The 72,089-nt window shown below is 35.9% G+C and overlaps 1 protein-coding gene across 1 annotated transcript; it reads right to left on the reverse strand.

Moving 5' to 3' along the window:
• Positions 1-360: 360 nt before the first annotated feature.
• LOC145684044 (uncharacterized) lies at positions 361-28,789 on the reverse strand. The gene is made up of 3 exons (XM_081755875.1): positions 28,636-28,789; positions 9,659-10,125; positions 361-583 (listed from the first exon to the last, which is right to left on the reverse strand). The coding sequence occupies exons 2-3, from the start codon at positions 10,095-10,097 to the stop codon at positions 375-377; spliced, it is 648 nt and encodes a 215-aa protein (XP_081612001.1). The 5' UTR covers positions 10,098-10,125; positions 28,636-28,789; the 3' UTR covers positions 361-374.
• Positions 28,790-72,089: the final 43,300 nt, after the last annotated feature.

Here is a 72,089-nt window from a genome sequence, read left to right on the forward strand (position 1 = left end):
ATGGCATCGCTGGAAGCCAAGAGCGTTTTTAAGGAAGATTCCGCTTTTCTAAGAATTCACCGTTAAGTTGTTCAAATATGTAATGCAAACACAAAGAGCAACAGTAAAAATGTAAGTTCATCGCGTCAAACAATGCTAACACCAGGAACATCATTTGTAGAAGATTTCAACTAGAAAGTTTTAATCTAAATGAAGATCACTCCCTTTTGATAACAATATAATTAACAATAATAATATGTTATTGATAATTTCTTGCCATATTAGATTTTACCAAAATGGGAAACGGAAGGATTTATAAGTTTCCGATGCACATGTTCTAGATTTCTTTAGTTTGAATGGAAACGAAATGAAAGACTTCCATACAAAATAATCATTTAATCACTATCAGATACTTTACAATCACCAAATTCGTCTACAATGTCATCCAGATCACCATCATCATCATACTCGTCGTCGTCGTCATCGTCATCGATGCCTCTAGAGCCTTGCTTAAGTTCTTTTAAGTACTTCATAAGATCAAGATTTGATATGTCTGAGCATGCCTCTTGTGAGTCTTCCTTGCTACCATCTTCAGCTTTGGTTTCTGAAACAGAAAAATAACTCCTGCTCAGAATATTTAAATAAATGCTATTACTTACTAATGAAAGCAGGAGCACGTCCATATAAGATATTACTACAGTGAAACAAAACGAATTTAGTTTGAAAAATAAACTTTTGTAAAATAAATGGTGTTAATTAAATTACTTCTTTTGGAAATTTCCTAAATGGGTTTAACCAAGATTGCTGATCCAACTTCTGTTCCAGTGCACTCACCAAGCAACCGCAAAAATTGCTAATGAACAGGTCTGACTGGCAAAATGATAAATGGATTAGATCCGCGAGAGGAGGCCTATAGATGTCAGGCCACACAAGTACGCTTCTATAGAATTAAATATAAACTATAAGCTACGCTCAGATTTTTTTTTTTTTTTTTTTTTTTTTAACTCTATACCAGGCACTCCCAGAATCTTGCTCGTTCGCTAAGGCTGGCTGAGCGAATTTGCTCAAGCAACGTGGCAGAAATTGTTACGAGTAAAGAAAGATTGTCAGGTCAGTGCTTCCACTTCAATACTTGTGACACCATATAGTCCTAGTGGAGTAGGCTGCTTAAACAAGGAAACAGCAGTTAAGTCGGGCTGGACGCATAACGCAAAATAAAACAGTTACAGTAAACTTATAGATCGCAAGTTCATTCAATCCTTCTTCAGAAGATTTGTATTTTCTTCTTTCGTACAAGCCAGTAATAGTATAATAGTATTAAACCTTTAATGTGTTAAAAAAAATTAACGAGCTGTCCAAAGAAGTTTAGCATCAAGCAACATGATTTAACTTATCATGCCAATGAGTATGATGAAGGTTGAAAGACAAGGAAGAACCCAAGTTGCTGCATGAAATGAAATTAAAAAAAAAAAAAAAAAAAATGTAAGTAACTGCTAATATTATTATTATAAATCGTAACTATCGCTTTTAAATCTCTCCTCAGAGCTGAAGGATAAGCAGTAATATCGTAGTACAGTACACAATTTATAAATTTATTTTCAATGTATAGAATTGAGTTTCTCAAAGGGTAGTCCATGGACCACCGTTGATACACAGCGTGGTTCCAGGTTGACGACGGTAATAGAGAGTTCGTCAAAAAGATCTCCCGTATTTAGAGAGGGCGCTGTATGAGTTGTGGTGGAGATACGGTGGCGGAGTTTTTTTTTTTTTTTCATTCATTCTACCTTCGTTCTAATATAGCTCTAAGATTCACCCTGCCTTTGTGGAATTGGTAACTAGAACAATCTGGATATATCATCACTACAGTCTGATTACATCATCCCTACTACGTGTCATAGTTAAGGAAGTGTGTGAAAGTGTCTTTACTTTCACCTAGCTCGTGCAGATGTTTGCATCTTTGAGAACCAGCCTTTACTTTTTATATGCCAAACGAAAAGTATTAAATACAGGGTGTCCCACAAGTAGTGACTCACTTGTTAGGTGCGGTAGGTTAGGCTGCATGATTGTTTGTTTCTTGTTTTGTTTGTATTTTCCTTTTTTTTTTTAGTTTACAACACTACAAGATGGCGGCTCGCCTGACGCTTGAAAAACGTGTCCAATCTGTTTGCCTATTTTCTGAGACACACAACGTTACGGAAGTCCAGCAACGAATGAAGGAGCAATACGGTGATCCTGCGCCACAGCGGAAAACAGTAACAAGGTATATCCAAGACCCATAAACAATTTTGCGGAATTGACGGCTCGAATCGCCGAGAAATTAAACATCATTCCCACTCAGATGTGCCGAGATGAGTGCAGAAATGTGCGTCTCCGGTTGCAGGCATGTATCGATGTTAATGGCCGCCAGGTGGACTTCCAAATTAGATACTGTAAAGCACTTGATCATTTCTCTGTACCTACAATTTTGTTTCATGCCGTTCTTGTTTATAATAAAAATGTACTGATCACTCAAAAGGCGAGTCACTACTTCTTGTACACACTTACAAACGGAGTTCCCTAGTAAAAGTTCCAGATTATTTCTAATGAAAAAAAAAAAAAAAAAGTGTAGTAGTAGTTAATAAGTGTTATATCCTGGAACATTTCCTGGAAAGGAGAATACAAACTCGGAGAGTAACATGACTGGGTATCCATTATATCCGTTGGTTGATTGATTATTTTGGAATTTAGCGTCCTTTTTAGCACCGAGCCTATATGAGACGTGAATTTATAGCTTAATATGGGACCTGAACCACATGGGTTTCCTCCGGAATCGAACCCGACTCTTCTCCGCTAAACGCTCATACGATAACCATATAGCCGCGAGTGAGCCCCGCTAAATTTTATGCATGTTAGCAAGGTTGTATTCAGGTATAGACCGGAAAGCCTTTGTCTTCTCTGAGCTCACGTTGTGCTATATAAAAATTATGAAGTTAACTCTTAAGCTTACGTAAGAACTCACAGTGCTATAATGATAACATTCCCTGATAGTTTTAAATATCTCCGCATTTGTTTTGTTAATTGTTCCCCTTCAGAAGCAATGAGAACTGAACATTTTATGTTACATGTTGTTTACAAGAGTATTACTGTTAACCAAAACGTTGTTAATAGTCGTCCTTCTTCCCCTCCCTACGATATTAAAAAAAAAAAAAAATACTTGTAGATTTTTAGTTTATCTCGAATTTTATAACCTTGTTAGGCTTTATAACACGTGACACTACCGCTTAATGTGAAATATGAACCACGTGACCTCGATTATTATTATTACTAATGTGTATATTCCACCATTTCATTCATTACTCATCATCACCGTCTCCTTTAGCCTAACCGGCATAACCATGGGACGTAAAACTCAAAGATTTCATTTCATTTTTTAAGTTTAGCGTCCCTTCTTAGCACCAAGGGTACATAAGATATAAGGAGAAATCCGAACCACCGTAATGCTTTTAAATTCTTAAGGATTCTCCCACCGGAATCAAACCCAGGACCTTGTACACCGAACACCCCTGTGGACCAGCGAGGAGGAATAATAATAATAGTCAGAACTATGTAATTTTCTGTATCACCTTACAAAGCTTTTGCGATACAAGTATTTCTATTTACATAATATTTAGACTTATATAGCATCTATCCTTTCGTTTATAGAAGACAAAATACAAGAAATTATGAAAGTGTGTATGTATGTATGTAATAATTCAAAACGTTAAACTAAAATTTACTCAATTCTTTAAAAGCTTCCCTTTCAATAGGGTTCAGTAAACAACCCTCCTTTATATTCATGCAGCATGAAAATCGATTACACAGTTTCACCCATCTGTTATATATTACAATACTTTTACCAAGTGACGTGACTAATGTACAATTTACTGCAAAGCAAATTTATTTATGCGTAAGTGCGTAACCTAATTTTGTCCATATTGAATTTCAATGATTTTCTGTCTTTCTGTTGATCCAGTGATAGCTTGTATAATAAAAGTTGCTCGGGGATTTCTCATAGACTATTTTTTATAGTAATTTTTTATGTACTATCTGTATTCTTATAGGACTCTTTTTCTTATAAGTTTAATAATACAGTATAATTAACATATTATAATTATGTATATTATAACAGTATATTATAATTAAGTTTTTTGAACTGTACTTTGTGCATACAGCACTAGTGAAAAAGTTCCGTCTAACCAAACTATTAAAGCCTCAATATTTGTTAATTTTGACATCTCAAGGACCACTCCAATTGTTTGGTTCTTATTTTGTTCTGACTACAGTGTGCGTTTCAACTGTTCATCACTGATCTTCATAATGACTTTAAATTCCGGTGAGTATCTCTTAGTGGCCAAGAGAATAAGGCGTGTGGTCAGCGGTTTGACCACCACGGTTAGGAATTAGATCTCTGGACTTTTAGCATCTATGGTCATGTTAGTCCGTCATGTATAAGAAATGACGTATCTTGGCGATCACCCTATCCGAGGAAAGGGAAGGAACGAAGCAACCTGGAACCTGTATGTTGGGTACCACCTCGGCATTTGCCTGGTGTGAATGAGGAAAATCCCTCACTCAGGATGACTGCCCTGCAAAAGCTTTTACGCTTTTTCGACCTAGTGTCTCCACTGAGAATCGAACTCGGAACCATTCGCACCAAAGACGAGTGTGTTAGCACTTAATCACCACAGTAGATCAACATCCTGAAGCTGCACGACCTTCCGTTTAAAATGATATTTTTGGTACGTCCACAATCACCATGTAAAGTATAAAATTACGCAATTATTAACAAGCAGAAATTTAGAGTATTTACCCTTCTCATCTGATGACTTTCACTAATTTCATGAGCTATTACTTCTGAAGGTTTTAGTTTCTAAGGTCTGTTTACATTTAGTTCTAGAATTGATGCGAAAAACATACAATAATCTTTATAATATTAAAGAAAGGGAAACATTTCACTGACAGTTCACAAAGACAGGATACGAGAATTCCTGTCTGAAAACAGTGATATTTGTAATCCATTAGTTTACAGCACGTAACATAAAATAAAGAACAATGAAATAGTAATATACAACAAACAACATAGATAAAGACATCAATGTATTACTGCTCAGGATATATGTATTGTAGATAAAATATTGAAGTAGAAACTTACATAAATTAAAGAAAAGTTACACAAAATCGAAGCTTTGTAGTAAAAAAGATACAACGTAACAGAATGTATGGAAATACCCAAATTATAACACAAAATGGTCATATAATCATAATCTAGATAACAGATAATAACAGGATCATTCACGGTCCGTTACAAAGATATTATAGGCTAACTTATGCTAACTTTCCAGTGTGATCCTGTCGAGTGCCTCCTACTATGGACAGCAATCTCTATTTCAAAGTCTGAATATGTAACCCTTCTACCTGTAAGTATTTTGAAAACTGTTCATATACACATTCACACAATACTTTTGAAAATAACTGCGTATTTCATTTGAATGATACCAGAATTTTTACACATTTATACTTATCAAGATTTCAGCTAACAAAATCCAATCACACAATTATATTCAAAGGAATAAAACTGTATCAACAAACTACCATACCAGCATAAGACCTAGAATATTAACACTTTTAAACACAGGGTACACTGCGCATTAAGTACAAATTTACATTTAAAAAATGCAAAACTTGAAATCCTGTCATAATAACTACTTACTCATTAAGACACTATCTGTTCTACTGTTTACTTTGTATCGTTTACATGAAACATAATCAAGTAAAAAGGATAGAAAAAAGACAATACATGTGATGCTATGACAATAAAGCTTGTCTTGGAAGAACAAGCTGCCAGATCAATTTTGATTTCGGAAAAGTACTCAAAAACAACATTTCAGACGAGTAATATCGGAGTAGAGAAATAAAGTGAATTTACATAGATGAAGCTGCAGTAAAAGATAGAGTTAAACGATAAAAACTAAAATTATGTAAGAAATTAAATGATTTTCTTTTAGTTTTACGTCCCACGATCATTGCACCGAGACCGTAATGATGATGAGACGGATTATTATGGTGGAATGATAAAACTGGAAGGAAAGAGAAGAGCCCCAAGAAAACCTATGCACGTGGTGCCTGATCATCACTTGGTGAGATCTGGAATCGAATCAGAAACTCCACACGCCAAGAAAGTAAGTCAAGTGGTAATTACAAATAATACGAAACTTACCAGAGCAATGAAGGACCAGGAGCAGAAATGTGCAGTTTAATCCGGATTTATGTCTACTTTCATTTCGAATGTAATTCCATTAGATACCAATATTCGAATTCTCTACATGATTCTCATGATCTAACACAGGACAGAATCATATGAAAAACTTCTGCAGTGATATAACTGGCTACGTAGTTAACTGAATTAAAACGTTAATTGATACGTTTGAGGTCTATTACAGTTTACTTTGTACTCCCGTATAATCAAATGGTTAGTTATCGTCTACTATTCTTGATGGGGGCACAATTATCGATCGGTATTGATAATCGTGCCCCCATCAAGAATAGTAGCAAATGAAACATTGTGCAGCAACACTGGTCGACGATCGTGCCATCAAGAATAGTAGCAACATTGTGTAGCAAGAATAGTAGCAATCTAACATTGTGTAGCAACTGAAAAGCCACGCATTTGAATTTAATTTTTATTTATTCATTTAAGTACCGATGCGCTTTGCTTAGCATCTTCTGGCAGCCCCTATTTCTGCAAATAATCTCTCTCTTCGATACTGATTTCCTCATCAGCTGGGGTGGAGCTAATAAATTTAGTCTGGCTCCTTATAAGTAACACCAAACTGTAGTTTGCGTTTCTTAACAGAAATGATGGCGTTGAAAACCTAAATACTGATCATGCATCTCCCAATGTCCCATAATACTTCATTCTGAAAAAAGAAAAAAACTATAGTATTCTAATTTTTTTATCCAGTTGCTGATTTTTTTCGGTGGCCCTGAATTACACCTTTGTCTGGGCCTTTTAGCTACGAATGGATGAACGATTATGTACGTTCTTCAGCTCAGTAATGAGAAGTATTAAGAAGATTATAAATAAGTAAGTTTATCGGAATCGACAAAAATTCGTTTTTCACTGTTTACACTGAAACTACGTATGTTTTGAGCATACAATGCAAAGAAAGACTAATCAACATAGGCAATGTGTAAAAGTCTACTACTCCCATCTGGAGAGGCATTTGGTGAATAATCTTTACGAGGGATTGAAAGTTGACTTCAATACAATATACATTTTCATTGTTTGGATCGTACCCGTACGTTGCAAGTGTTATTTATCCTAATTCATTGGACAGCTGTCAATAATAAGATTACATATGCGTACCTCACTCTTCAGGGTCTACCACCATACCGACTTCAGTCAAGTTCAGATGAATTTAATTGTGTTTTAGTGAAATTCTTGTTTTTACAAATTCTAAGCCCAACTCAGGAACCAAAGGTCTTCATATCATAGTACATCATATCCATATTAAGCTTATTCAATTCTATTACCATGGCAAATTTGGTCAAAATCGGACCAGTTTCAATGACGGCATGAAATATAAAGTATCCTTTGATGGTGAACAGCTCGAGAAATAAATGTCTGACCATCATCACATTGAATACGGGTACTAAGCTCGTCGAAATCTATTATCATTCCAATTTTGGTGAAGATCGGGTAAGTTTCGTGAATTGCGTACGATATATATATGGTGGTCTACAAAAAACAATTAGTTTTCAATCTAGGATTCGAAACATTGGGACTTGTTCAATATCAATATTATACCATTGAGAAAACTTGGCCATTTAGAAATCACGGTACATTGGAGTGATGCGAAACGTGCGTTCGCTGGAAGACAGGCCATTTTACGTAACAGTGATATTTCAATAGTCTCCGAGATTCCCTGAACTCAGAGTTTGCTATTTCTTTCTGTGGGAAGACCTTAAAACCGAAGTATACAACACACGTCCTGTAACAATCGGTGAACAGGAACAGAAAAAGAAACAGAAAGACTGAAGAAGAAATCTCTGGCATTCCTCGAAATTCGATTCATAAAGCATTCCAGAAGTTTCTGTAAGCTGTGACAGAACACATTTCCAATGTTCTCTTCAAAAAGCAAAGCGGTAAGTTCATGCCACTATATATATAATGTACATATTTATACTAACCTTCAGATTAAGTAATTTATTGGTTCATGCTAAAATGTTCTTCAGCACCAAAGTTATATGAAACGTCGCTTACTGCTTAAAACACGATTTTCATCATTACAACGCTTTTATGTGAAATTTTCACAAGGAATCGAATATAGGATTATGCGCACAGAAAGCACGTTCATTATCAACTTAGCCACAAAGGACTACTCTTTAGATTTTTATATCTAAGTACAGTATATAGATGAAGTAACTGTTCCTATAATTTCTTGTTTGTCTCGAGCATAACACTCATTCTTCGAGTTACCAGGGATTTTCTATCTTCATTCCCTGGCTTTTAGGTTTTCCAGGCCTATAGAGCACAATTTCCAGATTGAATTTCCTAAGTTTCTAGTATATATATATTTTAGCTTCTAAGATTAGGAAATTTTTGTTAGCTAACACAGAAAGGTCCACAACAACATCCATCCTCTGCTTTTCTGTGTGTTTTATATAAGCAAATAATAATAATAATAATAATAATAATAATAATAATAATAGAAAGTTACATGATGTATTCAGATGATAATAAACACAACCTCGCAAACAACATACTGTAACTAACAAACAATTGTGACAAGTTTTCATTGCGTTACGGAAGAGATTTTCTCAAAGTGACAATATCCACGTTGATAGCTCCTGTTCCCAGAGCAGCTTCTTTTGATAACTTTGTTTTCTTCCTCTCTATTATAGTAATTTGATCAGCTTTGCGTTTACGCTCACGCTTTTACGACTCAATTATATTTTCTTTGGCACACTCTTTCTTCCTCATATGGGTTGAGTTGATTTTGTGTTTAACGTCCCGTTCAGCAGCGAGGCTACATGAGACGTGGACATACTGATTAACGTGGAATCCGAACCACATGAGCTCCCGCCGGGTCTCCCACGCCGAAGGCGCGTACGCTAACCGCTTAGCCACGAGGGAGCTCTCTCCTCATATGGCTCCCTCGTACCACTTCCATGAAGCACAAACAGATTGAAATATTTTTCCATTTATTTCCACCGCACAAGGTCTTTCATATTAGCTTTAAACTTCTTTCACTCATACGATCAACTAGATATTGAGAGTACTCACAAGATAGGGGGTTAGCATTAATATTGTCACTAAGTTCACAAAAAATAAGACCAGTACAACCAAGTTCAGCTGGTCGCCGTAAGTTTTTCGTGTCCTTCATGCTTGGGAGTTTAGTCATAAAAGAAAAGTATACTCATAACGCTTTGCATTGATCAAAAGCAGAGAAGTAAAAATAATAATGTCATTGATTTTTTGTACTATTAACAACTAAACTCCCTAACTTCTTCAAGTACCTGTTTCCAAGTTCCTGACTTTTCCTGCTCTTGACTGATAGTGCATCAAATGACCTTTCCTACTGTTTCCTATGCAATTTTTTAATAAATAACTTATAAAATTAATAACTAGAGAAGATTATTAGGACAACACCCAATTTACCTTTCGCTGCTTTTGCGACGTATCTGAAGAAAGTCCTTTGCTTTCGAACAGGAAGTTGTTTAATTATTTGTTCAATTTCACTATTTATTTTTGCCTGCTCCTGCGCTGTAGGTTTTGCTTTGACTATAATGGCCTCCTTTCCACATTTGCCACAAACATTTAACTCTTGTGCACACGGTTGACAAAGAATATGATAAGCATTTTTCACGGTTTTTTGGCCGCACTTGGTACATTTCGTTGGCATTTTTAAAGGCTTATATTTCTTGTATTTAATTTTCCATTCTAAAATGTCTTTACATCTTTGACACACGTTGGTTATTTCGATCTGGTTAATAAATTTAATCTTAGTACTTTTATCATGTAAATCATTCTTGTATGCTTTAACATTTTGATGTTTCTGCGCTCTCGTTCGACTTACATTCCCACGTTGAGAACTCATGGTTATACACACTGGTTACCATGGGAATCTGTAAAACAGACAGAACAGTCACTAACAGAAGCTGATAAACAATAAATATATACTTAGAAATAACAGTATTGAAACTAAACACAGTAAGTTGCTTATACAACGTGCACGATAAATACGAGAGCATGTCATTCATACGGAAATTATAAAAGCGCATTCCTTGTCAATTCAACCAATATATACAGGGTGTTTCAAAACAACACCGACAACGTTTGGGAGGTGATTCCTGACACCAAGATAAGATAAAAAGTATAGACCAATCTGGGTGCACAAATGCTTCCTTTCGGAGTGATGGACTGACGAAAACATGAAAAAATGAACTTTAAAGGTCTATAGCTCCAATACTATGGAACCCTCTATAGTCGGGCCAAGACTTTTATTCAGGAACTAGTACGTGCCCTATCAAAATATTCATGTTTCAGAATCTTGCGATACTCACGCAACAATTTTTATAGAGATAGTTGGTGAGTACTTTAAATTATATGCCCGTAGCGAACTACCTCTATAAAAATTGTTGCGTGAATACCTTAGGATTCTGAAACATGTATTTTTGGATAGCGCAGATATTAGTTCCTAAGTGAAGTCTTGACCCGACTACGGTAGGGTAGATCTCTTAGTTTTGGAGCTATGGACTTTTAAAGTTTATTATTTCGTATTTTTTGGCAGCCTATAACTCCGAAAGGAAGCATTTGTGCACCCAGGTTGGTCTACACTTTTCGTCTTATTTTGGTGTCAGGAATCGCCTCCCAAACGTTGTCGGTGTTGTTTTGAAACGTCACTCAACATCTTAGATATTCTTCAAATTTGGTGAAGATGTTTGTTTATTCAAATTGTGAACACTACATAAACATTTCACGTATACGATGCGGCTGCTTCTGTCTAGAGGCCACTACAAAATATAAAAATGGCATATATATCAGCAACTCCCTGAACAAAAATTGAGAAATTGAATTACTAAACTTAGGAACATGATTCTTTGGCCAAAATAAGGGTTAATTATTACAAATTTTAGAATTTCTATTATTGAGAGATATAATTTCATAGTTTGTTTTTATAACCACACTAACTGAAAACATAAGCCTAATCGCACGGGGAGAATACGTTTATGAAAGAAATTTGAATCCCTCTCCCCCCTTAGGATACACATGTCAATGAAAATGTAATAATAAAAATCCATAAGATACTCTACTTCCGGCATAAATTTTGATTAGTTGCTTAGTACCGGCCAATGTCCATTTCATGTGCAATACAATGTACTGGTAAATTTTAACAATTGATTACTTATATGCATTTTAAAACTCTCGTGTAAATGGAAGATGGCATAGCCAAGATACATACATACATATATATGTATGTATTTATGTATCTTTGCTACACTATCTTTAAGGGTGCACCGGAGCACGTGCACCACCACCCCTTTTGTTGTGAATATACACTATCTAAAGTGAGACGCCAGTAGTGAAAATAGCAATACTTTCCGAAAATTTCATGTCATGTTTACGTTTCGAGCTTACAAGAAAGCGAAGTTTTGCAAAAGCAATAGTTTAAGTCAATTTTCTGAAGGTTTTGAAGAAAAAGGATTTACCGAGAACAGACACTTAGCATTTCCAGGGAAATTCTTCATTCACACTACAGATGCCTAAAGGCATCTTAAAAAATTAAATTGAATTCAAATGTACTGGTAGTTCTTGATGCACCCGCGTCAGAAAATCCTGGATTTCGCTCTGTATACATATATTGGTCATTGGCAACTAGAAATTTAAGAGCTGGCGACCAGTGTTCAGTAGGAACGGTTACTGCCTAAACTCGCAGGACTGCGCAGTTTCTGTTTCTCACGAAAATCATTGTCACTGAGCGAGAGAAAACACGGAATGTGAAATCTTTACAACGGACATGGAAAGTGAAGTCTTCACAACGTTGTAATTCGCCCCTCCTTTCATCACGAGATTTCCAAATTTGCTTCCAATTGTCACATTTTGTGTAGTTGTAACTGTGAGTACTGCTTCATGTGAGAGAGTCTTCAGCACTCTCAATAGAGCTTAGACTGCCGACTGCTGACATTTTGTTTACGGACTTTGATCAATGGACAACTGGTAGTCCAGTGCAGAGAGAGAGAGAGCGTTACACAAACATGAAACCTTAAGGTAAGATATTTTTTTAACATGCATATGAATTGCCCAATTCAAAATTGATTATCCTGAACCTAATTGTCTTGTTTTGAAATTTTATGCCCAAATGTACTCTCTTTCTTTGACAAACCAAAGACCGTGTGTGTGTGTAGGGGGGGGGGGGGCGGTGACCTCTCATAATTTGTACGTGAGAGATACTGGCGACCATCGTTTTTGGATTGGCGAGTGTGTCTGACTTCGAAATTTTGCGCCCTCTATATATATATATATACAGGGTGACTGGTAATTCGATACATTCCTTGTAAAGAAATATTCTACAAGTACTTTGAAACATTTTCACCTAAATAAACCGGAGGTGCACCAAGAACATTTTCACTATTCTACAGGCCAAAATAAAGCGAAAATGTAATTGATGGTATGCCCTCCGGGGTCTCCTTCAGCCGCTATGGGGAATCAAAATTTCACAATGTGTCAACGTCGCAGATTAACTTGGAGCCATTAGCATTGCTCTACGAATACCACGAGCTGTTAAATTGATTGCTACACTAATAAGTGATACTAGTGTCAATAAATATCGGGTTTAGCTGCCATCTGGAAAGAATCGATATAACTATTTGATAGATTGGTAGATCTATTTAAACACAAACAAAACTATTGCTGAGCAAAACAATATATTCACATGAAAAACTACATACGTGTTACAGTTTCGCCAACTAACACTTTGGCTTCATCAGACACTATATCTTCTATATAGTGTCTGATGAAGCCAAAGTGTTAGTTGGGGAAACTGTAACACGTATGTAGTTTTTTATGTGAATATATTGTTTTGCTCAGCAATAGTTTTGTTTAAGTATATACAAAGCAAAGCTTCTACTTATGGAAAATATTACAGTTGGTAGATCTAATCTATGGTTCTTTATTTACGACTTTGCCACATAGTGCAATTTGTGTCCTTAGACGAGAACTCGAAAGGTATACAAATATATATATATATATATATATATATATATATATATATATATATATATATATAGCATTATTTTGACTTGTAGCATAATGCTCTGTGGTCCATGGGCGCCATTTTTAGAACACCCTATATATATATATATATACATATAAACATTTTTTTCATCATTACGAACAGTGAGGAATTCATTTCTCAACATATTTCGTAACCGGAAATCCAACTGTCTCTCCATGATTTACACTCTGGATCCTGGGTTCCTTTCCCAGTGGAATCATATATTGTATAGAGGGGATCATGAGTCAATTGGGGAATTACCTGAATAAAAAAATGTAGCAGACTCTTGTTTAGAAAGTTAGAAACAATGATAGCTAGGAAACAATGCGCTGACCATGTATCACCCGGTTACGTAAAATGATCACACCATGTATCACACAAACATTTTTAAAATCAATAAGTGGATTACTACTCGTTTTCATCACAATTGTGGAGAATAAAATTTCACATAATAAAAACACCTGTGAATCGATAACAACATAACAAATTTCCTACACACACGTTAAACCAAGGTCACAAACTCAGAGTAACATTAATGTTAAATCTTCATTTTTTAATTTTAAAATTATCTTTGCTTGTTTAACCCTATTTGTTTATTCATCGCAGTTTGAAGAAGTACCTCTGAAATCTCTGTTAGGAATACGTTAACATTGTGTACCTCTGAAATCTCTGTTAGGAATACGTTGTGTCCAGCGACACAAGTCGCCTACCAAGAATCTTATTTTTCATATATGGGTCATTATGTGTTAAATCAACTGCGTGTATAGAATGAGCCATTGGTTCGACAAATTTACTGGGGAAAAAAATCAACAGTTTAGTGTGCTGAGTGGGAACTGGTGCTGTCGTGGAGGAGAATGAGGCGGCGATTTGTAACTGTTTTACGCAATTCATTGAGGGTCTCTGGCAAACAAATTGTCTATCACTCAACTTTTACAGTCCTTCGATCTTCTAGAGCTATGGTTGCTATGTGTCCGATGTAACCGAAGAAACAAGAGATCATTTGCTTAGGAGTATTCTTTGAGCGAACAACCTCTGCTGGTTTCGGCTCACTTTGAAATATACAGTGGATCGCTGTTTAGTTTCGGGATCGCATGAATAGATCCTACTTTCCTTCCCTGTAATTATATAGTATACAAGCCTGTTTTTAAGCTTCGGTCGAGTTGTGTGGGATCTAACGGCTTGAAAATCTCCGTACGTTCAGGCGGCCATGCAAAATTATATGTAATGGTTTCACGTCAATGTGCATGGATGCCTAAAACTCACAACAGTGTGTCACAGACCGATCTCTCTAAATTATTTCACGCGCAGCATCAACAAATATGGATGGAAGACCTTCACAAAAATCATTACTGAGAAATGTGAACCAACGCTGGAATTCGGAAAAGCAATTGTACATAATCCTATTGGATGGTGCTTTATCCCTAAAAGCCAAATGAAGTCGCTTGATGCAGTGTTTCGGTCTTAAATTGGAAACCAGAAAATATCATCTTCCGAAAGTGTTCACGGCAAATTTCAATTTCTCACACAAAACAACTACTTAACACTGCTGTGAAAAATAAACGAATTAGTTTAAACAATCAAAGATAGTTTTAAACACAGTATTGTTCCGAATTTCATAACAGCAGAACAATGGCGCCACTGTAAGTAGTATTAGGCCGAAAGTTTTCCAGCAACCCTCGTATCTGTTTATGAAATTAGTAATAATGTTATCTCATTCTCTGTCTAAATTCCCTTAACTACGATGTAATATATATGGCGCGTTTACCATTCGAGCCATATATAAATGTTTGTTGGTACCAACAAACTTCTGCCTTTCCTGCTGATCTAGTGACTAACGCGCGCGCTTTTGTGCACAGGATTCCGGGTTCGATTTTCGTTGGGATAGCATTTGAACACATTACGGTGGTTCGGATTCTTGTTTAAGGTTGGTTTAAAGGGACAAGTTTTGCCGCTAGATGTAACTACAGTCTTCGTATCTCTCCCATTTATTTTTTTATCTTTCCGGAAATTCACGATTTCTTTTATAAATTTTAACACAGAGACTTCAAATTTTTAGAGAAGGAACTTCATAACCTGTTAAAGGGAACAACCCGTGCCGATTTTTTATTTAGAATTTTCTTCATTGTTGAAATGGCTTGATTATTGAAATGGATATCCAAACCTTTAACAATGGAACTGTTTCAACAATGAAGAAAATTCTAAATAAAAAATCGGCACGGATTGTTCCCTTTAATAGGTTATGAAGTTTCTTTTCTAAAAATTTGAAGTCTCTAGGTTGAAATTTATAAAAGAAATTGTAAATTTTCGTGAAAGGGAAAAAATACATGGGAGACATACGAAGACTGTAGTGACATCTATCGACAAAACTTGTCTCTTTACACTAACCTTAAACTGTACATTCGCGTCTCATATAGCCTTGCTGCCATAAAGAGACGCTAAACTTGAACCAATATCTGTATATAGACTTGCAGAATGCTGCCATAGAGCAAGCAGAAATATAGTCTGAAATATGATTTAGGTACATGTAAGTAATTAGTAATTTTCAGTTTCTTATACTTTACTAGAGCTAAAGTCTGGCTTTTTTTTTTTTTTTTTGGTTAAGATTCACTATTGCTAGCCTTCTTTATGTGTCCTATAATTTCTACTGTGATTTTACATTCCTAGTATCTCTTCAACAACCAATCCTGTTATCATCATTTGCTAGACACTTAACTGAAGAACACTGGTTTCTAAACATTGTTACCTGTAGCTCTTTTCTAAGAAAACAAAAACACCAAAGTCACTGTTTTTCTTTTAAGTATTGACGACCATCTATACACATTATATCCACACTTGAGGATGAGAGTCATGTAACAAAACAATATAACAAGCAACCATCTACTATTTAGAAATATTTCACTTCAAGTGTGAAATTTTCCCATAGTTAAGCTGCTTCAATTTGTAACCTCTGGGCGTGGCAGAAAAGAACTGAGTAACCTATTCAATTTAAAATCAGAGACTGACCTTTTCGAGTGAAGTTGTTTTATTACTTTCTGTCCCAATTCTTGCCGAGTTTGCCCTCACCCAAATTTAACGCTGAATGTTTGATCCTAATGTAATACAACTCAAAACACATTCTTTGCTACTTGTGGTTACATTTTCTTAATAATTTTGACATACTTAAAGTTGTATTTAGATATATCTAGGTGTTTTAATAAGCTAGATAACCCAGAATCTTGACCCGTTGCATCTCTTGTACGTTCTCTTATATTCTAGTTCCAATATTTCTCCTAGTTACTCAAATTTAACAACTACAGCATTTACAAATAGTTTGATGGACTCCAGCATGTTCAATTGTTAACAATTTTTTGTAATTCGCAAAATCTTTTTTAGTATTTATGGACGATTTGCACTTAATCTCTAACTCAACTTCGTTCAGACTGGATGATAATTTAGGCCAATAAGGAAAGAATATCCAGTAATTCTCGGACCTTCGTGCGACTCTATGATGTACGTTGAAAGCTCTTTTTCTTAATTTATCCAACGGGTTCCTAGAGTATCCATTCTTTTGACGTAATTCAAATATATATAATCTGTAGCTGATTATTTATATCTCCCTTAGTTGGTACAATCTATATACCCTTAAAAAGAAATTTGCTACAAATTAAAGCGTCCATTAGTAAGACTGCGCAATTTACTGTGTATGTAAAAATCACAAGCAGTTGGTTTCCTATACATTTTAGCAATAAATTTATTGTTGACTTATTATTATAACTTAAGCATAATTACAAATATATATTCAGTTAAACCAATCTTAGTGTACGTCTGTCATTAGTAGAGACCGGATGTTAGGCAAAATGCCTATTCTTTAATATTAAAGATATAATCAAAAATAACGTTTTAAAGTTTATATGGGAGGTTATAGTTTCAATTTAAGCCAATTTTATTTTGCCTATTCCGCCCCTTACTGTCTAAATAATTGCTTTAGTACCTAATGCCTGTTCTATGCATGCATTTTTTTTCAAAACAAGACTTCAAGACTTCATTGGGAAAATGTTATATATATATATAGGGCTTGAAAATCTTGCTTGCAAGTACTAGCCAGACCATTTTGCACTCACAGTGTTTATACAAATAAAGAAAAATCACTTTGCGACACAGTAAACACATCAATACTGGGCTTATTGGCATGTCTCTTACTAATAATAAAAAAAAGAGTGACGTCTCCAATTTATTCTTGAATTTCTTGTGGATATGTCCAGCTGTAGGGGGGGCCGTGGTGGCTCAGCGGTAGAGCGTTCACCTCTGGTGCTAGGGGTCTCGGGTTCAAACCCTGCTCCCGCCAAGTGAACTTTGTGGTGGACAAACACCGTGTGCGTGGGTTTTCTCGGGGTTCTCCCGTTTCCTCCCACTTTCTTCATTCCACCATTTCATTCATTACTCATTATCACCGTCTCCTTTAGCCTAACCGGCATACCCGTGGGACGTAAAACTCAAAATTTCATTTCAGGTCCAGCTGTACGCCGGCCACTGCTTCTTATTGATCACACTTTATTCGCAATTGTAAAGAAGTACTTATAACTGGCGAGCAGGAGTGTGGACTTTTCAAGCTCTTGATAATATATAATATAAAATATATATACATGGAATTCATGTCAAGCTTCGTTTGTATATATAGAGTAAAGGAAGATATTAACAAACATGTATATTTCTATAATCTTTGAGCATTATCTAAGACTTGAATTTATTCTTTTTAATTGTATTAAGTATTTATCTTCATTATTTCGAGTTACATTTTAGTGCCTATTTTTTTAAATTTCAAGTGCCTCTTTTCCAGATTTTTAATGCATAAACATCCGACCTCTAGTCATTAGTAATTGCTGAAAATTTCAACGGGATCTCTCATCTTCTTCAGCAGCGTTTTCTTGAACTACCTACACCAGACTCGTGATATCCACGGCATCCATCGTTGTGGCATAGAAGTATCAAAACAAAAATGACTTCTCTGATACACGGATAAATCTTGCAATATTTCCACAACACAAACAGCAGATGCGTATACACGCCGTGATCGACCGTAAGTACACGGTCTAACGCCCCAAGAGGCAGGGTGGCAAACGACTTTATAAAACGGATGACGCCACCCCGTCAATATCTTCAGTCATTTTTTAGTGGCAGTGACTGAGAGTGGTCAACAACTTTTAATACGTGAACTGTTACTGGACGAGTTCGAACTCGGATATAATGCTGCGGCAGCAACCCAAGACATTTCTCATGTGAAAGGGGAAGATGCAGTGAACCACAGCACAGCAACTCGTTGGTTCCAGAAATTTCATGCAGGTTGTAAAAAATAGCGATCAGCCAAGGTTCGGCCGCTCTAGGGTAGATTCTAAGGACATACGACACGCCATTGGGGAGAATCCATCCACCATCACACGACGATTGACACGCCTCAATCCACTGTAGTGTATGCCACTTTCAAAAACCATTAGCAGCTGCCGCATTGTGCCACATGAGTAGACATCAACTCAGACCCAGAACAGAATGTATGTATGCCGACACTGCTGCAAAATCTGCGTGATGTGCGTTTCCTGAAACAGGTTGTCACATGCGACATTTTTTTTTTCTTCTTTGAAATCCGAATATGTAAAAAAAAGTGGCTGAGCAAGAACAGACTTCCTTTATTCCTAACAGTTGAAGCGCATGTATGCTGCACTACAGGAATGGTGAACCGAAAGGGTGTCCTGCTACACCAGGATAACGCACAACCACACTCGGCTCGAAAAACACAAAGAAACTGTAGAAAGTTGATGGCATCAAAATGATGCTACCCCCAAAAAATTGTGTTCACCTTACCCCTTTGGATTACTTCCCTGTTTCCTAAAAGCATGATGCTTCACCAATTAGTACCAAATGAAAACTACAGTGACTGCCTTCTTTGCCTCTAAGAACAGGTGGAATCGAGGATCTAGCAAGATGATGCCTAAAAGCAGTTCAACACGAGGGCTGAACTTTGAATGTTAAGCTTATTTCATTGTACTGTAATATACACAGGTATGCTGTACACCTGAATATTGCAAGACTCATGACTCATTCTTGTAATAAAAATATCAACAAACAGCTACGTGTTCGTTTCGATATCTCCATACCACAACGATGGATGCCCTTTAATGTGATGAGCCCGCTGTAAATCCTTGAAGAAACTGTCACTGAAGAAGATGGGAGTTCCCATTGAAATTTCGGCAATCACTAAATAAACAGACGTGACCTCAAGGGTTTACTTCCAAACTGTTATCTTTCTCGTGCTCAAGTCTAAATTAGGTTTTGGGCGAATTTGATTACGCTCTTGAAAAAGCATCTGTAAACTATGACAATATCATCAGCAAACCTTATACTATTTGAAATGTTCTTTTTCCAAAATTTTATTTTTACTACTAAAAACCAAGAATGCTATGAAACCGAATCAGACCAGGAGCGCAGCAAGGGGGGCGAGGCAAGAAATACTGAAAGGAGTCGTCAGCGTCGGTGGGTATACGCGTATAGTGGAAAAACATATATCTTGTGTGCAGCACAGCCTTGCGACACTTCTATGATCACTTCGCAACTGATTTTCACTTCATTATCTTTTTCTTATAGAATACTATGTAGTAAAGAGCACAATTTCAATTTCCTATTTCTATCTTATCATACATGTAACAGATAAGATCCCGATATATTTTACTTACTTGTACAATTCTAAATCAAGTAGCATATCTCTTCCGTAAATTTTACAAATATACGCCCTCATAAAATGGGGTAGCAGCCAAAAATATGGTTCCCCCATTTCCTGTCTTCTGGTTCAGATGCAACTCCCCCGCTTATTAGTTTTTGCTCTATATTTCTGTACTTCTCTCTGTTATTGAAGCATACACGTCCTAGTTTAGTTAATAAAACAGTGATTTTAAACATCGCCATATTATGGTCTATTGCCTGTTTATCTAATATCGGATCAATACGTGAACTTATATAGTTCAGAATTTAACTTTGTTTTTCCTTCTAATTAAATACTCTACATTAATAACATTTATTACCTTTTTTGTTACTCTCATGCTGACATTTCGTCTGATTCCGTTCATTTCTCTGTAAATTTTGTTTTTTGGGGCGGCCTATGTGGCAGTCAACCGCACTAAACTTCCCAGAATTATTTACTATACACTTCGTTGACAATTTAATTGAAAAAAATGAAATGAAATTTTGAGTTTTACGTCCCACGGTTATGCCGGTTAGGCTAAAGGAGACGGTGATAATGAGTAATGAATGAAATGGTGGAATGAAGAAAGTGGGAGGAAACGGGAGAACCCCGAGAAAACCCACGCACACGGTGTTTGTCCACCACAAAGTTCACTTGGCGGGAGCAGGGTTTGAACCCGAGACCCCTAGCACCATAGGTGAACGCTCTACCACTGAGCCACCGCGGCCCACAACAATTTAATTGAGATAGAGTGCAGATTGAGAATATCCCATCATAAATAATGGTAATTCCACGGTTAAAATAGGTGACTGCATATGAAAGACGACTGTTTAAGATATTAATCTCCACTGGCGGAAAATTTCTGCAGAATATAGGAAACCAGTATTTTCTGTTTACTAGTATGAGGTACAAGCAGTGTTGGGCAAATTTCAATTGAATTACCAATTAATCTGTAAATTTAATTGTTAATTGCAATTAACAATTGAAGTAATGGTTAATTGTTAATTGCAGTTGGCCATTAATAATGGAGAATCAATTACAATTAATCAATTGATTGAAAGTAATTGCAGTGGAAAGTAATCGCAATTGAATTGTCATTCAATTGCAATTGATTTCCACAGCAATTACTTTCAATTGATTGATCAGTTGCAATTGATTTTCACTGATTAATTTTCAACACTGTAGTTCAGAGAGGGCGTGGGAGCAATGAAAACTTTAGCCACGACCAATTGACTCACCACCCATCGTGGCCCACTCTGACCCACCACTCACCATGAACCACTCTCACCCACTGTGACCCACCACTGACCCATGATCCACGCCCTCTTCTCTACTGACTAAAGAGTTTAAACTTGTCATATAACAAGCCTATGAAATTATCACTCATCGGAGTTTGAATTTCTACGATCAATCGCTCAAGCACTGCTCTATTACAATAACGGCGGATCTGACCTTTCTAATATAAATAAAATAAAAAGTTTGTTTGTGTCTGTCTGTCTATCTTTGTGCGGCCTGTGGACCAGACGAGTGGACGAAACTTTTCAAAATTTGGTCACGGATAGTTTGGTCTAGGCCCCAGATCAAGACGAAGAGTTTTTTTCTTCAAATTTCGAACTAGTGGGGTCTCAGGGGGACGTTTACCGGGACCGGCCTGCGGACCAGACAAGTTGACCGAGAGTAACCAAATTTTGGTTACGGGTACCTTGGTCCAGGTCCCACACCAAGGCGAAGCGTTTTTGACGAAATTCGAAGCAGGGGGTCTCAGACGGCGTTTATTGGGACATGTAAAAGTAATAGAAAATGACCGATATTAGTGTCGATTTCATAATTTTCGCGGTCGCTGAGATCAATAGTAAAACTCCGATCGCAATAACTTCCAAATTTACCCTATTCGGGTGCGGGCCGGGGGTCAACGGGGGGGGGGGGGTACAGGGGAATACCGAAACGTAAAAGTAATCCAAAAGGACCGATATTAGTGTCAAATTCATAGTTTTCGCGGTCGCTGAGATCAATGGTGATTCTTTCATTAGCAATGATTTTCAAATTTAACCACCATTGCATGCGGGCCAGGAGTCACCGGGGTGGGGAATTGCGAGACGTAAAAATAATGGAAAATGACCGATAGGGTCTATTAGTGTCAAATTCATAGTTTTCGCTGTCGCTGAGATGAATGGTGATACTTCCACAGGTGTTGACTTCCAAATACAGCCCCCATCGTCGGTTTTTTCAAAATTGGAACCAGAGGATCATAGGGGCTTTTACCGGGATATGTAAAAAGTAATAGAAAATGGCAGATGTTAGTGTCACATTCATAGTTTTCGCGGTATCGGCTGGGGGCCAAAGGAGACTTTTTTCACAATTCGAACCAAGGGGATCTGAGGGTGTTCACCGAGACATGTAAAAAGTAGTAGAAAATGACTAATATTTGTGTTGAATCCATATTTATCGGGGTTGATCAGATATATAGTGACACCCTCGATAGTGTTTACGTTCAAATTCAGCCTCCATCGGCCTTCCCAATGAAAACACATGTACGTTGTTGGATATATATATTCACACAAATATATATCCAATTTTAGAAATATTTCCTAATTGTTCTCCCGTTGTTCAGTTTGTAAACATTGATATTTTATCTGATCCGTGCGAAGAACGGGCATAACAGCTAGTACGAAATGGCAAAGTGTTTGTCATTGACCAAATTACAATGAATTCAATTATATAGATAATTATTATAATTATCATTGATAATTATTTCCTTGTTGAATTATAGATACTTTTCAGTGGAAAAAAGAATAAAATTTGAAAGTCCCAAATCAACGTAAAGGGAAAATGTATAAAATTTTCCATATAAGTAAGTGTACCGTACAAACTTAAAATTTCCATGTAATTAAGCTAAATTTCCATTTTTGTGTCGTTTTGTGCGTCACCGGAAATGGGTCAATGTTATCCTACAAATATGGCGGAACAAGTTAATGCTGTTCCGTCAGGAACGATTTCGAGATCGTTTCCTTCACATCGTCTCGTGCATTTTTCTACCGTTTTGTAAGCCTTTTTCCACGTTTTGTGAATCAATGGTAGTGGGTCAAAATGGGCATTCAATGTGGGAAGAAAAAAGACCCACCCTTTTACAAGTATCGAATTTCGAGGTCGCTTTTTTCGCATTGTTTAGTGCATGTTTTGTACCGTTTCTGCGCATATTTTCACGTTTTGTGCGCCACCGAAAGTGGGTCAAAGAAGACCTAGAAATATGACAGAAAAAGATATTCATCCCACTTTTAAGGCCCATTTTGACCCACTTCCGCTGATGCAGTAGGCGACACAAATCATGCATAAAAATTTGAAGGAAACGACCTCGACATTCGATGGTGACGGAACAGTATTAATTTATTCCGCTATACTTGTAGGCCATTTTGACCCATTTTCGTTGTCGCACTAAAGTGGAAATAGGAGCACAAAACGGTACAAAACAGGCACTATACGATGCGAAAGAAACGATCTCCAAATTCGATAGTGGCGGAACAATGGCTCTTTTTCCTCACGCCTTGATGGGCCTTTTTGACGCATTTCTGGTGATGCACAAAACGTGGAAGTAGGCGAACAGAACGGTACAAAATACATACTAAACGATGTGAAGGAAACGTCCTCCAAATTCGTTGGTGGCGGAACAGCATTAACTTGTTTCGTTATATTCGTAGGTTCATTTTGATCCACTTCCGGTGACGTACAAAACAGGCACTAAACGATGCGAAAGAAACGACCCCGAAATTCGATAGTGGCGGAATAGTGAGCCATTTAACTCCCACTTTAAAGACCAGTCTAACTCGCCTCGGGTGATGCACAAGACGAGAAATAGATGCAGAAAACTTTAAAAAAAAGGGGGGCACTAAACGATGCGAAAGAAACAATCTAGAAATTCAACAGTGTCAGAACAGTGGGTCATTTTCGTCACATCTTGGAGGCTCATCTTGACACACTTCTGGTGACGAACAAAACGTTGAAATAGGAGCACAAAACGGAACAAAACAGGCACTAGTCAATGCGAAAGGAAGAACCTCGAAATTCGGTAGCGGTGGAGCAGTGAGTCATTTAACTCCCACTTTGAAGGCCCGTTTAATTCACCTCCGGTGTTGCACAAGCCGAGGAAGTAGGCACAGAAAACTTTCTAAAAAATAGGCACTAAACGATGCGAAAGAAACGATCTAGAAATTCTATAGTGGAGGAACAGTGGGTTATTTTCGTCACACTTTGGAGGCCCATTTTGATACACTTCTGGTGACGCATAAAATGTGGAAATAGGGGCACAAAACATTTACTAGTAGATGCGAAAGGAAGCATCTCGAAATTCGGTAGTGGCGGAGCAGTGGGTCATTTTCGTCCCACCTTCGAGGCCCATTTTGACCCTCTTCGTGACACACAAAACGTCGAAATAGGCTCACAAAAGGGTGCGCGATGTGAAATTAACGACCTCGAAATTCGATCGTGAAGGAACTCTTGGTCATTTTCCTCCCATCTTGGAAGCCCATTTTGACCCACTTCCGACGACGCACAAAACGTTGAAATAGGGGCACGAAAATTCACTAGTCGATGCGAAAGGAAGGACTTCGAAATTCGGTAGTGGCGGAGCAGTGGATCATTTTCGTCCCACCTTCGAGGCCCATTTTGACCGTCTTCCAGTGACGCACAAAACGTCGAAATAGGCGCACAAAAGGGTACACGGTGTGAAATTAACGACCTCGAAATTCGATAGTGGCGGAACTCTTGGTCATTTTCGTCCCATCTTGGAAGCCCATTTTGACCCACTTATGGTGACGCACAAAACGTGAAAATAATCGCTCAAAACGGCAAGAAACTGGCACTAAACGATGCGAAAGAAGCGACCTCGAAATTCGTTGGTGACGGAAGTGATTCATTTTCTTACCACCTTGGGGACTCATTTTAACCCACTTCCCATGACGCACAAAACGGCACAAACCGATGTGAAGGAAACGACCTCGAAATTCATTGGTGGCGGAACAGCAATAACTTGTTCCGCCATATTTGTAGGCCCATTTTGACCCACTTCCGGTGACGCACAAAATGTGGGATTAGGCGCATAAAGCGACACAAAACACGCACAAAAGATGCAAAACAAAATACCTTGAAATTCGTCGGTGGCGGAACAAGTTAATGACGCCGTGAGTACGAATATAAGTATATACTGTAGTTCTTACCAACAAGGCTGAGAACTGCACGGTCCAATGTTTTAGCCAAAGTAGAAGCCCAACCGGGATAGTGATGTCAACCAGGTCGGCTCGGTTCAACTGAGCGAACAGCTTGAGCTGGCTTGGTTGAAATGACCCATCGACTGGGTTCAATTGAGCCGATGGCTTGAGCAGGCTCGGTAGGGACGGGTCATCGACTCGGCTCGATTGGAGCCAATGGCTCGAACCAGCTCCGTTGAAACGAGTCTATAGGCTGGGTTCGAGTCAGCTCAACTGAGCCGATGGCCCGAACCGGCTCGGTTGGGGTAAGCAATCAGCTCGGTTCGGTTCGGCTCGTGTGAGCCATCTGCTCGGTTGGATGAGCTGTTGGCTCGGCTCACTTCTCGGTTCGGCTCGATAAGTGAATGAGCTGTGAGCGAGCCGCTTGAGTTGTTGACAACCCTAAACCCGGGTCGAGCAATTTTGAACATGTTTGGCTGGAGTTCTATAACTTTTAACAATTTCTGGCTCGAGCCCGAATACTTGCTCCTCCTGAACTCAAACCTAGAACCTCGTGACCGATGTCCTTGCCTCCTGAAGATTTCTTTACGACCGAGATCGACAGTCAACTAATTTTTAGTATTCAGATACAAACCGCCTATATTCCATGTTTATACACGGTGTTATAATAATAATTAGTTATAGTAGTAGTAGTAGTATCATTGATAATTATATTGTCTATGTATGATACTTGAAGAGAGTAGTACTTGGAACTACACAAAGGATTTAACTCGAATTGACTCGTTTTGGCTCGACTCGACTGGAAACTCGATCCGAATTCGAGTCGAGTTGGGGGAAATTTTTCGAGCCGAGTTCTCGAGTCGAGCCCAAAGATGTCTGCTTCGAGTGGAGTCAAATTTTAAAGAAAACTCGCTCGTGCCCATCCCTATTGTAACCATGACGGGCATATAGAGTTCTTTTGAGGGGGATAGAACATAATATATTTAAAAAATACTTAGTTTTAAGGCTTTCTTCCCAGGGGGGCGAAGGGATGCTAGTTATCCAGCATTTCTTATAAGTACCTTAATTGAAATATATAAAACAGTAATCAGTTTTAATTGCTGATTTCAATTGCAATTAACAATTAAAAGTTTCAATTGCCAGGTGACCAATTAACAATTGACGAAAATTTAATTGCAAATTTTATGATTGAATTCAATTGCAATTAAAATTAATTGTCAATTACAACTGAAAATCAATTGCAATTAATTTTCTGAGCAATTACATTCAATTGATTGATCAATTGCAATTGATTTTGCCCAACACTGGGTACACGTAACTGACCATAACAAATCTTTTTTTTTTTTTTTTTGTATGCAGTATAGTGTTTCTTTCTTTATTATCCTCGTCTGTGTGCATACCCTCCGTTGCTGAGGTGCCTGCACCCTATGGATGCGTTAGATAGCATTTCTGCTTTTTATAGGTCACCTAGCAGAGGATGGTTCGTGTTTTCTGCACTGGTTAGTGTTTTATTCAAGACAGTATTCGTCCGGATGTGCAATTATACCCGTTCGTCCACATCAGTTTGCACAGATATTATCAATCTGAACGTAATTATTTGGAATTGCGCCGAAAAAATAAGGGGTGCAGAATGTCATAGAGAATCATTCGGAGCACAAAAAGTAAAAAATATTGTTTCTTAATTTTTGTATCTGATAAGCTAGATGATGATTAGCAGATACAACAGGCCTTAACGGAACCCCCTGTTTATGTAGTTTAGGGCCACCATAGGAACCAAAGCTAAACAATAGCCGAACAAACTTCTGCAGGCGCCAGAATTAAATGGTAAAGCAATACCGCTGTATTTTATGCTTACAAGTGTAGGGATACTACTGTAAATTCATTACAATGCTTAAAGTAAGTGAGTGCATATAAAATATGACTATATTAGACTATATTTTCCGTCGACAGAATAGTCCTCCACAATGTGCAAAGGTGGAGTTTTACTATACGGATCCACAGATTGTAAAATGTACCGAAAAATTTGGGGAAGCCTTTAAGTCCATTTTATGTCGAGAACAGAACCCAACAAACCCCTGCGGGGCTTCTGCCCCGTTCCTATTATAAGTACTACTAATTATGGGTTATGTTTAGCACAAAGGGTTCAGAAGCACGTAAAAAACACAAAATTTACAGGAGAAATAGATGATACAAGTACTTAGACCTAACATAACGTTACTAAATCTAACCTTACCTAATATAAGCAAAAATAAGCGAAACTATCATTTTGGAAAATTATGCTGGACCCCTACACTAACATAAACTAAACTAACCTAATGAGTTCAGAAATTACCGAAATCGTAACATTCTTTAGAAACAATTGCTGGACCCCTTCTGCTAAACATTAGCCCTACTTATACTATGGATCCGTACATTAAAACTGCGCGTATACAAAAACGGTATTTTACGCTTACAAGTGTGAAACCATTACAAGTGCTATAGGAACTCGTATCACTGCGAATACCCAACATCGCTGACGCGCCTGCTTCTTTCGGACGCAACCCTGTACGAGCCCATCGACATCGTCCTGCTTTGACTCGTTCAGATAGCATTCGTGCTGGCTTAATTTTAGAGTTTCCCCTTAACCCTTCGTGCTTTTTAGTGTCCACCTACTACAGGTTGGTTTCTTTTGTACTGACTGTAATGTTTACGGCATATGTCCGGAATTACTTCTGATGGCTTCCTCAAATTCCACCTATGTTGAGTGAAATATTGTTATGTCACCTACTAAAAATCCTTCGGATGACAATAAGGAGGAAATTGACAAATTTTAATTTTTCAAAAATTATTTCGTATGGTGTAGTTACCTAAACTTATTCTGCATAGTACCACCACTATATTTACTTTAAAGGCTCATCTCTCTCCTTCGTATTGATACTCCAGAAACTAACTGGGAACAGCACTAGTCCATCCGCCTTCGGTGTCGTTATCCATTGATTAGATTGTATAATGCCTTTATGCCAGGATATTATGCCGAATAACTTATGAAACAAATTTCCTGATGGGTGTATATCAACTAAACATTGAACTCAAATAAAAATCAGTATCGTGGCCTTACGAGATTTTACGGAAAAAGAAAGGTAATAGTTAAGAACAGCTACTTCTCATCTCTCGTGCACGAGGATACATCTTACTGTTGTACTACCTAAACACCCTAAGTACAAGGGCAAGAACTCAGTCTATTACCTACTTTTTAACATCCTAGATAGTCAATGAATAATTCCTGAAAGTATGGCGTTTCTCGTCCTTCCCTAAATGGGAAGTACGGCTCCTTAACTATAACCAAAAGAAATTAATACATATTATGTAGTGGTTCCATTTTTGTTTAACTGTACCGGTAGTGTTCGATCGTGAAACTAATTTCCAGTAAATAAATAATATTAAAAAGACATTTAGACAAACATCAACATACCTTTCTGTACTCTATATGATCATATGTTTATAGGTCATTCCACGTGAATTAAAAATAAACAGTTCTGTGACTGTGAGCGAAATCATGCACTTTCTTCTTCATTCTCATTTTTTTTTTTTTTTAATTTGGATAGTACACTGTGTTCAGCAGAATGTTTTGTGGAGTCTCCTCTGAACTTCCAGTTTGAAGAACCATTGTATACTATTACGATAAGCATACATCTGAGAATTATGCCACGATTTTTTCTTTTATCCTAGTGCAAACATGCACAACAATAGTTTCTCGACATGTTACACTCCTGACAATTATAATTCAATATTTAAGTGTACTATCAATACGCAATCGCTATACTAATGTTACAAAGCATGACTTTTCTCACAAATGGCTGCTACATTTTTCGAGGCCTAATAATGAGTCGCATCAACGCAATGTAAATTTTGCGTTTTGATTTGCGATAATCGTCATGTTAGTTATAATCTCATCTTGCATTTGTGCGTTGTATCGGGTTCGCCCATTTTAGAAAGACTGGTACTGAAAGCGACAAGACTTCGCAAAAATTGCGGAGCGTAATGCAAGGAAAATTTGCTGAAGTCTTTTATACCTGCTATGCCGATTATCGCAAACTAAAACGTAGATTTTGAATTGCGATGAAACAAACCTTTAGAGAATAAGGCTTCCAGACTATTATTTAGTTATTGAAAAAATGAATATTAAATGAAATCTTTCAGTTTAATGTCTCCTGATTATGCCCTATAGCCTAAGCCAGACAAGTGATTAAAGTAAGTGAATTATTATTATTATTATTATTATTATTATTATTATTATTATTATTATTATTATTATGGAAAAATTGGTGGCATGAGAATGTGGGAGTAAGATGAAGTTCCTGAGAAACACACGGAGACGAATTGATCACCAGAAACTTGCTTGGACGGGAATCAAATTATGTAGTCACCAATTAATTTGAATGGGGTATGTAGAGTTACATCAAGAAGGCCTCAAATATCTACTCAATATCATATCGTTTCAGAACAAACGTGAATTTTGTATACGTTAGTAGACCTATAATAAATGTTATTTTTTCACAATATCTTCCTCAAAGGGGTAAACCTTGAAACCCCCTTTGCGTACGACACTGAAACCATAGTTGTAGTACTGTTACAATGCATTTTACTGTTTTCTATTGTCTAATTAGTTAATTAGTGAATTGAATATGCATAATAAGCTCCATACATATACTTATCGTTCTGGTCCTATGCCTATCAGACTACTCTGATATACGAGGGTAATTTGAAAAGTTCTCTTTCGTACATAATATGGACTTACCTATTGAAAAATGCGTTTATAATTTAACATACATAGTACTCTCCCTTAAGACTAATACATTTGTTCTAAATGATGTCCTAAGTATTTATGTCATCGCGGAAAACAAAATTTCTCTAGTCTTGCGTAACAGAGAAGGTATAAGCCCAACTAGACCTCAGGTTAAGTGAAATTCATTGAGATCAGTGTGCGAAAGCAATTTAACCGCAAACTGCTACTACTGCCGGAATTCTTATTTTTCCCCATCCGTCATTGCGTAAAAGTTAATAGTCTGATTTTGACGGGTTCGTATTTTAGGAGTATATTCATTTACTCATATTTATTTTTATTTATTCATTTAATTTGTAATTTTTAGAAGTACGCAAGAGACGAATCGAGTCGAGATTTAAGACTCTAACGTCTCGTCTCAAGAAAATGCTGTCTCGACTCGAAAATATTAGGTTAAATATATAATTAAAAAATTAAAAATGTCGGAAATTTGCAATACGAGTATACTTATTAACGTGCAGCAAAACTCACAAGTTATGACAAGAAGCGGACGAGACAACTGAAGTAGATGAGGGAATATTTTTAGGGTTTTTGAGCCGTCCGACTTTGATTAGCAAATGTTTTATGCCTTCTGAAATTTTGATGCTTTGGTACTCATCAGTTGCACCTCCATTTCTTTTATACTTTTCAAAACATTCCGAAATTTAAAATTAATACTAAAATATCTTTGCTCATTTTCAATTAATATAAAAATGTTTTATAAAAATGGAAATAATGTTGTCTAACCTCTTCAGTGGATTTGTGCAGTATACTGTAGGTATGCTTTAGGGGCACTTACTGATTTAGTTGAGATAAAATTATAATTATTGGTCATCAACATTTGTTTTGGACCCTTAAAGCACTTTATAATGAAAATTTTAAAAATATATACATCTACATATCTTTTTCAAAATATATACTCTAATGTACACTTTCCTTGTAGCATTTGTATATAGTACACATAAAATGATCAACTTCAGAACCTTGTACTAGATTTTCGATTATGAAAAAGTGTACTATAGAAAGGTCTCTTTTGTGATTACGCACCATAAGAAATCACTTTTGGTGGCATTTATATAAACAATTTCATTTTTTGGTTTAGACACAAATTTACTTGGTACCGGTATTTTTGACAAAGAAAGAGAGACCTGAATTTTCCGTATGTCTGATATTTGCAACGGGTTAGTTTATGCTGACCATCATGAGTAGGAAAATGGTATACTTTCTCCACTTTTACACTTCATCAGTGAATTTTGTAGTGGACAAACACCGTGTGCCTGGGTTTTCTCGTGGTTCTCCCGTTTCCTCCCACTTTTTCATTCGACCATTTCCTCCATTTCTCATCATCATTGTCTCCTTTAACCTAGCCGGCATAATCATGGGACGTAAAACTGAAAGATTTTTTTTCATTTTTTACCTGGGTTGCAACCAGAATCCAACAAAAAATATACTGCACGGAATAGAACTTCTCCATGGGACTAAGGTAAAGTGTACAGTATACTGTACATGTTTTCTCTCAAATACGTTTTAACGCAAAAATAATATGATTGTTATTTGGCATATAACATTCAAAACTAGACTTCTGCAATACACAAACGAGCTATTGTTCATTTTGATCATTCCTGTTTACTCAATAGAAACACAGTTTTAAAACACAAGGAAAGCACAATTTTCAAAAAAGGACAGACAGTGCCACATTAGTACAGTAGTTCAATGATTGTACAAGTAGCTACACTGTCTATGCACAATCTTCAATGAACACCGAATACTGCAATTAAATGAGCACAAATGCATTTGAGCGACTTCATTGTTAAAACAAGTAGTTGGAAACTATGTACAGTATACTGTACAGTGTACATTTTGCTTCAATGAGTGTAAAAAGAAAACGTAAATTTGCCACGGAGGAGGTTAAAACAGGCATAATAACAAAAGTTTTCTAAACAACAAAATTGCAGGCCTAAATTTAATGTTCTTACCTTTCTTGCTCAATGCCAGGATTGGGGAGGAGGTTGGAAGTACAAGTTTTCGCATCCTCTATTGATTATTATTCGTGAATGTTGTAACTAAACATGTACGCCTTTTGCGATTTGTAAGAAAAACGAAATCGATTTTCCAGTTCATAATAACAATTAAGCGACACATTGTGCAGTTTGGATACATGTTTACCTTCTCATTCAGTTCAACTCAGGCTGCTCCAGATACTTTATAATTGCAATTTTTTACGAGGAATTTATTACTCAGCATTCAGGCTGTGGTTAAAACCTGAATTGTTAAGATGCGAATGCAAGTTCCTTCAGATATATAAACAATTCATGCGGATAATTCGAGCACGTGCTGATTAAGGTTTTTCTAGTATTTTTTTTTTTTTTTTTTTGTGTGTTTATAAACCTTGCGAATAGGAAAAAGAAAGAAAGAAGGAAAGGAAAATAAATAAAGAAACATGAAGAAGCAACGATGATCAGTTTAAAACTAGGGCTTACTTGAGCTCATGTTCCCTATCCTCAATGTGGCTCGCACTCGTTAGTTATCTAAAAATAGTGAACAAAAGGTCCTACGACATAAAAGGAAAGAGTTAGACTCTTTAGGAAAATTAACAATTTTATTATTCCTAACTCATTCTTGGAATTCAAAATATTTATATCTGATGATTCGTCAGTATTTCAAGTTATTTTTACGATTACATACTAATTATTGATGTAGTGGACTGCAATGACAAGAGGATATCACATCATTGGTATGAAAAAGATAATGTTCGTTTGTACAAAATAATGTATTTCTGTTGGATGTGGAATTCTCACCTATATCATTAGACTTTCGCCTCAGGAGCTACAAATCGACGGGACAGGATTTTTTTTTCAGCTGTATTTGGAACTTCAACACTCACTTGAGGCAAATAATTTATGAATTATTACACAATCACAATAGTTGTTTTGGGTTTACTTAAATTAGAACCCATTTCATGAACCTGTGAAAAGTATCATGAAACTGAAGTTTTTGTCTTTATGGAGAATGTAAATGATTATGAAAGGTGAGTAAAGTACCTATGTATTTATAAGATTCAATTCATTTCACCTCAAAATTCACTGTTTTCTTCCTTTTTTCTCTTACTTTTTCAAGCTTTCATTTCAAAGGGCTTCTAAACAAACTATGATACTACCTAGGTAGAGTAAAGTGAAGAAGGCATTTATCTTACAGTACATTGCTTGGATGCCGAAATTGAATTTTACAGGAATGAAAGTTGAAGTTCGTTGACTCAAAGATTACCCATATTTCTGTTGTGTTGGAAACCGAAACCATAACTATATATTTTATAGTTTTAATATTTACTGTTAACATTTTTTAAAAGGTGCCTATCTGTAGAAGTGAATGTAAACATTCGTCCATCTTTTGAAGTTACGCCACGTGACATCCAAGAGTTCAAATTATTGTAATATTCTATTTAAAATAATTTTATACCCATATTATAATATGTGATATACCTAGGTACAACAATGTTACTTTTACATTTTCCATAACTCATGATATGCTGCAACACATTAAATAAGCAAATAGTCCAAGTTATTATGTAGGCTTATTGCGTTCATGGGAACGAAAAGATAATAACTATGTAAAATTACTATAGACTGCCAATAGGTCACTCAGAGAATTTATGAAGTTCACTTTATAGCAATAGTTTTATACACACACCACCCAAATCTTACCACCAGTCACTATTCTGTTCAATAATACCTCTTCCATGATGCACGGAAAAGAAAACCTGAGACAGAGCCCTTCGAGTTGGTTTTGTGGATCACCGATAGAATTATCGGTACCTACCGGATACAGAAGTTCCAGTAGCTTCATTTTTCGGTGACTGCCTCGAACAAAACAACCCGAGAAATAATCGGAAATCGTTCAGAAAGTTTCGAGATTGTGAATCGGCGGTCCTCAGGAACTTCGTTGTCAATTTTCTTGACAAGATCATTACTAATTACAAAAAGTCTACCACTCCTCGACAGGGCTGGATTAATCCATCTGGAGACCCGGGCCTAGAAAAAAATATGTGGACCTTGCTGATTTCACCTAATATATTTCTGTGAAAGTACAGTAGGAAAGTTAAGAATCATATTTTATTCTTTGATGATGATTGTATCTTCATGATTCTTTTTAGATAGCCAGTTGAGATTTTGATCTTCTGTCCAACTGGAGGCCCGAGGCTATAGCCCTCCTAAGACCCCCTCCTAATCCGGCCCAGCTCCTCGATTCATCATGAGTGTTTGTTCTTCCTTCATTAAAAAATATGATCCGCCGATTTAAGATACATTCACTCGGAACGTTTGAGCCATGTGCAGCACACAATTCACTATTAATGTCTGTAGCTGACAGTTTGTTTTTAAAGAGGCCTTATTACTTCATGTATACCTCGCATTTGACGGGATTTTCTATGGCAGCACACGCTTTGTGACATTATAACCAGCCCACGCTTGGCAATATGATGTTCTCACTAGCAAACCTGGAAGATTATACGCTACGTCGGCTACTTTCCGGATTACCCTCCTGCATCCGGAAAGGTGAACTTCGTCGATATAAGATTGCATAGAGTATGGTAAAGTCAGTTGTGTCAAAAAAAGGAATGTTTTAAGCAAACGCACAAGTCAGTATTAATTTATTTTGAAGGATATTATTGCATTAGAATTCTGTCAGGGGAGTCACCAAAAGAGATATGGTGACTCCCTTAGAGACAGAAATTTGAAACAACAAATGGGGATAAGTGATGTATCACTCAAAAGGTTTTGACGAAAGAAATATTTTGATGTAACTTCAATATCGCCTTTTTTTTTCCTATTTGAAATGGCGGAACGGTGTTTATAACCTCTGAGACAATGCCCTCAATCGAATGAAAATATGAGATCGTATTTAGTTATTAGGTTGCTGCGAATAAAATGTCCATAGCAGGCATGTCATATCCAAAGGCCAAAAAGTAAAAACTACATTATCTGGTTAATCAAATCACTCGCCATACAGTTTTTGGTCACCCTTTAGCTAATGATTAAAGCCTGTGGCGAAAGGAGCCAATGGTCTTGGATGCGAAGAAATCCTCAACCGCACATTTCAACGTCCGATCATCAGTGAAGGTATTCCCTCCTAAGAAGTGATTAAGAGGTGGTTGTCAGTGGGAGAGACATAGGAAAAATAGGATGGGTGAGGAACAGTTTCATACTGTAACTCATAGAGACCTTACACCTTCCTTTGTACGACAGCATTTTTGTGTAACATGAGGACATCTTATATGGTCCTGGATACTCGCGACGTGCGAACAAGTTAGGCAACATGAGGACATTGCTGGATACTCGTGGACAAGTTTGCGCTTGTATTTCATGCAGTTCAGCACTATAATGATCTGCACTGATGGTTTAACCTCTTCTGAGAAAGACATGATGAGTCAGTCTCACAATAAACCACCGTCTGCAAGCACGTAGCCAAGATTTCGTAATGGGGGGGGGGGGTCCGTGACGAAATACTGTGGTTATCACAGCAGGGATCGATCATTCTAACCTATTTTACTGGCAACATATATTGGTTCGTTTAGCCAGGATTTCGTAATGGGGGAGGGGGAGTGACATGAAATACTGAGAATACACACCACACTAGGGGCTCGATCAATCTAAACTATTTTACTTGCAACATTTTTCTCCAGTTAAAGAATATTTAAAAAAAAAAGTATTGAAAAAGATATAGTCTTCAGAAGTCATTCAAACTTGATTCTTCTTGTCTTCTTTTTTCTTCTTTTTCATATCTTCATTTAATGCCGTTAAGGATAGCGACGAGATCTCTTTCGTCAGTAAAGGCATCCTATAAAATGGATTAATGTTGCCACAAAATTTAAAATTTCTTTAACAAGTGTAACTGAAATCTATGTTGCAACGCTCATATTATTGGTAATTGTGGGCATTTCTTAAGTTCTACCTGGCAGTCTGTTTGACCAAACCGGTTTACCCATCGTAATTTGTAGTCCATAGGATTAGCATAAAGCTAGATGGAATTCGGAATGCTCCGTTACAATAATATCCATTTTTAACTTGACCTGCTCCCCTCGTTTCCTCCACATAAAGCACCTAATAAGAAAGAATAACCAAATGCTTGCTATAGCTTTTCATTTTTAACGCTGATTCTTCTTTTTCTCGTTTCTTTTTGTTTCATCCTTCCTTAATTTTTTTCATTTATGGTTTCGAAGGGGGGTCCGGACCCCACGGAACTACCCCTTGGCTACGTGCCTGCCGTCTGTGGGTGGAAACTTGGTTTAGGAATCCAGTCTGGACGTTGATCACTGTCCAACTATTGTTCTGAACGTTTACGATATTCACAGCAGGTCGAATTTTTATTCGAAGTAATAATCCGCTGCAGAAAGATTTCCCAGTTATTCCTTACACTTAGAGAATTGTTATCTCCAGACGGCGATTCTATTATGTCGGTGTCAACTCGTACTTACAAGCCCATATTTTTTTTTAAACTTTATGGACTGTATGGTCACCTCGAACGACATTGGTATAGTGTATGCCTAACTCGTCTGCAACAGCACAAACACTTTTCTGAGAGTCTGCTGCCACAGTTTTCCTGAAAAGCTCATTCGAATACGATGTTAGTGGCTGATTATAGGGCTCATTTTGCAATGCTGTGTCACCGCAATGAAATTTGACAAACCAACGGGAGCAGTGCGTTCATTCTCCATTCTTGATTCAAATGCACTATTAATGTATCTTGCACCTTGCTGTGCAGAATATCTCAGTTTGAATTCTTAACGGAAAATCACTTGCAATTGGGTTTTCTCCATAGTGTGCCTTCATATGACTGTTCAGCAACACACTGCCTCCTGACTGTGTGGATACAACAACCTATTTGCTCGACGTGTACTTAGTCCGTAATGTTGGCACGTGAACTTGGTCCATCTCTGTGTTTTGTTGCTGAGGTGAGATTCCCACAGGTGTCAGAACAGCCATTTCGTTTGCCCCAATCTAATATTTTGAGGAATAGCATAGGAAGATAACTAATGGACAATGTCAGAGGTGGTAGATGGGAAAACTGGAATTTTAAAACAGTGAGATAAGCGAGATGTATATTTGATGTAAATTATTAAAATGGTAATAGGTTAAATCAACTCCCTAACATTGTGACTGGTAGTAGCCTATGCAATTATTTTAATTACACATCATTTCAGTGCATATTTTAAGACATTTTAACTAGGCGACATTAAAACTTAAGGACAGCTTGCATCATGATATGAGGTCTTCGTAAGGCCTCGTTACACGCTAACATTTTTGTGTCACACATTCAAATCGTATCGCCTAGAAGAAACATGTGAACAGTGAATGTCACACTTAGCATCACACTTTCTGTAATATATTTTATAAAGTATAACTGGCGCTGTCCTTAATGGTTAATGGCTTAATAATTTAATGGTTACTGTGGTATTAAAACCTTAGTACTTCTAAGTTCCATTTTTTTTATCTATGAAGTTGATTAGTTTTTGTATAAAAGCCAACGAAAATAAAGTTCAGAATATTTAAAATGAAAAAATGAAACACTAGCATAATAGAAACAGGAACTACAGTAACTTAAAAAATAATCAATTAGGTAATGAAATATTAGCATTAAAATGCGTTAACACACATTTGACCAAGTGTGAAAAAAATATTAGAAGATCCAAGGATGGATCTTGAAATTAGTGGAAGGCAAAACAACGATCTAAATAAGGACTGTCCAATAGGAGGTCAACAGGTCGTATAAGCAATTCTGTGTGGCTCACAAATGCCCCAATGGTTTGTTAAACATAATATTACATTTTATTGACACTTTTATTTACATTGAAGAGTTTAACGACTTGCCTCCCTCCATATTTCCGGTTAGCATGGTTATTGCTTTCGGGATTGTTGTAATTGGACCGCCCGGGTCGAAATTCATCAGAAGACACGGAAAATATGGCGGATTTAGGCATCGTCAACGATATGTTATCTAACGGAATCCCCTTAAGTAAGTTTTAACTAACTCAATCAAATGTTAAAGATGACCGACGATATAAAGCACTAAAAGTAATCACGATGGGCCAAAACAAATGCTGAAAAGGAAGTAATGATTAGAACAATGATTGGTAAATGAAATTCAAGGTGCTATTTACCAAACAAAAATTTCGAAATAACATATAATACAGCACTGAATTTTTTTTTCTGCATAGTCTACCTGTTGTTCTTTAATACTTTGGTGACATAACGAAATTTTGAATTCACTCTTTGATATATCAGATACATATAGTTTTGCATTTTCCGTAAGAAAATATACAAAGCTTGCATATAACACAGTATGAAGCAAAGTTAAAGTAAACAAATAAAGAAATAGATCACTGTTATTTTTTTTATTATTTGAGAAACTATTTCTTATCTGTGCACCGAGACAATATTATCTTAGAAATGAGATTTTGCAATTCTCATTCATAAGGGAAGTAACAGTATGTTTTCTCGTTTTGCTTTATACAACCTCATCTACTTTTCTTCATTTCTCAGTAATGAGAGTTTCAAACTCTTGTTTCTAAGAAAAGATATTCTCGGTGCACAGACAAGAAACAGTTTCTTAGATTTAAGAAAGTATTTTTAACAGTGGTCCACAAACTTAAGTAAAATATACATTATTATTTTATGAATTTAACACAGGTACTGAACTTCTATAAACTTATGAATATATTCAATTTCTTTTATTCATAGTAAATAGTGAACAAATACGTGTAACTTCGAGAACATCCGTGGAGATATCAGAGCAACTAATTTTGACTAAAATTGGATAACGATATATTTAATTTTCTCTATGCAAGTAGATACTTTTTGTTATTCTACATCATGTTATTAACACTTTCCGCGCAAAAAATGAGTTAGTGATCACGTATTTGACGGGCAAAACGTATTGTACGCCACCACTTGTGATGTAATAATCAACAGAGAGGAGGCTATAGAGAAAGAACATTAAAATCATCGCTCTGATGTCATTTTACTATAGCATCGCAGATGCTGAGTGACGTTATCTGAACATCTTATTTTCAAATTAAAAGGATGGATTCTATTAGTGAAGAAGTCATCATTATAAATTTAGCGACACTGAATCTAGTTAGCTAATCGCAGTGAGGTCATTGACTACTATATATACTTGACAACATTTAAAGAACTAATATAATAAAGTACCTTAAAGCATTAATATCACATATAGAATCATTATCAATGTAACAGTTACGTAACAGACAGTAAATATATATATATGGAGCATCGGAATTCACGAGAATGCTTTTACAAATCATTAAAACCAAAATTTTCGAACTCTTTGACTTCGAAAAATAACGATCAAAATCTTAATAACTAGCTTTAATAAATTATGACTCAGTTAAAGTAGCATACCACACAAGAGACACAATAGACATGGGCGCTCGAAGAGAAGGGCAGGGTGGGGCGCCCCCCTTGCTCACGAAAATGTATTAAATTTCATAAGATTTTTCTTAATAAAAATAAAAAATACCATACATGATATAGCAACCAGGGATTTGAGTCCCCCTAAGAAACAATGGTAAATTTTGCACTAGATGCAGATTTGCACTTTTGCAATTTTTTTTAAAAAAATCCTTGATATATTCTTGGTCGTTATATGAATTCGGATCTGGAAGTTTTTGTCTTCTGTCTTTAGTTTGTAAAAAAATTTCCACAACAGGCCTAGGATTATAACATGCTGTTCCAACATCATTAAGAGCAATATGCATTCTTAAATTTAGAGCTTCCCTTAAATAACTCGACTGCTTACTTGTTTTCAATGAACTGACACTTTGTTGCATAAACTGACACTCTCTGCGGAACAGCGCTATGTGGGGTCAAATATGTTCACTAATTCACTAGGCGACATAGTTATTCAATGTGAGGTCAAATATGTTCACTAATTCACTAGGCAACATGGTTGTTCACTAGGCGACACTTTTTTCGCCTAGTTATACCTTATTTTATGCACTGCGCCATTTGGGTTGTTATGTTTGCCAAACAATTACGTTTACAAAAACATTTTCTTTCTTATTAATCAGGCATGACTAGTTTGATGAATAAGAAAGTGTGGTATGGAACGAAATATAGTCGGTGAGGAATAAAGACATAGAGGACTTCAATATCATGATTTAGAGAGCACGTTTTCTGGGTGAATGAAATGCAGTTGGATATGGTCAGAAAAGTAATCAAACACAATGTTAAATGTTGCCATGGCGCCATTTTGAAGAGTTTTAGTGGGTTAAAGTGCACCGAAATCAAATGCAAGAACACCAAAACAGATGGCAGCACTTCTGCTAATGTAAATTTTGTCAGAAAATCCATACGCTTACAACACTATTTTTGTGAAAGATTACAGAACCGGTAACATGCCGTTCGTTTACTTGACATAAATGTTAAATATACCACATAAGTAAAACAAAAACAAAAAGCTAATAACTTGGTAACAATAAATGAAAAATAAACTAGGCCTAATATAGATTATCAATGTCAGCAGAGAAGTAACTTAGATTTTTTTCTGGGAGGCAAACATTAATACGCGTAATTGGGCCCCTAGGAAAGTTGCTTTTCTAATTATTGGGCGCCCCTCTTTCCATCTTTCTCTTCTCTTTATGGGCCCCGGAGCCTGTGGGTCCTCTCGCATGGCAAGGTCTGCGGGGCTGTTAGTTAAGCCCCTGGGCCCGTTCAATGCATGACAAATTAATTAAGGGGATAATATTAACAAATGTCAAATCCATACGAATAAATATTATTTTTAAATCCCCTAATAGTAGACATGTTTTACTGAAATGGGCCCACGACTCATTTTTGTTTTATTTACCTTCTGTGTGCTGCTTTGTTTATGTAATGTAGTGAACCTATTTAATGCTTCATTTATAATTTCATGTTCGTGTCATAAATGGAGTAAGAAAATTTTGTCTTAAAATGGGCCTCCCTCGAACGGCGAAGAGTTTCCCTGGGGGGTAGTTGCCCCCTGCCCCCCACAAGTCACGGCCCTGAATGTCAGCCACTTAGATACTTATTGCCCGAGGGCAATGTGTACGCTGAAGTATGCCTATCTGGGAATGAAATTGCTGTTTTTTAAGAAAAATACACGCTTCTGATATACACTATTTTGAGGTGGCTGTGATACCTTTGCTAACTAATTGTTCTTAACAAATGAATGCTTTCTCTGATCACTGATCAATAATACAGTTATCAATATTAGCACAAGGGTGAGTAATGTTTTGCAATATTACCACAATCTAAACAATTGGGGCACGTATACGTCATGATTGATTGTAAATACAACGTCAAACTGGCCCAGGAGGTAGCAGTGGCTTACTTAACATGGAGGTCGTTAGTGTGTTAATATCATAAGCCAGTTTCCAGTGGCAGTGACGATTAATGTTCAACAATGTCTGATACGTAAACTGTTACCGTATAATTTCGAACTCAGGAATAACACTGCGGCAATAACTCAAAACATTTCTCATTCAGAAAGAAAGGTGCAGTGAACAACAGCACAATTCATTGGTTCTAAAAATTTCATGCAAGTTGTGAAAATATCAGCGAAAGTACGGACGATTCAGCGTAACCGATTCTGAAGTCATACAAATCTCCATTGTATTGAGGAATATCCATTCACTAGCACACGATGTTGATTCTCAAACCGACTCGATATGTACCAATACACTGTAACGAGTCATCTTCACGAACTCTGGAAAACTACGGTATGCAATGGAGCTGCCGCATTGTGCGTGTGATGTATGTTTCGCGAAACGAATTGTCACTTGCAGATAAAAATGAACAAGCAAAAAGTTGTGCTCTGGTTGTGGTAGAACTACGAGGGTAATTCACTTTCAACTTCGTTCCTAAAGATGAGTTGCCACGTTAAAAGAACTTGTAGCTGTCATAAAAAAAAAAAAAAAAAAAATCTTGAAACCCTACCATATTTCACCGTGTACACATAGTCTTGAAAGAGTCATAAAACATTTTTTCCATCTTGCAAGGAGTCGAACAGTGTCCAACTTTCTGGTACGTCTTGCTTGCTACCTGCTATCGCCCTCCCGCTGACATAAAGGAAAAACCTGTTTCGCCGCTTCCGAAACAACGGATTCTTTTGGTCAGGGAGCGGGAGTGCGCCAAAATACACGTTTTTAATGAGGAGGTTAATTAATTGTTTGTCCACTAGACTGCAGTGCTGCATTGGTGGTGATACCTTTCTTGCTTACAAGAAGTTGTAAAATCTATAAAATCTAAACAGTAGATAGAAAGATCTGGTAGCGACGTGTTTTTTATGACAGCTACAAGATTCATGTAAAGTGGAAACGTGGTCTAAGAGTCGTACCTCAATGCCGACTTTTATTAGGAAGAAAAAAATGAAATGAAATCTTTGAGTTTTACGTCCCACGGTTATGCCGATTAGGCTAAAGGAAACGGTGATTATGAGAAATGAATGAAATGGTGGAATGAAGAAAGTGGGAGGAAACGGGAGAACCCCGAGAAAACCCACGCACACGGTGTTTGTCCACCACAAAGTTCACTTGGCCCGGGACCCGGGACCGCAAGCATCAGAGGTGAACGCTCTACCACTGAGCCACCGCGGCCCCCTTTTATTAGGAAGAGTTGAATCGGATGTATGCTTCACTACGCCAAAAATGTCTTGCATTTATGAACCGAAAGCGTGTCCTGCTACGACAGGATAATGCAAAATCACACTCGGTTGTTACTAACAACACAACTAGGTGTATATTGAAAGGATGGCATGCAGGGTCGGATCTATAATCCTGCGAACTACGTACGTGTTCGCAAGAGGCGCCGGATGAAGAGGGCGCCAAATTGGAAAATGAATTTTGTGTTTCAAATGTGAATATTTATTAGAGAAAATGTTATTATGAAAAATTTTCCAAATAGCTTCAAACAAATATTGTACGGACTGAGATACAGTAAAATACATACATCAAAAGGGAAATAAAGTCGAATCTTTGTGTGATTGGCTGTAAAACACCTCTTTTTTGACGTCACAAAGTGATGCTAGTTTGAGAAAATTTTCCGCGGCGCAGGGAGATTTAGGAAAGATTGTTTCAAGAGGGGAAAAGGGGAGTTTTTACGAATATTATATAATGTACGAAAATTTAGTTTTTCAATAGATGTTATATTAAGCACTACGCCAGTACGACTAAAGACAGTAGTATTCTTTCCACAATCCCACCATATGCACAAAATACAAATATAACAGACTCTTCATTCTTCTCTCAACAACCCTTCCGCGACCTTGTTAAAAAATATCATTGCCAAAGATGTGTTTGAAATGGGAATGGATTAACAAATAAAAGGAAGTCAACTGCACGGGTTGCTTATGGATTGGGTGGCATTATCACAGTAGGAAGAATTGTCTTCAAGGGTGCTCCGTCTTGTCATAAACAGTGTCCCGTTAAGGGCTGAGAAAGGCAGTACCGTGCCTTGGGGGGAGTCGAGTGGGGCGACGGCCCCGATAGCAGAAGTAGCGGGGGCGCAAAATTCGGGAGGTAAAAGAAAAGAAGGAAAGAAAAAAAGAGAGGAAAATTACTTGGAATATTTTATTTTCAATCTAATATTTAATTTAATCAGGGTCAGAAAATGTATGTGCACATATATAAAATGGAAGGAAAAAGTAATAAAAAGTGCTCAAAATCAAGGAAAAGCAGGGTTTATTTTTGAATATTCTCGTACGCTTGGTGGCGCTTCGCATCTGGTCTGTCGACCGCACTCATATATACGAGGGTGCCGTCGTATATTCTCGCCCCGGGCGATTATTTTTCACGGCACGGCACTGGAGAAAGGTCAGGGTAAACGAAATGCACATTATCGAAGTTCAAGGGACTAGTCTTTTATTGTCCATTGGTCCATGGAAGGGGGCAATTACTAAGAAAAGACGGGTGATACAAATGGAATTTTTGATCACTTCTAACTCTAAGCGAAATTTTAATCCTCACCTAGTATCAGTGGCTCACAATCACTGCCCACTGTTTACTGCTCCCTTTGTTAATGTCTATTAGTCCATTTGTCATTCGTCTACATTTTCGTTTTTATCTTGAGTCGTTTATTTATTTATTTATTTATTTATTTATTTATGATTATGTGTATTTTCACTTTTCAATAGTACTTTGTATTTCATGTAATAATAATGGCCAACGATAAAAAAAAACAAAAAAAAACGAGCATTTTATCGAAAAGAAAGCTACGAAGCTTGGAAGAGATGAGAAGCAAGCGGAGGCTCTAAAAAGTTTTTTTTCGACTTCTGGATAAAATTTCGAAAGTGATAATCATTATAAATGTTGAGGTTTGACAGTTGTCAATACCAGCTACTGTAACGAAGCTTTGCAAGTCGACAAACTTGTAAGTTTATTTTACTTGATTGCAGTGATTTAATTGTTAAATTAAAATGGAATGGATACGGCCTTTTCGGTCATGTGTCTGAGTTAAGTTTAATGTATTTCAAAATTACTTTGAATACAATTATAGTTTTCATGCAGTATATGCGTATATAACTCGAAAGGGTAACTGTAATAGGAAGGTCATTAGGATTATAAGTAACTTTTTTTTTGTTTGTTTGTTTGTTTTACAAAACTCTGTCAATCATAGCAGCGTATACATATGCTCGTTGTATTATAACAGTGTAACAATCATTGTCAATCCATTTAGATGGAGCGACGTGGTTAAACATTTGGTAATAGTCCTAATGCAAACTAGAGTTCTGATTGTTATTAGTTACTTGTGTTCAAGGCACCAACGGAGGTGGTCCGAAAGTTTGGATATCCCAGAACTTAATTTTTAAGAAACTTAGCACAATTTCTGGGAACAATCATATAAAATTATTTGCATTGTGTAGGCTACTCCGAAAAATCTTCGGACCCAAAAGAAAAATCTTGGATGCTATAACGGAATACTTTGGATAGGTTAATAATTACCTGCACCTTGGGCAGAAAGTGCTCATACATAAGCAATATACTTAATAGAATGTTATTTGATAGAAAAGGTGAGAAAGAATAATGGTATATAATTATTAAAGATAATTTTTACTTGTCAATGAGTACTACCACTCAATTTTTGTATATATTACTTAGACGAACCAGGTTGACGACTAATCTTGGTTAGTCGTTAGATAAAAATTTTGGTGCCGAAACCCGGGATTAGCTAAAAATTTTGGTTTACCTCACCCGGGAACTTGCTGTAAATTCATCTCCCGAAGCAAAGTAAGGGTGAATTTACTTTTGTAATAAAGTTAATGAATACAAATTTCACAAGATTGAGAAGTGGTAGATTAATCATAAGAAAAATGAATGGTGAGGCACTTGAGAAAGAATCCAATAATAGTGACGAAGGTGAGCATAGTGTAGCACCAGGAATGACATCAGAAGACCGAATCTTGCTAGCTTTACAGCGACAATTGATTCAGATGTCTACCGAATTAAAGCAGACGATTGAGCAGAAGTCCGAAGAATCCAACAAGCAATGCGAAGAATTGAAACAGACGATAGAACAGAAGATAGAGCAGAAGTTCGAAGAATCCAACAAGCAATGCGAAGAATTGAAGCAGACGATAGAACAGAAGATTGAACAGAAGTCCGAAGAATCTAACAAGCAATATGAGGAATTAAGTAGACGAATGGAACAGAAGTCAGATGAAACGAAACAGTCAATTGTCCAGGCGATGAATGACATCACCTCGCAGTTCGAGGAAAAGTTAAAAAGAATATCCGAGGATTGTCAGGATAAGCACAACCACCAAATCCAAGAAATCAGTGGTGTAAAAAAGGATTTAGAAGTAATAGATTCTTCTGTTCAACAGCAAAAGATTCAGGTCATCAATAATTCTAACAACATACGTGCAAATACGCAATTGATAGCTACTCTACAGGAAGAAATTAGAACGCTACAGGCTAAGGACAACACATACCACAATAATATGGGTAGTGATCACTTGGAGTTTCCCCACTCACCAGAAATGACTTCGCCTTCACCTGTGTCTGATGAGGATATTATTTTGGAAGAAATTCATCCGAAGAGGACAGATGGGCGGAAAAGGGATGGTGTAACGACACATCACATCATGGATAGGAATTGTCACCCAAGAAGTACACGGAATGATAAAAGGAAGGTAAAATTAAGTGTTAAGATGAGTGAAATACGGGCTATGAGTAAATTCAGTGGTAAATGTAATGAAAACGCTACTTCTTTCCTGGAAAAATTTCAGGACGAATGTAATATAATGTGTATAGATAGATCACAATATATGAAATTAATCCCTCATGTATTACTCCCACCATGTTCTTTATGGTTTAAAGCCGTACGTGATCACATCAATACTTATGAGGAATTCAAAGCAGCACTGATTGCGAATTATGAAAATGACTTTTTGCTTGCAAATCGAGATGCCACCATTAGAAATCAACATTTCAATCCTCGTTTGCACAAATCTGTTGTTGAATTTGTTGTAAATACATACAACGAATTAAAAGTCGTTAATCCATTGCAATCGGAATCTAGAATAATAGCATCGATTCGAAATTTGCTCCCATTTAAGTTACAACAGATCTTGTTTTCTACACAGTGTATGAGTTTCAACCATTTATTAATGCTTGTCCAATGCTATGAAACTCAATACCATGCTATGAATCAACAAGCAGGAGTGGGTAAAAATAAAAATAATTCAGATCATTTTGTACCTGTTCGGAATCTAAATATCAGAAGTGTGAATGATACGGAACACAACCTAAGCCGAGTAAATTCTAGCAATCAAAACGAGCAAAATAGGCAAAGTTACGTAGGGAATACGCCTAACCTAATTAATCGTGGTAATCCTGATGTCCGATCACCCAACAGAAGTAGACTTAAAAACAATCGGAATATAGGGCGAAATTACAGGAATACAACAAGCTACATGGATAGACGTAATTGGAGGTCAAGAGATGGCACTCCGTATCAAAATCAGAATCACGATGAAATACATGTACAACATATTATGGAACCTAATCATGATTGTGCAGTACAATGTACTTTATTAGAATCATATGCAAGTACGAATGTAAGCTGATTACCGTTAATGAAATTAGGTTAAACCCATATCAGTTATAGATTCTTGTGAACTTTTATTTTCAATTTTATGAGTTAATGTTGATAACGAAAACGACTCTTATGAATACTTGAAGTGCTTAAATATAGTTTTAGGTAGACTGGAAAGTTAATTTTCAAATGATTTTTATTTTTTCTTGTTAATGTGAAGAATCATAATTCGATTCATAATTGATTAAAAGCAAAGATTATTTATATTAGATTGACTTGTGTTGAAAACTTAACTGCCAAAGATTATGTTAAGTATAAGATTCATTCTATTAAGTTAATTATTCAACGACTGTCTTGAATGAGATTCTTCTATATTTTGATGCCTTATTGATCCAATGTTTATTTTAAAATATCACCTAATATGATTATTATATAATGCGCCCTGGATAATGGTAACTCATGTCTTAACTGTAATTGCTTCTTACGATTTTGACTTCGCACCCTTCAAAGATTAAATAAATAGGCGACGACATTTTAATAATAAAATATAATAATAATGTAATGAATTATAATGAAATAAATATAATTAATGTAATAAAAAAATAAGTATTAATGAAATGAAAGATTTGTTATAAATGTATCTATATCTATGATATGTAATGAAGATACATACGAGGGGCGATCAAAATGTGATAAACATATGTAATGTAAGACTATTATTGTAATCGGACCAGTGGTTCTTGAAGATAAAAGCCAAGCTCGCTTATGACTTTTATATTCAGTCCAATTGTCGGGCGACATTTTATATAACGGAATACTTTGGATAGGTTAATAATTACCTGCACCTTGGGCAGAAAGTGCTCATACATAAGCAATATACTTAATAGAATGTTATTTGATAGAAAAGGTGAGAAAGAATAATGGTATATAATTATTAAAGATAATTTTTACTTGTCAATGAGTACTACCACTCAATTTTTGTATATATTACTTAGACGAACCAGGTTGACGACTAATCTTGGTTAGTCGTTAGAATGCACTGCTTGTGTTTACATTTGTTACTCATTGCTTGATTTTGAACGTTTATGTTGGAAAGAAACAAACAAAGGACTGAATTGTTTTATGGGCCTAAGAGGCCCCTGAAAAGAGTTTTTGCGGAGGGTCTGATTTTGAAGTTCCACCACTGGATCTAATACAAATTAAATATCGATTAAGACACACAATTTTGTCATTTGTTGTGTATTAAACACGTTCAGCTAAAATTAATAAAGAATTATTTGAATTAGCTACATCTCAAGAATGTACTAGCTTTGATGGCTGTTGAAAATGACATACTCAATGAAATGAATACAGATACAATAATAAGATATTTTGCCAAATTGAAAGCCAGAAGTGTCTTTATAATATGAACTTTTCAGTTAAAAAAAGAGTGAGAGAGAAAACAAACTACTTACCATTACCATATCACTAGGAAACACTATGTAAATATGGTTTAAAGGAAGCATAAGAATATACCTCTTTGTCAAAATCAAACTTGTGTTAATATTAGTTTTGAAGCTCATGAATTTTATTCTGTTTCGACTTTCATGTTTCAATTGAAGGGTACGGGGAAAAAACAAGGAATGTCCATATACAGTGAAACCTGTCTTTAGCGGAATCGAGCGGGACTTGCAAAAATTTCCGTTAAAGTCAGGTTTCCGCTTTGTGGAGGTAGACCTTTCCTTTCTTCTTTCTTTTTTCTTTTTTTTAATACATGCTTATAAAGGGGCATACTGAGAAAATATATTGCTGTATGTACATTGTTCGATTACAGTACTTCTTTCTTCTACGAATAAATTAAATTAAAATGGATACAAAATATACTATGCACACGTTTTCTTTATTTTTCTAATAGCCAAGCAGGGTTTTCTGTGTACATTGCTGCTTGGCTGCTTGACTTTCCGCATACACTTTAGCCTGAGAAATTATACTAAGTGAATCAGAATCATTTTTCAGTAAGGCAAAATTTTTGCAGTTCCTTTAAACTTCTGAGAGCATCTTGATATGTATTTATTCTACACTCTTCTTCGAACTCGGTATCGTATTTCTCTTCTTCCTCTATCTCGTTTTCTTCTTTCCGACATTCCGTATGATTCTTGATTAAGTTGAGGGGATTAAGGACAATGCGTGGGGGTGAATATGAGTAGTGGTTGGGGAAGGTCAACACTGTCCAGAAATATTTAACAAATGAACGAACATTTTATCGCAGACAGTGTAATGTATATGTCTCACAGAATCAGAATTTTCCGTTAAATGTTTATTTTTCTTTCCGTTGTCCGCGTAACACAGTTTCCGCTTAATGAAGGGACTTTTACACGTTTTGTTCTCCAAAATTCATGGGACCGTGAAATATTTCCGTTTAAGACAGTTTTCCGTTTAATAAAGGGTCCGTTGAAGACAGGTTTTACTGTATGTGCTTTTTCGGGTGCTTTGTCCTATCTGTTGGTGACTCTTGGCACTATTTGACTGTCTATGCCATGCATGCGTAGATGTAGAAATGTTCATGTAAAAAGTGGCAAAAGATTTTATAACCCTATTCTTTGTACGCGGTTTTCAATATTAAAACGCCGTTTTCTCGAAAATGCAGTTTTGTGACATTCCTTGTTTTTTCCCCTTACCCTTCAATTGTACTTGTCAAAATGCATTTTAGGTATATATCTCAGTTGTGACTAGTGCTTATTTAATAAAAAATGCTGTTAATTATTAAAATGAAGACTTTGTTCAGTATTCATCCACAATCAGTTAGTTATAATTTCGCCATTTTTCGTTGATATTCACACGGGGACTATAGATATTGAAGAAATTTGCAATTTTAACAGTCCATTACAACTTTCTACTTTCCTATTACCATTTAGATGGGGGCACCTAAAATATTGTTTGCTTACATTTAAGAAATATCTAGAACCGGCCCTGATGACATGGGGCTTTTCTTATTTCCGCGTTCTATCGTTACCAAGTTCTTTAATATTACCTTGAAGTTATTTTCACACTGCTCAATACCGGTTTTGTGTCAAACCGGTATCACCGAGGCTGAGTTAACCGCAAAATCGTAATCTCTTCGCATAGTAATATATGCCGGAATGAGTGGCCTTGATAAAATGGAGGTGTATTAATACTTTGCTATTGTGAAGCATGTCTTTAATATTTCTTTAAAAATTGAAAATTAAAAATGTGTTAGATTCTCAAAAATAGTACTAGAGACTTTTTTTTTCGTAAGTACTGTACCTAGAGAGAATAAAACTGCTAGAGTGAACTGCCTGAATAACATCACTGGTTATACCAATACAAAATAATTAAACACATCCGGTCTTTTCGGTAAAAATCAACTTCTAGTATTTTGAAAAATAGTATTTTTTAAAACAATTCCTTTGTGCAGATTTACTTTAGGACGGCATCAGTATTATGGCTATAAATCAGGGATAAAAGTTAGGGGGCACGCGGGAGGACGCCGCCCCCACCTCGAAAAAATATGTACAGCGTCCACCCAGTTCAAAAAAAAAAAAAAAAAGAAAATACAATGGGCAAAGATAGGATGGGGGAACGGCGTGACGTCATGCCGCTACCTACCGTCCCCCTGCCTTTTCAGATACACTTTTACCCCTGCAGTAAATGCATTTCGAGTGTATTAAAGGCTATTTTTAAATGCAAGGGCGCCCATGTTGTGGTTTCCAAAGGGAGGGGGCAAGTATAAGTGATGTTTCAAATATAGTTTCAAATTTTGCTGTAAGTAATGTAAAAATTCTATTAGGTTTTCGATATTCTGAAGTACAATTTCCTCTAGGGAGGGGGCGAGCGCACCACCTTGCCCCCCTGATGGGCGCCCTTGTTCCCGGGTAAAGTCGGGTCCTAGCTCTGTTGCTAGTGTCCTATATATCATTTAACGGTAAGAAATATCCGTTCTTTATACTAGTTGTATGCCCATTAAACAAACATCCGTCATTTGCCCCAATCGTCCTTCAAGGAAGAGAATTATTCTTCGAATTATCCTGAGAACCAGTTAATCAGGAAGAAAGAAAAAAAAAACTATCGTTTGAAGCCTTGAGAATTGGAACAGACTACTTTTATTAATTACTGAAACTAATCTGACGTCAAACAATTAAACAAGAGAAAAGACCAATGACTGATCCCTATTACCACACAAAGCAGAAGAAGTGTATTGTTGTTATAGTTCAAAGGTGACAATTGTATTATAAAACAATATTGTTTGACACGAATTAGAAAGAGGAGAATCTACATTCTGTGAGAGATGCGTCTTTATTGTTGTTATTGCTTTTATTTTACCTTGATGAATAATTGACAATTTATTTGATCATACATTACCTGCATTTACCGGTAAATTTACTGAGAGAGAAAAAAAGGAGGAGGAACTTCTGTTAGAATGGAGCTTCACCGGATATCCTTCTTCATTGGCTTCGATTGTTACGACGCGCATCTTCATCAATTACATTAATATACACAGCTTATATATATATATATATATATATATATATATATATATATATATATATATATATATATATATATATATATATACACTTCCTAAATGCGTATTAAAAATTAAACATATTAGGTAGTCTAAAAAGTATTGAGCCTTCTGCGCACAATGTAGGGTTGCCAGACATTCTCTATAAATTACATATTTTAGCTATGCCATTAAGGTAGAAATGAAACTAAATTTTACTTTTCGTCTCATTGTTATGCTTCTTATGCTAAAGGAGATGGAAGATTAACGCAAGTGAACAGTTGTGAAATTATTTTTTTTTATTCTCCTTATATTACTTTTAGTATTATTACTTTCATATATTCCTTTTTTATTACTTTCATTTATTCTAACAAATAGAATATTACATTTGTTTCCCATTCTACAGTTTGAAATAGCAGAATAATAACTTATAGAGAATTATAATAAAGGTATAAAGAATTATAATACTAATTACGTGAATACTATCATGTAGTAAACTACCGATTTCTGGTTGGATTAACACTTGAATTTATTTATTTATTTGGGAGGGGGTTACACTTTAAAGTAACTCCTCTCTATATAAACTTTACTGGAAATACATGTTTGACTTCAATTAATTAATATTTTTACTATTCAACGTTGTATAGATTTAATTTCCAAAATCAAAATCTCGCAAATATATAATGGACGAGAACATGAACAAAAAATAAAATAAATAAATAAAGAGAAAAGGAAAAGAAAAATTAAAGCGAAGCTCCTCTGTACTCAACTTAGGCATTCGTTTATCCGGATACTCCTCCGAGATGACGGAACCGTTCTTAACAAAATTTTATATGGTGATTCGAGATCGCGCCTTATGAGTCGTAAGGGGGCGCATGTTCTGATCGGACATGCCATTGAGGAATAATCATCGAAAAACGGAATGCCCATAGACTTCAACTTGGAAAAACACTTGGCGCGCGATTTGTCATTGTAAACAATGGGAAATATAATTTTGAACATTAGAAATAGGGCGAAGCCCTTTCCGTTTTCTTTTGCGAACTTCAGGAACATGTGAAAAAAAAAAAAAAACATTGTACTCTAATGGAACTAACCTCTAATAGCGCTGCACGATCAACAGCCGAACTCTTTTAGACCATTTGGCTAGGGCGACAGCTTCTAATTTCATCATACGTGTTTGGAGTAGCTTGTTACAGGATGAAATGTATTCTGTGTTGTCTGATGTTTAAGCCTATTTCGCCCTGATGGTATATGTCTATGACAATGTTTTATGTTTACGGTATTCGTTTCTATGACGAATAGTATATGTTATTGATATAGGTTCTATTATATATTCGTTTATAAATATTATACGAAGTATCAAGATCATTTACGATCTTTATGGAAATTCACTGGTGCATGCGCAGTAGAAACAGAAAGATCCACTTTACTGACGTTTATGTTTCGAATCACAACGCAAATGTCTAACAGGCTGTCAAAATGCCTGGCTATAAAGTTTGCAGAGAACTGTCTGTTGCTCTGAGAGGAGAAATCATAGCCCGAGCAACAATGGGACAAACTGTCCCTCAGATCGCTAGGGATCTGAGCAGTGACATTTCACAATTTATTTCTGTCAGTAGCTTGCGCCCCCTTACTCGTTCTCACGCCTCCCCAGGAGGACGCTGCGCGCCCCAGTTTGTAAACCACTGCCTTTTAGCGAGGCATTTTGACAGTCTATTAGAAATTTGAATTGTGATTCGTATAACAAACGTCAGTAAAATGGATCTTTCTGTTTATGCTGTCCATGCACCAGTAAATTTCCATGAAAAATCGTAAATTACCTTGATAATTTATATAATATTTACGAACGAATGTGTAATTGAACCTATGTCAATAACATAAATAATTCGTCAAAGTAACGAATACTGTAAACAAAATATTTCCATAAACATATTCCATCAGGTGAAATAGGCTTAAACATCAGACAATACAGAACACAATTCATCCTATAACAAAAGGTGCTATTCGAAACAACTTTAATGCAATTGCAAGTTGTCGGCCTAGCCGAGTAGTCTAAGATGCACGGTTGTAAATCGTGCTTCGCTGTTAAAGGTTAATTCAAGCTCCATTAGAGTACAATGGTTTGCCACCTTTTCTAGAGTTTCTGTTTGTGTTCCTGTCTGATTCGATTAAATAGAACTTTGAATAGAGAAAAATAAAGGAATATATATATATATATATATAAAGCATAAGTAGCATTTAATTTCGTTTAACTCATTTATTGACTACGCCCGAAATTTTGTGAAGATATGATTATGATTTTAACATTAGTATTTACTATTATTATTTGTTACATTATGAAGTTCAAGACGAATCGATTCAGTATTTATGTAAACTAAATGATAATTTGTTTGCGAATATGCACTTGTACAATATACATTTGTTAGATTTTGATTTTGGAAATGAAGTGTATACAACCTTTAATAGTAAAAATATTAAAATAAAAATAGATTAGTAAAACAATGGTTAATTGATTGGAGTTAAACATGCATTTCCAGTCAGGATTATATAAAGAGTACTTAGTTAAAGAGCAATCCGAAAAAAAGTATTGGAGTGTTAATCAGACCAGAAATCGGCAACTAATTTAGGTAAAGAGTTATTTAAAGACATGTTCTCAGTTTCCGGATGAATATAGGGACATACTTTAAAAATTAATTCCTACAGGGTTTGAACACTTTGAACACATAATCATCTTATTAATAGGGTATTGGCACAAACTGCTCGACCATTTAGTATACAGTCTCAGAGTCATTATGTCTTTTGTGTAAAGTAATTTTCTCCTCCACACTCGCTTTTGTTTAGTCCAATACGACTATGAGTTTGCGACGAATATTTGGACGTTACAGCTCTTGCAATGTGTAACAGTATTTTTCGAATAAATCACATTCTATTTTACGTTCTAATAACTTATACAAAACAGGTTGAATCCGTAAAATGATTGGTGTTGGAGTGATCGTAAATGTTTTCATAGTTAGGAGTCTGGATATGCAAACCCGCTTAACGTGGAAATTTACTTTCTTGAAATATGATCAGTGATAAAAGTACATTGAAAGTAAAAATTGGGAGAAAGAGAAAAAGACTGCAGTTGATTGACATTTAAAAAGCATTAAAAACTAGTCACTGCTATATTAGGTCGAATAGAATATGTCAGTGCTCCACTGCATGGGATTTCTCTATTACCACCAAGTATTCTGCCACTGATAACATTACTACTACTACTACTACTACTACTACTACTACTACTACTACTACTACTACTACTACTACTACTACTACTACTACTACTACTACTACTAAGCTTTTGCTACAAACGTTTTACCAATGTGTATATGTATATTCAATGTGTTTGTCAGCAAGAGCAATCAATCGGTTGTTGAAAAGAATTTTCCCCTGATGTTCAACAAGGTTCAAATTTGGGAATTTTTTCTATTTGTAATATTCATATATGATCTTTCTGAGTGCATAAAAATTTCCCTAAATTGATACATGTTAATGACCTTAAACTTTTAAATGAATCAAACCAATAAATGCTTGTAATGAACTTCAACTAGATATGAATACAGCAGTAAAATGATTGATTTCGAGTTTAACGTTCCATTGAGCAGCAAGGCTATATGAGACATGGATCTACTGATTAACGTGTAATCCGAACCCCGTGAGCTTCCCCTGGGAATCGAACCCGGATCTCAAAAGCCTACGGCGCCTGTGTCAAAGTAATTTACTAGATGTAAATATTAGTAGATGTAAAATCGCGACTTTTATAAAATCTAGGAAGACAATGCAATTTCAATATAATAACGGAAACAGGTTTACCTGTTGTAAATACTATAAATGATATAATGTACTATATGAATATTACATATGAAACCCACATTGATAACATAATAAATTAAGTCATGAACAAAAATCTTGAGTTTGTTCTAAGACTTAGCAGAGAGTTTAGTAAACCTTTCACTCCAAACTTGAATTTGCAACCTATTTATTTATTTATTTAGTCTTATTTTACATGGGAAGTTAAGGCTAATGTCTTGTCTTCCACTTGACCATGCAATACAATAGTATCATGATCAGTAATACAATAATAATAATAAAATATATATATAAAAAAACTCCCAATCATACGTACACACACACACACACACACACATCACATGACATCACATGCACACATAGATTACTTAGATTAATACAAATAACCACATAATATAGTCACATACATTTAGTGAACTAAAGAAATAAATGTAGGAAGTATATATATATATATATATATATATATATATATATATATATATATATATATATATATATATATATATATATATATATATATATATATATATATATTTAGATATTAGTAAGCCTTGATAGACTTATGGAGGATCTGCTCAACCGACTTCTTAAATAGGTTGATTGACTGAAATTGTCTTGTACTGGAAGGAAGGTCATTTCACGCACGGATAGTGGATGCGAAGAACGCATTCGAATAGAATTTTGAAGAATGTGTGGGAAGAGAAAGGAATTTATTTACACCTGATCTTGAGTTTTGGTCATGGTGAGGATTTAGTGGTTGCAAACGTTGAAATAAATAGGAAGTTGTTGAAAGCGCAAAGTCTTAAAGAGAAGTGTGAGTCGATGCAAATCACGTCTATCGGCAAGTTTCAAAAGGCCCAGCTTTGTTTCAGTGGGTAGAATTTTCTTTAGTCTAGTGAGTGAATGCAAAGACCAGAACTCTTTCTTACATGCAGCGTTAATGTGAGGTTTCCACTCAAGGTATTGATCTATTATTACACCAAGATTTGTAAGAGTTTCAGAAAATGGACTAGAATAATTGTTCCATTTATCTCTACTGTTGGTATATTCAAACGGTGCAATTGTATAAGTCGTTTAGGCATGGAACTCAGACACAAAAACAAACTCCTTAAATATAGAAAAGAATCCGGTCCAAATTTGTAGTTTTTTTTTTCAAACAAATTTTCCCCTAGAATTGAAAACTGTTATTCACTACATAGGAATTTCGAAACAACATAACTATTAGGCAAAAAGGAACTTCAGATGATTTAATGTTTCTCTATAAAATACTTATAATAATGTATATTACAACAAACTGCTTTCAAACTTTCAAATAAACGTACCGAACAGAAAAACAAACGTAGAAAACTATAATTTCTTTTATTGTATATACAAAGGCACGGACTTATGCTAAGCAATTCCCGATTATGGAGGATGAAAGCAATCTACAAAAACGCATAAAAACGATACCTTACAAGATTTAAAAATGAAAATATATATACCAAGAAAGATTGGGTAGGATAATGTATGCTCTGTTGAAATTAACTATCAGCATTTCTTGAATTTTGAAGAAATCTTTCTTAATTATCCCTAAGTAGGGTTGCCATAATTTTTTAAATCCAAAATACGGACAAGTCTTAAAATGACGACCCGTCAAAGATACAGTGACCAAACCTAGAATAAATATTTTGAAATTTCTTACCTAAAAATCACCTTTTTAGGTTATCACACAACTGTTTACTGTAATACTTAAAATACTATTGGAAACTAACATGTTTTATATTTGTTTTTTTTCAATAATACAATTACAATAAATCATGGCATGATTACGTAATTAAATCTAACCAGGAGACCTGGAATGGAAAAATGAGACTTTTTTTTTTTTTAAAGTAACCTACTTCATTAATAGCAACTAAAATATAAGTTGAATGATGAAAATACAATTCTTTTACATTATTTTAGTAATTTGCCTTTATCACACCAGGAGTGAAAATTTTGCATTCGGTGCATTCGGTGCTATTGTGACTGCATGATGTATTCGTCATCCCTTTTGCGATTTCAACATGAACGACAAGCTTGAGTGGCATGCGCGTTTCCAGCTTGGAAGAACATTAATGAAAGACGAAGAAAGATCAAGAAGACATTTTGGTCCCCTGTACAATTTTAAGGGGTCATTTTCCCAGTTGCCCCAATCGTGACATAACTTCCCTTTATCTGCTTACGGCATCTTCCACAAGGAAATCATGCCTGATTGTTTGATGGCCAAACCTTTGTCACTATGTGTCTAACATGTTTTATTCAAGCAATTACTTTTTTTCAGCAACAGGTATAATATTCGCTATATATCTTATATGAAAATGGTTTTCTCCGCTTATTTCACACGCTATTGAAGATAGAGACGTCTCCCTTTCTAAATACTTCGTACCACACTAACTACTACTTGTGCAGTAATACAAGTTCTCTGTCATCAGAGGAACACCGTTATATACCGGGGTGACCATCTTGCCTCGGGGGGTTATTATGCCCACACTTCCCCCAATAACACAGATTCCCGTGTCCTGCTTCATATCATGATAAAACGGGGGTTATGGATGAACGCTTTGTCCATTTGGATTGACACCCTTCTTTAAGGGTTCGTACTGTACAAACAAGGAATATCTTTCCGAATAATTAGAATGTCCATATCTGTATGACTGAAACAGAAATACGAAATTTTGGTATATAGACTTCTTTCTTAAGAGCCTGCCTTACTAAAAATAACACAAAATTTACAATTTTTCTTTTGCTTGTTTTTCATAAGTGAAAGGACATAATAAAATACAACTTACCATAATCATAGATAATGTTGTACTACAACAGAAAATATGAACGTGAAGAATTTTCAGTGTTGCTATCCATAGGAATTACAGTGTTGCCAGAATAACAATTTCCCTAAAATCTAAGTTAAGGCAGCGATTAGAAGAACCAACTCAACTGCATTTGATTACGTATCATGTTGTTTCGGTTTCCTGTGAACTACTTTTTAAATAATAGTTGTATTTAGTTTGTAATAAACAAAATAGTTTTAACGTACAGTTATTAAAACTAAATAATAATGCTATTTAAAAAGTAGTTCACAGTAAACCAAAACAACACAATATGTAACCAAGTGCAGTTGAGGTCGTTCCTCTAGTCGCTGCCTTAACTTAGATTTTAGGGAAATTGTTATTCTGGCAACACTGTAATTTCTACGGATGGCAACACTGAACATTCTTCAGGTTCATATTTTCTGTTGTACAATAACATTACATATGATTGTGGTAAGTTTCATTTCATTATCTCCTGTAATTTATGAATAAACAAGCAAAAGAAAAATGGTAAAGTTTACATTATTTTTAGTAAGGCAGGCTCTTAAGAGCCTGCCTTACTAAAAATAATACAAAATTTACCATTTTTCTTTTGCTTGTTTATTAATCAATGAAAGGAGATAATGAACTGCAAGTCACCACAATCATAGATAATGATATTCTACAACAGAAAATATGAACCTGAAGAATGTTCAGTGTTGCCATCCATAGAAATTACAGTGTTGCCAGAAAAACAATTTCCCTAAAATCTAAGTTAAGGCAGCGAGTAGAATAACAAACTCAACTGCATTTGGTTACGTATCATATTGTTTTGGTTTCCTGTGAACTACTTTTTAAATAATAGTTGTATTTAGTTTATAATAAACAAAATAGTTTTAACATAGAGTTATTAAAACTAAATAATAATGTTAATTAAAAAGTAGTTCACAAGAAACCAAAACAACATGATACGTAATCAAATGCAGTTGAGTTTGTTATTCTACTCGCTGCCTTAACTTAGATTTTAGGGAAATTGTTTTTCTGGCAACACTGTAATTTCTATGGATGGCAACATTGAACATTCTTCAGGTTCATATTTTCTGTTATAGAATATCATTATCTATGATTGTGGTGACTTGCATTTCATTATCTCCTTTCACTGATGAATAATCAAGCAAAAGAAAAAGGTAAATTTCGTATTATTTTTAGTAAGGCAGGCTCTTAAGACAATTAGACGCGTGTTTCAGTGATTTTTAATATTTGATCTAAAAGGGAAGGATCTAAAAGGGAAGGAAGGAAGGAAGGATGGTTGGGGAACAAAAGAATGGGGATTACATTGTTATAATAAGATATCTATATATCAGAATCTTTTGCTCTAGTAGAGACGTTATTCGGTATTTAGACTTCTCATTAAAAAATTAGATACTTGTTTCAGAAGTTTTTTTTTTTCATATTTCATCTAGAAAACAAGAAAAAAGAGTGTCAAGAAAAGGGGTGGAGATTAAAATTATTATAATAAGAGTCCATAACTCGGAATCTCTTAAGATTAGAGACATAAAATTTGGTATTTGGACTTCTCAGTTAAAATAATTAGACACGTGTTTCAGCCTTCTTAAATATTTGACCTAGAGCGGGAGAACATGGAGTGGTCAAGAGAAAAGAGAACTATTACAATTATTGTAATAAAAAGATGGTAGTGTTCCAGAAGGTCTTAACTTTAGAGCCTTGAAATTTTATACTTGGATTTTTCTATTTAAAATAACTAAATATGTGTTTCAAGGCCTTTTAATATTTTTTTTTTCCTAGAAGAGAAAAAAAGAGGTGGAGCCTACAATTTTTATAATAAGATATCCATATTTAGTAGCCCTAATGTCCTACGGTTAGACATGAAAATTGGTGTTTTGACCTTTTATTTAAAATAATTAAACACGTGTTTAAGCCTTTTTAGATGCTTGGCCTAGAATGGGAGGAGGATGTTACCCTAAAATGCCAATACAAGACGTTCGAATTTTGTGCGAGACATCAATTGTTGGTTTATTGGATATGTGCATAGCATTCCTATCAGCAGCGAGGCTATACGGGACGTGAACCTGCAGTTTAAGAACCTGACTTACTAAAATAATACAAAATTTACAATTTTTCTTTCGCTTGTTTATTCATAAGTGAAAGGATATAATGAAATGCAACTTACCACAATCACAGATAATGTTATTCTACAACAGAAAATATAAACCTAAAGAATTTTCAATGTTTCCATCCACAGAAATTACAGTGTTGCTAGAATAACAATGCCCCTAAAATCGACTAAAGGAACGATCTCAACTGCATTTGGTTATGTATCATGTTCTTCTGGTTAACTGTCAACTACTATTTAAATGACATTATTATTTAGTTTAATACCTGTATGTTAAAAGTATTTTGTTTATTACAAACTAAATACAACTATTATTTAAAAACAAAAACAAAAATATATATGAACATGTGAAGATGTGTACTATAAGATTAATGTTATTTTCTATAGGACAGAGAAAATGTGAGTGCGAATTACCACAAAAGAGCATGGTAGGTAGTTTTATTTCGATACCTGCAGATAGCTGAGAAAGCTTGTTTAACATGTGTTATATTGCATTGATCTGCATGGGAATGGTCAAGCTTCTTTCCCAATTTAGTCGAAAGTTAGAAAATGTGACATAACATTATGTCCCCCCCCCCCCCGAGCCGCCTAATTATTTTAAATGAAGGGTCCAAACACTAAATTTCATGTCTCCAGCGGTAAGGGATTCTGGGACATGAACATCTATTTATAATAGTTGTAATTCCTCCCCTTTTTCTTGCCCACCCCTGAGAGAGAGAGAGAGAGAGATGAACCTGGAAAACATGATAGAGGTCTTCTTTCAATTCTATGATAAAATTGAACACATGTGATTATTAGGTATATTGTGTTGATGCATAAGTTCGTGCGGTTTTCTTTTGGGTCGGCAAGAATGCGGCGTGAAGTGATTATTTATCGTTATTCCATTGTTTTACCGTAGTTTGCAGTTTTTGTGTTGTGAAACACAGGTTTTCTTGATTGTGAACGTATTATTGTATATATTTCAGACAAACTAATATGGAATGTCAAGTTGAGAAAAGTAATAATTTCCCTCACATTTTACTCTTCAAATTTAACTGAGGATCCAATGCAGCAGAAGCTGCGAAAACAATTTGTGCAGAGTACGGGAATGAATCAATTGCTGAAAGAACACCACAGAAATGGTTTTCCCGCTTTCGAGCAGGACGATTTGACTTGCCTGATGATCCACGTTCTGAAAGACCTTCAGATTTTGGCGAAAATCGCTTGAATGAATTGCTTCATGAGAATCCTCGTCAAACAACGCGGGAAATGGTGCAAGTATTTGAATGTGGATGCAATTCATTATTACACTCGTTTGAATTTGAACAGAACAACAGAACACAAATTAAATATAAAATATAAGAACTGCACGAACTCATGCATCGATCCAATACTTTATATTTTACAGTATGTGCTTCCTTTCATTTCATTAGAAAGTACGAGTATTTAATAAGATCGGGTTAGAAATTTTGTATTGAAATAACTTAAACTTATATTGAGCTTTTTGGTATGGTATGCGGGTATGGTGGCGGGAAAGAGAGGGAGGGGGCGAAGGAGACTACAATTAATGGATGATATAAAAACAGAAAGATCATACGCGAAGACGAAGAAGTTAGCGGAGGACCGTGGAACATGGAAGCTTCTCAGCTGCGGCAAGTGACTTGCCAATAAAGGCAGAATATCTATGATGATGATATATTGAGCAGTACTTGTCCATTATTTTCGAAAGTGAATAACAACTGAATATTACAGGAATAATAGCAATTGTAAACTTAAGTCAATAAATATGGAAATAGATAACGTAAACTTTCGACTATCGAGCGTAGTTAAAAAAAGAAGAAGAAGAAGAAGAAGAAGAAGAAGTACGTAATAAAATGTGGAATAAATTTTTTGAACGATCTCTTCGACTTTTAACTCCTTCATAAAAGGTCGACTTTGTTGAGGAGAAGCAGTAATTTATCAAGGACGTTTTCGAAAACTACTAGTTTAGATTTTTTTTTTTTTTTTTAAGCTTAGGTCCATATTGTCACACTTGTGTAATTTATCAATGAACAGTTAAAATAAGTTGAAATAATTTTTCTAAGAGTTAGATCTACATTTTACGTTAGTATTTTGCGTAGACTATTTTAAAATTATATTTATTCCCTACTGGTACAATTTACATCATTTTATGTTTTCTGCAATTGAGCTAGGCATTGTAAAATGTATCTCTAAAGTGTGTATAATAGTTTTTGTAATTGGACTCCCGTTTTTCGTTGTAATCTTTAAAACTCACAATACAGTACATAACATGCATTCATGAAATACTGCCCTGTACTTAAGAGGAGAATAACATATTGGATTTTGATATTTAAAAAAAAAAAATGTGTTTTAATGGTATGGATGAGGCAGGAAATGAGTGCAAAGAATTCCGGCTTATTCGTTATTAGGGTTGCCAACTTCTGAAACTGGAAATACCGGACACCCTCCTGGAGTACGTATATACTCTTAAGAGTCTTCATCCCGGCGAAATTAAAATACCGCTAATTTTACAGTAATTATGTGATATCTTCAAATAGATAAAAGATAATTGAAATATGGAACAAGAGCGCCCTAGACAATATTATTTTGCGTGAGGTACCGTTATCACAAGTCACCTAGTGGCTTTCCGTTTTCAGCTGTTTGGAAACGCGAAAATAAATGCCGATTTTTCAAAATGGCTCGAAATCGAAAGCAGATAACTGAGTCGTGATAACGGTTTCTCATGTAAAATAATATTGTCTACGGCGCTCTTGTTCCACATTTCGATTATCTTTTATCTATTTGAAGATACCACATAATTACTGTAAAATTTAACGGTATTTTAATTTCGCCGGGATGAAGACTCTTAAGATTGTGACATCATCGCTGCTCAAAAATGTGAGCAACCTGAAAGTGATTACTTCACAGAAAATTGAGTGATTCGGAGATCGAATTTAATAACTTTAGTAACTTTTGAAGCATTTATTAAAGTTACTTATTCTAGTTTTAGTTGAGTTGGCACTTTTTTTTTTTTTTTTAGTCTACCTCTACATCAATAACACGTCAGATTTAAAACAGAAAAGGCAATATAATTGACAACATAATATTAGAATTATAATTAACATGCACCAAATATATTTGAAAAATAAGTCTTTATCACCTTCGCTGAGGCTGGTAATGTATCTTAATGCCTAGCCTACATACGTTTATGGATCTGGATGCATTATTTAATTGGGAAGATGTAGCTGAGATTGAAGCAGTGCTAGCTGCACTCTTGAAAATGTAATTTTATTAACCTTTAGTACTTTTGATAAGTTTAGTAAATTCTCGTGCCTTTAACTCTGCAGTAAATTCCGCGCACCAACCCTATTTGTTATCTGGCCTGTCCTTCTGTCACATTAGACCGGATAAAGTCTACTGTATACATTGTTCTGTCTGTATTTTCTAAATATTGAACCAGGCACGTACCCAAAAGGGGGTCCGGACCCCCCACCCCTTCGAGACCAGAAATAAAAAAAATTAAGGAAGAATGAAACAAAATGAAATGAGAAAAAGAAGGATCAGGTTAAAAATAATTTTTAAAAAACTACAGGAAGCTTTTGGTTACTCTTTCTTATGAGAAGATTTGTATTACTTGCAATACATGGTAACGAGGTGAGCGAGATATCCTGGAAGAGTCAGGGAATTTGAAATTTCTAGAAAAGTTACAGAATTCTCAGAATTTCTGCTACTAGTCAGGGAGATTTCAAGCTTCCGAAAGCATAGTGCCGTTGAGTAACAGCGTGGACATTTACATGTTATTTCAAAAACAATTTTCTACTGCTCCTTTAACCTGTCATTTGGAACCGACAGTAGTTGACGGAATAATAAAAGCAAAAATTTATATGGAAAAGAATTTCTATTAGCATTTGATTCAACAGAAAAAGGAACGCAGATATTGTAAAATATTTTACAAGACATTATTGAGTATGTACTTTTTATAATAGTGAATATGTACTTTTCATAATAGTTGAGATCATAATGAAAGGAAAATTGTTATATTTGAATGAACAAAGAAAGGAACGTAAATATTGTAAAATATTTTTCAATACTTTTTTTATTCTTTTAGTACTCGAGATTTCTTCATGGTTTAATAAAATACTTATCAACATATCCTCATTTTATTGTCCTAACAAACCAATAGTAAAGTTGATAGTAAAGTAGCTTACAGTGATCAAGCTCCTGAGCCTTTAGAATTTCATATCATCCCCCCTCCCCGTTACGAAATCCTGGCTAAACGAACCAATATATGTTCCAGTAAAATAGTTTAGAATGATCGAGCCACTGGTGTGATGATCACAGTATTTCATGTCACGGACCCCCCCCCCCCCCTTCACGAAATCCTGGCTACGTGCCTGATTGAACTAAAAGTCGGGAGTAGGGAGAGCGCTTGGATGTGAGCATATGTCTCTGATATTACAATCACTGCTTTGAAAAAAAAAAAAAAAAAAAAAAAAGACTGGGGTCGCTACTGAGGATTACTCTCAATGTTATAACACGGAAGTATACCAACTTGAGACATTTTAACGATTCAGGGGAAATGCCTTTGAATATCAAAGATATTATTATTATTCATTGATTTGCGACTATTTTAATGGGAGAGCTAGTTCGTTCATTGTCCTATCGTCATCTTAATTCTTTTCCTTCTTCCGTTGACAGCTACATTAATTTATGGACTCGTATATAAAACCGTACCGGTGCTGTTTGAATGAAGTTAACCTAATTCTCTTGACATTTTACCAGCGCTATTGGGAACTGAACAGCTTTTTGACACCGCCACGTGCTTGAACTAGTATTTAATATATGTGCTTGCTTTCTTTTTCTTTGATTTGCATTAATTAATGCTAAATGATAGAAATGTCAATGCACTGTTTCCTTTCAGTAGCTTAACATATACGCAGTTGGTTTGAGAGCAACAATTCCACGAAGTAATTATTATTAGTGAATAAGGCTCTTGACGCTTTGAGGAAGTGTCACATTGGTAAAAAAAATAATTTTATCCCAACAAGATACGGGGAGAAAGTTTGATGCAGCTTCATTAGCTATATACAATAATAAATACATTAAATAAACTTTTCTTCAGTTAGTTTGCAGCGATATAATTTATTCTTTTACTGATATGACTTCCCTCAGAAGCCGCTACTGAATATTAGACTTCCAAAATATGCTATACATAAATATGGAGGGTCCTTGCAATACGAAAAAGATGTGCATTACGTATTTGTCTGAATGAAACTCAGAACTACAATTCTGAGAGTAGCGTTTCGGACTTGACTTGGCCATATGTAAGCTTATACAGATATTTGAGATCGCTGATTTTATGACGAGTGTCAGGTACAGTAGAGCGTCGATTATCCGAACGACCGCTTAACCGAACTGTGTACTCGCTCGCACCTGTTTAGATACTGCCTTGCGATGGTTTGAAGCCCAAGATGAAAGTGACCACTTCCAGATATCTGTAATGAAAAAAGTACGTGACTTAGCTGCTCGTAAGCGTGTAGGCTTGCTTAGACAGCCCAAAATAAAGGATTTTTTAAACGTTAATTTTGTGTACTGTGTGTATTGTTCATGCAAAATGCGTATGTAATATGTACATATTTTTGTTTAATAAACTGTACCACATACTATATATTCCTACTAAAGTTGCCTTTGTACGTTACTTTGTAATACTTAAAGAGATGCCTGTTTTTACGAATAAATTTACTGTACAGTACTTCTTTTTGGCAAATAAACATGTACAGTTCGATTATCCGAACAAACCAGTTTTCCGAACACCCATGTCCCCCAATTACTTCGGATAATCGACGCTCTACTGTAGTTGAATATTTAGTATTTGTAACACTTCATATTTTGTAATCGCACGTGTGCGAAGTACTCTAAAAGTTACTATTTTAAGGAAAAAGTTAAGAACTGACAAGGAACGGACATGAACCTGTCATCCGAACATCCGAATCAAATCTAGACTCTTTGATAAACATAACAAAGATACGTTCATGCACAAAAATAATTAGGTGCCATGGACAACGGAGTAAATCCCTGTGGCCCACTAGCCATTGCTTTGCAGAGGTGCTATGTATTGGGGCCCACAACGTACTTGAACTGGGATAATTGGGATAAAATTCTCTCCAAAATTCCATCATATCAACTTTGGCCTTCTTCTGGAGTGGCCTCATGTAAAAGCACACAATCCAAATGTAACTCGAAAAACACTATAGAGGATAAGAAATGATTGTGGCAAGTTTTGTATTGATATTTAGAATAGATATGCGGGGGAAGCTTGTATTGATATACAAGCTTTTCCCTCATATTTATTTTGTATATCAATACAAAACTTGGCACAGTCAATTCTTATCCTCTATAGTATTTTTCGAGATACATTTGGATTGTGTGCTTTTAGATGGGGCCACTCCAGAAGGAGGCCAAAGTTGATGGGGATACGAACAAAATCTTGCGGCCGAAACATCGCCGCCCAAAATCTCGCGGGCGAAAACCTCGCGGCCTAAAACCTCGCATGGACAAAACCTCGCCGCCCAAAATATCGCATGGCCAAAACCTCGCCGCCCAAAACGTTACGTGGACAAAACGTCGCCGCCTAAAACTCGTGGGCCAAAATCTCACCTGGTCAGAACCTAGCCGTCCAAAACCTCCTGGACCAAAATCTCACTTGGTCAAAATCTTGCGGAATGAAACCTCTCCTTAAAATTTACTCAATGAGTTTCTTAACATGCAATTCCATATTACGAATAATAATAATAATAATAATAATAATAATAATAATAATAATAATAATAATAATAATCTTAATAATAATAATAATAATAATCTTAATATTCTATCGTTCTTCCTACTGAAAAATAATAGATTTTTCGAAATAAATTTAAAAAGAAACTGCAATGAATTTTAAATGAAATCGATAAGATTATTTCTTTTAAAATAGCTAAAAGTCATGTTAGATTAGTTAGAAAAGAGTGTGATTTCCTCTAATAACTTAACCAAAAGGGATTATGAAGAGAGACCAGACTTCTTAGTCCTCACCATGATAGAGATGTGCAAGTAATTTTAAAATATAAAAATTTATACAACGACAGGTTGGCATCCCTGTGCTAATTTGCGTTTGTAGGTACTGTTGAATGTATGACAGCCAGAAAACTAGCATGCTGGAGAAAATTGAATACCGAACTGTAGCTAGGATCTTTCATCTTGAAGGGAAATTGGCATAAATGATACATGAAAAAGTGGAAGTGAGGAATGCCTATCTTATGACAGTGAAACGCTGAAAAAGAGAATTCAAATATGGTTACACAAGTCTACAATTGGCACAAGAAAAGGTCATTCCTCAATGGATACAGATCCAAGCATAGTGGTGGCAAATATTGAGTAGCTAGTCTTGAAGATAAACATGTATCTAATAATTGTTTAGCTAAGAAGATGAACATTTGTAAGGAGTTCATACCATGACTTTCTCCATATGAGTAAAGTGGCAGCAAAATTGAGTTCCCCGATTGGTTGATTTCATTCATTTATTACCCCCTTCCTCCCCCGATTGGTTGATACTTTTTCTTAAACAGCAACCTGGCAATGTGAACAAAGCATTTTGAACCTATACCACAAGGACAAGGATTATTTTGTAAACAGATTAGTTACTAGGGATGAAAAAGTTACGAGACGCTATCGCGGTGTTTGCTCTGAAAAGGTGCATTGCTGCTAGTGGACAATGTACCGAGCAGCAGAAACATTTCAGTTTTGTGCGCCAATGTGGTTACAAACCTTTTTCTTCCATCCCCCCCCCCCCCCCCCCACACACACATAAACACGCAAGTTTGATTCAGCTGATCTGGCTCTGTCTGATTACTTCGTCTTCCCAAATATGAATATGGAATATGAAATATTTGCCTGGTTGGAATTTTGCGGATGATGATAATGTTATTGTTGCTGTGGAAACTTGGTTTGTCCTCAACTCCGCAGACTTTTATTTATATGGTGTTAACAAACTGATTCATAGATAAGAGAAATGTAAGGGCAATACGAGGTGAATATGTAGAGAAGGACGCTCCCATAGACCAAATTACAGATCCCTAGCTCACCTCTATCATGATGAAGATTAGAACTTTCTGACATCTCCTCGTATAAATTATATATGGAAGAAAGATAAACTTATCTTTAGACTAGATGGTTCTCTTGATGTTCAGAACCTCAACCAGAGTTCATATGGTTCAGACTCTATCTCAAATTATGTTTTAATGTCCGATGAAACCCACGGAGTTAGGACAGCTACTTAACACTATGGCTTACAATGCAGGCAGTTTTCATGCAAGAGGCAGGCGGCCCACAGATTCTATCGTTTTGTGAATTAGAAGGGTTAGATTATATATTAGAGCGGCTTTATAGGATGATCCTAAGTGTTCATTATAGGTAAACAGAGGAATTATCAAAATATCAAATAATTCCGTATTCTAATTTTGTGTTGAGATCGGTGTAGTTGTTACGAAGGCAGCCGACTCAAAAACTGATTAGTATCGCCTATTGTATATCGACTCTTTCCCAACAATACTGTTTTCCTTTCTCCCAGTTTTATCATATATAGCAGTCGTGAAATTGGGAGGTTCCAACATTAAAAAGCAGCAGATATGAAAACTGAAGTGCAAACGTAGCTAATGATTCACTAAACTATAGATCTAATAGTAATGATACTCTTTCCATCCGCCAAATTTAGAAATTTAGAATTAATCTCTTGTCAATATTTTTCGCTGTCGTATAGGTAACTTTTCATCTCATTTAGGAAATAATTGGCGGTAATGAGTATTTTAATAAAAATCTTACCATGTACATAAGTCTACACACTGTTTTTATGTTTCATTTGTTGTTTAATTTGGTTTTCGGGCCGCAGTGGCTTAATGGTAGAGCGTTCATCTCTGGTGCATGGGGACCTTAGTTCGATCCCAGCTCGCGCCATGTGAACTTTGTGCTGAACAAACACCGTGTATGTGGGTTTTCTCGGGGTTCTCCCACTTTCTTCATTCCACCACTTCCTTCATTTCTCATCATCACCGTCTCCTTTAGCCTAGCCGGCATTACCGTAGGACGTAAAACGTAAAGATTTTATTTATAATTTGGGTTTCATCGAATTTTATGCTCTAATTGGTTTCTTACTTTTGTCTGTTGTCATATCCTATAACCATTGTAACTCAATTAGTTTTTTAAGTTTCTATTATATTTTTAAGGGATCTGAAATTTATTTTTCCAGGCGATTCGGCATAGTTATCATTACGCCACTGAACCAAAGGTCCTCTTCTTCTAGATGTGAGCACTCTATCATTGAACCACCGTGTCTTCCTGTGTTGTATACTGTGTTGAGGAAAGTGTGTATGCAGCTTAATGAATAAAAGTTTTTCAATTCACGATAAATGGACTATTAGTAGTGGCAGAAATGATTGTATATTGATTTAAAAAAAATAAAAAAGAGAGAGAGAGAGAAAGAAAGAAAGAAAGAAAGAAAGAAAGAAAGAAAGAAAGAAAGAAAGAAAATAAGAAAGAAAGAAAAGTAATTTGTCTAACGGAACTGCAGAAGTTCGCAGAAGTCATGAAACATTCCCGGTGAACTCTTCATTAGTAACAACATAGTTACACAACTTCACTTTCTTCATGAAGAAAAATAATATGTGTACATTGACCTATGCGCTAGACAACACGTTCTCAAATCTTGACAAAATGGACAGAAAATGTACACTGTCCACTCGGATACAAAGCCCGCGTGTCTGGGTGGAAATTTTACTTAACCATGGAGAGGAAGTGGAATAATGATAATAGCAACGAACTTTACAGAAACAAAGGTTTTGGGGAAAATTTTTTTCCAGGAGTGAGGCAATTGGGTTGAACACGACGAATGCCAATTGTCTTGCACGTGATTGTCAGACGGAACGGGAGAGAATTTTGTAACTTTCAAAGGTTGTTGGGTTTCTTTATAGGAGAAGATCAGGAACAGATTAAACAGTTGGAAATCAAATAATAAATAATCGTCTTAAAATTTTAACTAGCTGTTGTATAGACAAATAACACAAACATTCCGTACACAGTGGTTTGATGTACAGATATACTTATCGTGTTTTTATTGTCCATTTGCTTCAGAAGGATATATTATTCGAACTAGAAATTCTTATATTATTAGCACTTAACACGAAAAATATTCGATGATATATATATACAGTGGTTGATCCAGGATATGATCAAGGGAGGGGCTGAGCCATAATTTGCCGTTTTATCCAGTGTAAAGCAGAATTGAAGCCCATTTTATCCAGTGTAAACCTGACCGTCAAGGGGGAAGGGGTTGTAGCCCCTTAGTTCCCCTTGGATCCGCCCTTATATATATATACCCATCAATCTGATAGAGCTAAACATTTTTTTAATGAAATGAAATGAAATATTTCACCTTAACGTCCCACTATTATGCTCTTTAGGCTAAGGAAGGCGATGATTAAAGCAAGTGAATGATTATGAAAGAATTGAAGGAATGGGAATGTGGGAGGAAACGGGAGTAACCTAAGAAAACGCAGGGGCACGATGTTGTCCACAACATGTTTACTTGGCCGGAGATCGAACCAAGGACCCCAAGCACCAGAGGTAATCGCTCTACCACTGAGCTACCTGTACCTCCTAAACAAAATGGAATGAGTGAGTGAAGGGGTCGGGTTCACCAGGTCCAAAGCACCCAAAACCAAGGGTGCCGATTTATCTGTAACTTGGGGGGGTGGGTGGAAGCATTCATAAAAAAATACATATAATAAGAAAAAATACGTATAAAAATACATATTCATAAAAATGGGGGCCCGCATGAGCTTTGGGGGGCCCGGGCCCAGGTTCGGCGCCCTTCCCCAAAACGTCCTAATTCAATATATATTTGTATCTATCTCAATAAAACTATACTTGTTTAACAGGAAAATTATTGATGTAGCATGAACAATGATATTACAGTTCATCTCTGCTCCTTCTTTTATATATATATATATATATATATATATATATATATATATAAAACAATCTAGTTCTATCATTTTTTTCTGAAAATATAAATGGAACTCTTTTACAGTTACTTATCGTCTTTCCGGGTGCAGAGTAATACCCGTTCACTACTACTTAGACGCCACAGGCCCAAGGTCCTGGCTGCCCCAGGGTAACAGATTCTGATGTCATACGACACTTCAATGAGGAAAATTCATACACCAACCCACGATGATGGTCAAACCAACTCGAAATCTCCTAGTCGACAGTAGTGTGTCACGTTTGTGTATTCGAAAAAAACCCATCACGATCTGCTGCATTGTACATGAGTTGACCCCAGCTCCGACCCAGAGGAGAATGGATGTATGGCGGGGGTGCTCCTACTCTAGCGTCGTCTCTGCCGACAACTGCTGCCAAATCCGTGTGATGTGCGTTTACTGAAACTGATTGTCACATATGACGAAAAATAGACATTTTTTTTTAATCCGATTGCGTAAAAACAGTGTCTCAGCAAGAGTCAATTTCCGAATCTGGTCGTCAAACAAGCCCGTTTCAAGCAAAAATTCATGCTCTATGTGTAGTAGAACTACGAGGGAATAATTCACTTAGAGCTCATTCCTAAGACCACATTGCCACGTTACATGAATCTTGTAGCTGTCATAAAAAAAAAAAAAAAAAAAAATCTTGAAACCCTAACATATTTCACCATATAAACATAGTCTTGAAAGGAACATACT

The sequence above is a fragment of the Thermobia domestica genome, chromosome 4 (genome assembly GCF_964235325.1).
Source record: "Thermobia domestica chromosome 4, izTheDome1.hap1.1, whole genome shotgun sequence".
Lineage (NCBI taxonomy): Eukaryota > Metazoa > Arthropoda > Insecta > Zygentoma > Lepismatidae > Thermobia > Thermobia domestica.

What these genes read in the sequence shown, in the direction of transcription:
- LOC145684044 (XM_081755875.1), bottom strand. Translation starts at nt 10,097, where the DNA reads ATGAGTTCTCAACGTGGGAATGTAAGTCGAACGAGAGCGCAGAAACAT. An exon ending in CGTCGCAAAAGCAGCGAAAG is followed by an intron (nt 584 to 9,658) that starts GTAAATTGGGTG and finishes TTTCTGTTTCAG; the next exon opens with AAACCAAAGCTGAAGATGGT.